Source organism: Ambystoma mexicanum, chromosome 7q (assembly GCF_040938575.1).
Source record: "Ambystoma mexicanum isolate Mex_15411 chromosome 7q, UKY_AmexF1_1, whole genome shotgun sequence".
Classification (NCBI taxonomy): Eukaryota; Metazoa; Chordata; class Amphibia; order Caudata; family Ambystomatidae; genus Ambystoma; species Ambystoma mexicanum.
This window is the reverse complement of record NC_090941.1, coordinates 256,027,951-256,100,039: the sequence shown is the minus strand read 5'-3', so window position 1 is coordinate 256,100,039 and position 72,089 is coordinate 256,027,951.

The window sequence follows — 72,089 nt, the reverse complement described above, 5'->3', positions numbered from 1 at the left end:
CCAGAGCCAGAACAAGGCGAGGGCAGAATTGAGGTAGGACCCACCACAGAGGCGCACTGTGGTGGGCGCCATGGCATATCACCACTACATTTCCGGATCCTGCAGTGGGTGAATCCAGTGATTCACGCACAAGTCCTCGAAAGTGCAGGCCCAGATTCAAGCTGCAGGGAAGTCCATACAGTCAGTATGATGTGGCTAAATAGGATTGCCATGTGAAGAGGATGCATGTTGTAAGGACGATGGTCTAGGAACACAGCAATGTAGTGTAACATAATGTGGCATGCTATTTTCTACTATTGCCATTGGCATGGATTCGAAATACTGTGTCCATGGTGCATGCAAGGTTCTACACTGTCTTGGTGCAAGAGTGGGAGGGCCTCGGGACGATGGGCAAAGAAGGTCCTTGTATTCCGCTATGGCCTTGAGGAGTTACATGTGGTGTTAATGGTGTTTGGTCATCAGTTACAAATCAAGGGATATTTTCGCTTCTGGATCAATACCCAATTGTCTTTTTGGATCAATACCCAGTTGTCTTTTGACTGATGGACATATGTGGTCCAATTCAGAGGTGAGGGTCCAGGCTGACAACTGTGTTCAATGATGGGGGTTTTCTTTTGGGAGTTTAGACGTCTGGGGTGATATGATATGACATAATATGATATGGTGTTTATAATGTGCCTATACACAAGTGTTTCAAGGCACGACAAGGCAAGGGGGGAAACAAAGGGCACACAAAGACAACTACCTTACTATGCCTAGTGGCATTCAGATTGCACAAGTGCAGGGGAATGGGAGGGGAGAAGTAACAGGGGGGGAGGGGTTGGAGAAGTGCTGGACAAAGGAAACAACAGGAAACAACAAGTAGTGCAGCCAACAGGTAGCAAGTGCAGGTGCTCAGAAGTGCAGACAAGTGTCTAATACATGCAGGGAAGGGGAGGCGACTGTAGGGTTACGGATACAGACCCCAGGTACAGTGGGTGTCAAGAAGCAGTGTGGGTTTGCAGATGGACAGGCGGGACCTGGGCCCAGATTCAGAGGATGGCGAGGTGACCAGTGCGTGGATCAGACACTCAGCAGGGGAGAGGAAGAAAGTGGGCAGAAGCAAAGAGGAAGGTCTAGAGGTGCTTCTGGAACCAGAGATGGTTTTGCTCAAGTTTCAGAGAGGCAGGGAGGCTGTTCCAGCGGGAGGCCCCAGTCGAAGAAAAAGATCTTCCCCCAACTCGTTGCTTGGAGAAGTCACTGACACTCAAGGAGTTGATGGTGGAGGAACAAAGAGCTCAAGTAGGAAGATATTTCCGAAAAGATAGTTGGGGGTATTGCTGTCCCAGGGCCCAGAAGGCCTTGTGGGCAATGCAGAGGGTGTTGAACTTGATCCTTGCCACCACTGGGAGCCAATGAAGAGACTTCAGAGCTGGTGAGCTACAATCCCTGGGCTTGAGGCAAAAGTCAAGTCTCGCAGTGCTGTTCAGGAAGAGTTGTAGAGGATGGAGAGTAGAGGCAGGTAGATTTCGAAAGAGGCTGCTGCAGTAGCCCAACCTAGCGAGAACCAGATCTTTGGAGACAGTGAGCTTCTGGGGGAAGGTGAGGAAAGGAAGAACACCTCTGAGGAGGTGCAGCTGGTAGTTTGACTTCTCAGGGACGTCAGAGATGTGGGGTGAGAAGGAAAGTGTGGAGTCCAAGATGACCTTGAGGTTCTTAGCCTCACAATAGGAGTAGGAAGAGGCCCCTGGATGGGTAGCCAGAGAATGAGAGGAAAGGAGGGAGCTAATGATCCGATAAGGAGGATCTCTGTCTTACTGGCATTAAGGCAGAGATCACTGGGGGCACACCACTGTGGATTATGGACAGACAATCCAGGATGAGAGAGGGAAGAGGCAGCTGAGGGGAACCTGAAAGAGAGCTGAGTATTGTTGGGTATTTTGTGGATATTTGGGGCTTTGCGGTATTTTCTTACCGCCAAAATACCTTTAGCAATAATCACTCTCTGTATTCATATTGGGTCACACATGACAATAATACATTGCATTATTTCAGAATTCAGACCTATTCAGATGGTATGCGCGGTAGTTTGCGTGGTTGGTTGGTATAGTGGTTGGTTTATTTGTGGCCCCAATATCCAACATCCCTTGTTTTTTATCTAGATTGTTCTTGATCACTAGAGAGACCTCAGGTCTACATTTTATGGATACCACATTTTCAGTGTTAGTGTTGTGTGCCACCATGGGCAATTGTGGTATTTTTGTGGTAATATCCACTACCTCATATACGGTAGGGAACTATGTCCAGAGAGTCTCTCTTCCCGTTGACTCATGTACCTCCAACAGGCTATGCTACAAACAGTCACTCACAACTGCCCATACTGAATAGAATCATGCACACATCTGCTTTAAAATGACAATTGCACTGTTAAAAAATCTACCCACGTTTAAACCTTTCCCCATGCAAAATGAAAGAGAAAAATAATACACGCTAGCTATCTGTTTTCAAATATTTTTGTATTATAGAGATTTCATTTAAACACGGTTTAACTTTTTTTACAGAAATAAATAAAATTATACAACATTATTTGTGATAAAATGAACAGAGAGCTGCGAGAATATATTCATTTGGTAACATTAAATATGCTGATAAGAGACTGACACTCCCTCTAATACACTGACTGAACAGCTTCGCACACTTTCGCACAGCTCCCACTCGCTTCTGTAATTACCTTATCTGTTCAGCATGAGTTTTCTCCGGCTATTCTCTTTCTGAATTTGGCTCCCTTGAAGATCAACCCCAGTGAGAACAAGCGTCTGCCGTTCTCAAACCGGGGTTATTGCCTGGCGCTCTCAGCTTTTGCAGCAGGAATGCCCCAGCCAGGAAAGAGATCCTTCTCCCAGCTCTGCAAGATGTCGATTGTCCCCCCCTCTTCTCAAGCTTCCCCAGCAAAGTTCTAATCACAGCCTCTAGCATGATACTTGCTATGACGCTGCTCCAATCAGAATCAATCATGTCATCTCCTCCCTCACTACACAATGGCTCACTTCTACAGTGGCAATTGTAACAAACTGATTTCCTGCTCCTTCTAGCTCTTTGCTTCCTGTAGTTATGTGGACAGAGCAGCAGAGAAAAAATGAATGTGCGTTTAAAAGTTCACTTTCAGAGTAGGCCTAATTCTGCAGTGGAGACACATTTTTATTAGTGGGTTATGTTAAATGAAGTTTTATTAGTCAGGTTAGTTGTTAATAAGGTTAGTTATTAATTTTCAAATGTGTCTCTTGCAACATAGGCATTTCAGGTGAAAAATAGTATGCATTTTGAATGTGCAGATGTGTGCTTTTAACTGTAAAAATGGATTTGGATGTTATATGTAAAAATCGTTTTTGACTGAATAGCCTGTCTTTACTTATATGTCCATGTTACTCTGGCAACACATATAGCAATGCACCACACCCATGTAGTGGTGCTGCATAAAAAAATGCTACCTGTGCAGTAGTGCTGTACTCTGTGCTGTTACACACCAAATATCCGTACATATCCTCCTTTTGTTTTTAGAACTTGGCTACGATCCAAGCCAATTCCTAAAAACAACTTGTTCTTTTTTTTTTTTTTTTTTTTAATTTGGCTACGATCCAAGCCAATTCCAAAATGAAAAACTGCTCCTTTTCAGAGGATTTGGCCCTTGTCCAAGCCACAATCGAAATAAATCTAACTTGCCCCCTTACTTCTTTTCACAATTCAGCAATCCAACAAAATGAATATTCATGTGCATCAATGAAAAAGTTGCAATCAACACAGTATTCATCTGAGTTCATCAGTTTACAAAATGTTCTACATTTGCCTTCCCAATGGAAGTGGCATTATTCCAAAGTTTAAATTTTATAAGTCAATTAAAAACAATAAAATAAAACAACTAACTAAAACAAATAATTAACATTACAGATTAAAATAAATAATTAAAATAATAAATACGTGGAACTCCATATGTCAGGACTCTTGTCTGCCTCTGATATGTCCCGACCAGTGATGTCACATCATTTGGTTCTTTCGAGTACTCTTTCATCCTGGCAATCTTGGATCCATAGGAGTCATCTTTTTTGGCATTCTGGTTATCTTGTCTTCACCTCCCTCTGGAGGCAGGCATCTTTTGGTCTTCATCCAGGGGACTCCAGGACTCCATTGTCTCCCGTGACCTCCGGTATAAATAGTTAATGTTCTAAATCAAATAGAAAAGAAACAAATTAAGTACGTAGCACAATACTAACTTCACCCTTTTGCCAAAAATAAAACATGCTTGGTAAAAACATGTTTTTTTTTTCCTTCTGAAATTAAACACAAGTTAAAAAAGAAAACAAGCATATATAAAACAGCATTCAATATTTAATACATTTTCTCTCTGCACACCAAGCATGAGCTTCCATTATATATTTTTATTTATTTATTTATTTACTTATTTTATATTATATGTGCCATTATAATAATCAACTTTTTAACTTCTCTGTCACTGCCTCCTGACTGTACCCAATTATTTTATCTTTTTGTGTTCAATGGACTTTCTGTTTTATTGTGTGCATCAGTGGGTAGTAGCCCCAGGGCTTTCTGTTTCTACATGCTCAAGCCGCCTGATCTCGTGTCTGGGATGGCATGGCTTGATCTGATTTACATGGACAAACTGCTCTATCGCCGTTTCACCTTCATTTTTCAAAATTTTATAAACCACAGGAGAGACCTTATCTATAATTCGAAATGGCCCCTGCCAGGCTGCTAGAAATTTAGAATTGTTCTGTTTACTTTTTCCAAAATGAAATGTATACACCTGATCCCCTACACTGTATTCCTTTACTGATGTCTTTTTATCATAGTAAGACTTTGCACTGTCAGCAGCTCTTTCCAGATTTCTCTGCACAAAAGCAAATGCATGTTGCAAATGCCTCCTCAGTTCATCAATATATTCATGAACTGTGGATGCACTCACAAGTGTTTGCTCATATGTTCTGTATAGCAGGTGTTGTAGTAACACCATTTCCCTACCTGTCAAGACCTCATGGGGGCTAACACCTGTTGCTTTGGCAGGAGTTGATCTGATTGCCATTAAAACCAAAGGTAATCGTAAATCCCAGCTGGAACCTGCTTCTGCCACAAATGTCTTTAAAATGTCCACAACAGACCTATTGCACCGTTCAACTCCACCTGAAGAAGCCGCCCGATATGCAATATGTAGTTTTCTTTTCACACCCAGTATTTGCCATACCTTACTCATTAGTGTACTTGTGAAATGACTTCCTCTGTCTGACTCAATTCTTTGTAGCAACCCAAACCTTGAGAACACATGGTTCACCAGCAATGTGGCTGCTGTTTGCGCACTACAATCTGGTGCAGGAATGCATTCAATCCACTTTGACATCAAACATACCACACTTAAAATATAACGGTTTCTTCTGCTCGAACTTTTTAAAGGCCCTACATAGTCTATTTGCAAATCTGACCATGGAAGAGTTAAGCCTCTTTTCATTAATGGGGCTCTATGTATTGGTGAAACAGGTTTAAATTGGGCGCATACTAGACATCCTCTAGTATATAATTCCACATCTTGGGACATATGTGGCCAGTAAGCATAATCTTTTTGTATTTCCAATGTTTTTTGTGAACCTCTATGGCCTGCAGTTATGGCATCATGTGCATGGTGTAGCATTAGCCCTCTGAATGAAAGGGGTACCACCCACTGTATTTGTCCTGTTATGGACTCGCTAATCATGAGTCCATGCTGTAATCTATTTCGTGTTTTGTTCTTTAATAGCACCCTCAACTCTTCTTTTCCCATACAATCATTTTCTGTTAAAGAATTTTGTTCAGGATCTATCAAATGATTATAATAGATTCCCAAAATTCGATCATTCTGTTTTGCCTCAATCAAATCTTGGTCTGGCGTGTCATGACTCCACTGTATCACTGGTTGATCAACCTCCTTTGGTGCTTTAGAATGTGTTACTGCATCAATTTGTATTTCACCCATTAAATAATCAATAGGTAGCAATTCTCCCATCACAGCCCCAATCTTAGCCAGGTGGTCTGCCTTATCATTTCCCTCCTTATCCTCTCCTGGTGTTTTTAAATGCCCACAAATTTTTCTCCAGCATATTTTTAAATCATTCTCTGACACCAATTTGTCTATGGCTTGTATCATTTTTCCATGTTTAAGTGGCTTTTTGTTGTATGTAACCATGCCTCTTGCTTTCCAACCAGGCAAATACTCCACAAAGCTATTCCGTGCATAGTCAGAATCAGTCACCAGGACAATTTCACTGAACTTTTTATCAACTGCAGTAGCAATTGCTTTATAAATGGCTGCCAATTCCACCACCTGACTGCTCCTAGCTCCAATCCTCATCCCTATACTGGGGACGCCTTCACATTTCAACCAGACATTTCCTATTCCTGCCACTAATTGTTTATTGCTGTCATTTTCAATGTGAAAAGCACAACCATCCACATATACAGTTGGCAAATCCTTGCCTGTTTTTTCATCAAAAGCTTTGTGTGGTGATTGTTCCAATTCCTGCAAACTAGTTTCCACTTCCATTTCATTTGGTATTTGTTCAGCTGCGCAGTCATGTAAGTCAGCTAAACCTTGAGCAATTGGGTTCTTTTTATTTTGTCCATATCTCACTTCTACAGGAAAACCTTGTAATGCCAGCGTCCTTGAAGTGATTCTGGACTGCGCTAGATTACCTGATCTAATTCTTTTATTCTCTAAAAATTGCAAAGGTTGATGATTTGTTTCAATAATCACCTTTTCTGCCTGAACAATGGGGCGGAAATGTTGGAGCGCCCACACAGTGGTTAATAGGGCCTTTTCACATTCATTAAATTTCATTTCAACTTGGGAAAATGCCTTATTTGCATAGGCAATGGTTTTGTGATTCAAATCGTGTTTTTGTGATAACACTGCTGACATACAATGTTCAGAAAAACCTATTTCTATAAAGAAATCCCTGTCCTTTATGGGATATGCTAAACATGGTGCCTTTACAAGACATTTCTTTAATTTAGCCACAGCATCAAACTGCTCTTTTTCCCATTTCCAGGGAGTATTCAGTTTAAGCAGTTTAGTCAATGGTTGAGTGATTTCTGCATCATTTTCAATGAACTTTCTGTTATAGCCTGTCATCCCTAATAAACTTATTACTCTTTTCACATTTTTAGGATCTTTTAATCTTTGCATGGCCTCTATTTTCTTCTTTTGTGGATTTAGCCCATGTTCAGTCACTTCATGCCCTAGAAAGTTCACTTTTTTCTTGCACCATTGTGCTTTTTGTAAAGATACTTTGGCGCCTGCTTTCTGCAATTGGACTAGCACATGTCTTATTTCATCAAAATGGCTTTTCAGGCCTTCATTTTTTATCAGGACATCGTCCACGTAAACTATTGTTCCTCTTTCCGCTGCATCCGGCATGGCCTTTCTCAAAAATATGCCAACTTCCCTCCCACTATTGATGTACCCGAACGGAGCTCTAAGCCAGGCGTATTGAGTACTGTCAAATGTAAAGAAAAATAAATTCTGTATCTCCTCTGCCCATGGCACGCACCAATATCCTGAGGTGAGATCTAATGTGGTAAATACTTTTGAACCATGTACCTGTGCTAGGCCCTGATTAATGAATGGCAGTGTCCATCTAGATACTGGTACTCTTTTATTTAACTCTCTCAAGTCTGCACATAGCCACCATTGACCATTTGACTTTAACACACCTAAAATAGGTGTATTAGATGTGCTATGAATGGGCCTGATGATTCCCCGCGATTCCAAATTTTTAATAATATCTGCCAATGATTCTAAACATGCTAGCTGTAGTCTATACTGGCGTACAAACACTGGACTTCTGCTACACCCTTCTGGTAGTGTGGCCACATGTAAATCAGTTAAACCGCAATCATAAGCATCTTTGGCAAATACATCCTTAAACTCCATCAATATCTCCCTCAGATTGTTCCTATCCTCATTGCTGTCACATGCATCTGCTAAGGAGATCTGCTCTTCTAACATTTTGGAAAATTCTGGAAAATCTTCTCGAAAGGAATCTCGGCGCTTTCCTCTAACTGTGTGGTTGTGTCTTTTTATAAAGCTGCCACTTTTAAATATTTTGGCATATCAGCTTCCACTTCAATGGGCTGATTTTCTGTTTCATTTTCATTTAAATTAAATATTATGCAATCCTCAGCACACTGTCTCATTTGAATCATAAGGATACACAGAATGAATTTTAAATATTCCTTTGGGCTGAGAGTCCAGGTGTTCTGGCAACTCACCCTTGACATCTACATACTTTTCAGGGATATTTCCAATCACATGTTATTTAAATCTGCCGTATAGTGTGATTTTTGTATGGCCATTCCTAATGGGAAGTTTTCCTCTAAATTAATATCCTGACAACCTTTATTATTTACCATAATTTGTACAGATCCTTCACCAATATCTACCAATGGAATGTATTCATAATCCAGGCCTTGCTGTTTTATGGATTCATTCAGGCATACAAATGCATCAGAGCCTTTCATCTGCTGTCCATTTTTGCATTTCAGTGTTATTGCAAACTGTTTTGTAAATGCAGGAATAATAGTATCTTTCCTCATTTGTAATTCGATTGCATAAGGAACCAGTTGTGCACAATGATAAGCCCTTCTTTTGTCTTCAAATTCAGGTGCGGGACCACCTAGGCATGACCATATTTTTTGATTAAGGAAATCTAACACCATACACATTCTGTGCATGATGTCATTGCCCATGTAAAATTCATTTTGTGCTCCACTCACTATCCATACATTATGGTAAATTGTTTTCTGCCCATTGCTAATTTTAAGCATGCATCTGCCTGCAATTCGGTTTTCAAAGTCTGGACTGTCCAACCCAGAAACATATTGGTTTTTAATCCTAAATTTCGGGATTTCTTCCCTCTCCATTATTTTTTGCAACAATTTCTCATTAATGAAACTACTTTCATGTCCAAGCGCTAAAGTGGCTTTTATTGTTTTAAAATAGTCATTTATACCAACATGAACCCATGGTTGCTCATCTTCCATGTGTATTTCTGCCAGAGTGGTAATGTGTTTTTCTGAATCTGTTTTAGGAGCAATATTCTGTTTGCATGTTTTCTCTTTTAAATAAAAACGTAATGTGTGCTCATCTATGGCAGTCTGACAATTTTTCCTTGGGTCCAAGTATATTTGTACAGGTAGTTTTTCATTGTCGCCCTGCATTTTGTCTTGACACATTAATATAACAGTGACACTAGATATGCAACTATTCTGGAGATATACCTCCACAGCATCATTTGTTTTGGCAACGGTGTGACATTCATTTATGTTGCTGTTTTGTGATTTTAGTTTCTTAGGCCTCAATGGTTTCACTCCATTCACCCCATCTATGAGAGGAGACAATCTTTTCAGGCAATCTGTCCCCATCAGAAATGGAATTTCACAAATAGATGTGATCAATACCTCTTGTTTCATTCTGTGCTTTCCTATTTTTATGTCAACCTCAGTTACACCTATGATGGGCACCTCCTCCCCATTAAAGTTATGCACTGGACTTTGATTTTCCTTCACTGTGATCTGACTCTGTGGGGGTCTCCCTTTATTGATACTCTTTACCAGCTCCTTGGACATAATTGTGGCTTGTGCGCTAGTGTCAATCATAGCAAAGGTGTGGCATTTTTCTTCTACAGTGATGGGTGCATAATATCTGTCCTCAACTTCCTCTAATACACATAATAAGTGTGAATTCTTACTGATTTCAGGGCTCACCTTTCTCAGGCCTTTTTCACTTTTGGCTAAGCACATTGGTAAATGGAAAGACATTATTCCCTCCTTTTTACCCATTTCTGCGCGAGAGACTTTATTAATTTCTCCATGTTCAGAGGTTTTTTGGAGTGTGGCCACTGTTCGCCCATCCATCTGGGTAACATCAGAGACCACATTACAACCTTCCAACTGAACATGTGTAACAACATCATTCAGCAATTTGTCATGTTTTAACTCTGTGCATTTGTGATCATTTAGTGTGATACCAGCCCTTTCAGCCTCTTCAAAAATATGTGGCTCAAAGAATTCTTCAGGTGATTGACTTGTACCCTCCTTTTGAGTATTTCCTTTTTCTGCCTGTGTTTGGTCATTGTTTTGCTTGCCCAGGGAAGGAGCTATAGCATCCCCACTTACTCCCTGTTCACTGGTATTCCCCATGCATGAGTCATTTTTCTTAAATCTGTCCCTTTGTTCTTTTGGAATTCCTAATGTTTCTTTTTCATTTGTGCAAATCTTTACTGTTTTATTTAGCTCTAGGTTAAACCGTACCTCTTTTTTAGAAGTATTTGCACTTTCTGTCACATGTTCATTTACTGGCACTTTCATTTTTAATTCATTAGGCATCTCAGAGTCATTATGCAAAATTATATCAGAGCAATCTGTCATTTTGGCACTGCAGTTATCATGAGTACTTAGTCACTTTTTTCGGAAGCCCCCCGGTCATTGCTATGGCAATCAGCCCCCTCTTTTGGAAGGTTGTTTTTGCGCTGTATAGAGCTTTCCTATTTGCTCAGCTAACATTTTCACTTGGGCCTCAAGGCACTGGAACCTTACCATCTCTCTAGAATCCTCTTTCTGTGGCCTAGGCCGATATTGGTTGATTTCCCCCTGATTGGATCTATTCTGATACCTCTCAGGTGATTGATGTTGGTTGGGATGGTTTCTGAACTCTTGATTCATTTGTGGAGGGGAGCGGGGTGCACCCATCCTTTGATTATAGTCCCCTGGTGGGGAATCATTGTACTGACGTGGATTGTAGTTCATGTTTTGCCTCATGTCCTGTCTCTCAGATTGTGGGTACTGGCCCCTATGTTGATTTCCATTATCAGTAAATCGATCCACATATCGGGGTCTATCCTGATTACCATATATCATGGTGTTGGGATCAAATCTGCTCTGTGTCCCCAATGACTGGTAGGGACCATCATTTCTTTGATCTTGATTTTGTCTCTGGTTATTGTTCATACCTGCCATATCAGGCTGATATCCTACCCGGGGTCTGTCCCCTAAATACCTAGGGCTGATGTAGCTCTCCCTATTACTAGGATCATGTGATTGGAACATTGGTACAGGAAATGGCGATCTTTGTTGATTACCCCTTTGTTCAGGTGTCACATTATTTTTACCTTGGCTTTGAGCAGACTCAAGGGACATTTTGGCTGACATGATTTCCATTACTGTGGCTGAGGGTTCTTTAGATTTAGGTCTGGTATCTTTCATTTTATCACTTTCTCTACCCTGACAATAGAGTACCTCATATAGTTTTGTGCTTTGATGTACAAACCATTCAAGGGACTTGTCACGGTCAAATTCACGGACCAATTGGGATATGATGTCTTTCTGTAGCCCATAGAATAATGCAGTTTTAAACTCATTGGAATTTGGGTCAAAAAATACATCAAAGCGAGAAAATGCTCTTTTTAAGTCTTGTAAAAATTGTCAAGGGGATGTATTAGGTCCAGCAGTGATTGTGTAAGCGACTTTCTTTGCCTCCTGCAATGACTGAAAAGGAGAAAAATGACGCCTAATTTCTTTTTCAAACTCCACCCAGGTCATATTCTGCTGTTCATTTAATCCCCTTATGATGCTGGCCGTCGGGGCATCTAAAGTTAAATGAAAATATTGTCTGTACTGTTCCTTAGGTATCTGCAGTGCTTTAAAAATGTCATGCACCGCTTCTAAGTGATCCTCAATGCAGCATTAACCTCCCTTTTTAAACGGTTTGATCAGGGCTTTAATGGATTTCATTATTTTTATGGGGATACTTGTTGCAATGCATGGAATTGCACTACTTTGTGATTCAATCCTGTTTTCAGGTGTATGAGATTGGTGGCTGCCCCCAATGGGAGTATCAAATCCCCCAAGGGCGCTGCAACCAAGTTCAGTCACCGGCCAGTCACTGGAGCACTAGCTCTTTGGGCAGAACTAGAATTCACCTCCACTCCATTGAATGTGGTACCCTGCCGCCTCTCCTGGGACCTGGGAATGCACATTTGCTGTTCTAAGTCCTTACACTTTTTAAGGAGTCTGTTTGCTTCATTTTGCAAATAGTTGTTTTCATCACTCATCTTATTAATCACCTCCTGCATGTCGCACATTTGCATTTGGCATTCACTGAACTCTTTAGTTCTCTTATCTCTTTCTTGAGTCATTTTAATCAGTTCTTGTTCTGCACTCTGGAGATCACATTTTTTTTCACAATGATCTTTTTGTAAAACCTGCATTTCTGAAACAACCTATTTATCCTGTCTAATGTGGTCCACTAAGGCTTTTAAGTGTACCAATTCTTGCTCACTATCCTCAAATTGTTTCTTGCTTTTGCACAATTGAGAATCAAAATCCCTGCATTTTAACTGCATGTCTTTTTGGCATACATCCAATTCTGCTCTTAACATTTCCTGATTTTTACTTGCCCCATCTAATTCAGTCTTTAATCTGTTAATTAGCTGGGTATCATTTTCCTGCATTTGCAGGGACTTATTCAAAATAAACCATATTTTGCCGCATAGCCGTATTAAACAGTCTTTCTCTGCACTTTTATCGGCTGCATTCAAAATCTTGTAAGGCAGACCTGAATTATGCTGCCTTCTGCAAAAATATTGTCTAGTTTTTCTTTCTGCACCTCACCCTGAATGCGGTCACGCCATTCTAAGGTGCTGTTCGACGACCACGTCCCATGTGCAAACAACTTTGCCTCTAAATATTGCACTAGGTCTGAAAATGTTTTCCCTTTGTGACATTCTGAAATTCGTTTTTAGTGGCACACTGCTATTATAAAATGGGTTCCCTTTAATGTGCAAATGGCAGTGTGAGACACGCTTGCCACGCCCAGTAGGTACTCTATGATCACTTTCCCGGCCTGCAACGCACCATAAATATGTTGGGTATTTTGTGGATATTTGGAGCTTTGCAGTATTTTCTTACCGCCAAAATACCTTTAGCAATAATCACTCTCTGTATTCATATTGGGTCACACATGACAATAATACATTGCATTTTTTCAGAATTCAGACCTATTTAGATGGTATGTGCGGTAGTTTGCGTGGTTGGTTGGTATAGTGGTTGGTTTATTTGTGGCGCCAATATCCAACATCCCTTGTTTTTTATCTAGATTGTTCTTGATCACTAGAGAGACCTCAGGCCTAGATTTTAGGGATACCACATTTTCAGTGTTAATGTTGTGTGCCACCATGGGCAATAATGGTATTTTTGTGGTAATTTCCACTACCTCATATATGGTAGGGAACTATGTCCAGAGAGTCTCTCTTCCCGTTGACTCATGTACCTCCAACAGGCTATGCTACAAACAGTCACTCACAACTGTCCATACTGAATAGAATCATGCACACATCTGCTTTAAAATGAAAATTGCACTGTTTAAAAATCTACCCACGTTTAAACCTTTCCCCATGCAAAATGAAAGAGAAAAATAATACACACTAGCTATCTGTTTTCAAATATGTTTGTATTATAGAGATTTCATTTAAACACAGTTTAACTTTTTTTACAGAAATAAATAAAATGATACAACATTATTTGTGATAAAATGAACAGAGAGCTGCGAGAATATATTCAATTGGTAACATTAAATATGCTGATAAGAGACTGAGACTCCCTCTAATACACTGACTGAACAGCTTCGCACACTTTCACACAGCTCCCACTCGCTTATGTAATTACCTTATCTGTTCAGCATGAGTTTTCTCTGGCTATTCTCTTTCTGAATTTGGCTCCCTTGAAGATCAACCCCAGTGAGAACAAGCGTCTGCCGTTCTGAAACCGGGATTATTGCCTGGCGGTCTCAGGTTTTGCAGCAGGAATGCCCCAGCCAGGAAAGATATCCTTCTCCCAGCTCTGCAAGATGTCGATTGTCCTCCCCCTCTACTCAAGCTTCCCCAGCAAAGTTCTAATCACAGCCTCTAGCATGATACTTGCTATGACGCTGCTCCAATCAGAATCAATCATGTCATCTCCTCCCTCACTACACAATGGCTCACTTCTACAGTGGCAATTGTAACAAACTGATTTCCTGCTCCTTCGTGCTCTTTGCTTCCTGTAGTTATGTGGACAGAGCAGCAGAGAAAAAATGAATGTGCGTTTAAAAGTTCACTTTCAGAGTAGACCTAATTCTGCAGTGGAGACACATTTTTATTAGTGGGTTATGTTAAATGAAGTTTTATTAGTCAGGTTAGTTGTTAATAAGGTTAGTTATTCATTTTCAAATGTGTCTCTTGCAACATAGGCATTTCAGGTGAAAAATAGTGTGCATTTTGAATGTGCAGATGTGTGCTTTTAACTGTAAAAATGGATTTGCATCTTATATGTAAAAATAATTTTTGACTGAATAGCCTGTCTTTACTTATATGTCCATGTTACTCTGGCAACACATATAGCAATGTACCACACCCATATAGCGGTGCTGCATAAAAAAATGCTACCTGTGCAGTAGTGCTGTACTCTGTGCTGTAACATGCCAAATATCCTTACAGTATCATCCACATAGCACTGAAGGTTGGAGCAGAGAGCAGCTTGAAACACTTGTGTGTAGGCACGTTATAAATGCCATATCATATCATATCATGCAGTGGGCGAGAGGTGCCAGGTGATGGTTGAACAACCAAGGAGAAAGATTAGATCCCTGGGGAACACCACAGGTAGAGAGAGAGGTAGAATAGAGGAAGGACGCAAGCAGGACCTGGGAGGGTCGGTCAGAGAGAAAGGAGGTCAGCCAGTGCAGGGCCTGATCAGTGATACCCAGGTTATCACGGAGCCGGTTGAGCAGGATGGCATTGTTGACAGTATCACATGCAGAAGAGAGATCAAGGAGGATAAGGACAGAGGATGGTTATTGTCGAGGCTTGAGAGCAGGTCTTCACAGATGTTCAGGAGAGCAGTTTCTGTGCTTCTGGCCGCTGTGATGTCAGACTGATGGTCATGGAATCAAGCAACAGATTCAGTGTGAAGGTTAAGCTGGGAGATGGGCAGCTTTTCCAAGAGTTTACCCAGAAAAGGAGTAATGGAGATTGTGCTATAGATAGCCGACAGGAGGGATTACCTGAGGGTTTCTTAAGAAGAGGATGCACATGGGCGTGCTTCAGGGGGGAGGGGAAGGTTCCAGTGGAAAATGAGTTGTTGCAGAAGTCAGCCAAGGCTGCAGCGGGGGGTGTCAATGTGGTTCTTGATGGTTTTGGATGAACAGAGAAGAACCTGTTTTGACAAGACTTTCATAGATCAGACTTGTCTAGAAATATCATCAGGGGTGAACAAAGGAAAGGAACAGAAGGGAGGAGGAGAGGCAGTCACAGAAAGGCCAGAAGTAGATAGAGGAGGAAGGAGGAGAGGAAGAGAGGGTGGACAGGATGTCCTGAGATTTAGAGTTTAAATGTGAAACTAAGACTGTACAGAGGGCCTGGGAGGGAACAGGAGTGGTAGAGACTGCAGCAGGATTAGCCAGCTCCTTGCAGATTTTACAGAGTTTGGCAGAGTTGTTAAATGCCACAGAGACACATCTGGTGTAGGGGCGTTGTCTGTTGGTGGCAGATGTAATAAGTGTATAGGGGTTGAGAGCTATGGATAGGTATTGATTGAGATGGGTGATGGATAGCTGACTTGCCTGGAGGATGTGGGAGTCTATTGAGGAAAGCAAGGAGTCTGGCAGGTCCAGTGTTCCTCTTACCATGTTCCATGGTGTGAAGTGGGAGGAGGGTCCTTGGTTGGTGAAGGGTGAAGGATAGTGCTGTTGATAGTCTAATGATGATGGCTGTGTGTCTTGCCAATATTAGTGGCTGAGGGGGGGGTTTGAATATCAGTTTAGGGGAAATGTAGATTGTGTATAGGGTGTGGCTTGTGGCGTGTGTGTGCCTCATACTAGTTGCTCCAGGTGGTGCGTGTTCACGTTCATCATAATTCAGGCTTTCTGGCCAGCAGCCAATTGGGGTCACAGGACTTGCGACCTGAATCTACCTTCATCCACTCTGCGACCCCTCCAGCTAATCCACAATAGGGCAGCAAGACTTATCCTTGGCCTCAAGCCCAGAGACCTCATCTCTCCTGCACTACAAAGTCTGCACTGGCTCCCAATTGCTGCACGGATCAAATTCAAATCCCTCTGTATCATCCACAAGGCTGTCTGCGGCCAGGGACCACACTATCTGCAACTCTTCCTTACTAAATATTCCCCCTGTAGACCTATGTGCTCCTCTCACACCCTTGTGTGTAAAGCAGTTCGCTTAACAGAGGGAAGGTGGTGGATCGCTTTCCTCAGCTGGCTCCCTTACTCTGAACAGCATTCCCCTCCCTCTTCGTCTTCAGCAGAACCTGCTTAAATTCTAGAAGAGCCTCAAGACCTTCCTCTTTACCTCTTCCTTCCCTCCTTCTCTCTCCTGCTAATTGCAAAGTAGCTTTACCGGTGTGCAGGGCCCGTATGCACCCTCAGGGCACTGACCTCCCACATTGTATCATCCCAGCTGCTGTCTATCCTCAGCACTTGCCTTGGCTCACACTCCACCCTTGGAGGCTTGTACTTACCTTTCATTGTACTTCGCCTGATGCTCACCCACGTGCACCACAGCGCCTATCTCATTCCATCTCCCTTCAGCACGTGCACGTTCTGAGCTCTCACAAGTCATAGTAGGTTTGTCTTCCCCTCCACATTGTTTTTTCTTTTATTTATTAGTTGTATGTATTGTAATTGTAATTGTCTATCATCCCCTATCCCCTCCCTGTTGCCCTGTGGGCACTTCGAAACAGTATTTGCTTCCTGTATAAACGCCTAACAAGCGAGCAATAAATAAATAAATAAATGCATACATTTTTCTGTAGCCTCCTGTGGTCTCTCAGACATCACACTTAAACTTTTCTCCTCACACGTGTGACACACACTGGTATACTCAGACAAAGTCACTGGAATGTCCCGCACCCTCACAGAATAGGCCTCTTACCTTGTCCAATGGATGTGCATCATTGATATCCTGTGATGGCTGTGGCCAATGTTTGCTAAATGTGTAGGTAATTGGAGGGACAAATTGTAGAAGTTTGTCTTTCTCAGGTGCAGATGCTGAGTGTAGGTTGTGAATAGAGGGTGTGCTGGTGGCAGGGAGAGGAATAGTATGTGACTGTCAGTTATTACTGTTTTCTACTATTCAGTGGGTGGATGACGCAAATGATCCTCTGTTGACATGCACACATGTGTGGGATTGTTTGTAACTGGGGGACATAGTTGCAGGCTCATGCATGCATTTTCTGACAAAAACGCCATTGGTTGCACTAGAACTGTGCCCATGCCATTTCATTACAGAAGGTTCTGTACACCCCTATGCACTTCATGGTCATACACTGCGACTGCACTATGATGCTGTGTTTCTTCACATGTTTACAGGATATCCAACATGCAACAGTACTCATGTATGTCCCATCCATATACCCAGTCGACCGCTGTAACTATTTTGGCCATGAAGTTGTGGCTGCTCATTCTATGCAAATCCATGCATGCAATTCAGCATATGTGTACACGCATATACGATGAACTTCCTCTCCTCTCTCCTTTTTCATCCAGTGGTGCATGCAGAAGAAGAGAGTAGCACTGAGGAGGAGCTACATTGCCGTCCAAGACCTTCCAGAAGGCAACGAAAACCCCAACCACGACTGCCATATTACACCTCATCTGAGGGACATGTGGCCTTTGGAGGAACAGCATCAGATGGTGCTGTTGAGGGGCAGGATGTTGCCAAGGTCATGGAGGGTGAGTCCTCAGGCACGGAGGGACAGGGGAATTCTGCCATGCCCACAGACAAGCAAATCAGCACGGAGATTCCATCTGGGGAGTCAGGGTCCGGTGTGGTGGAGGGGGAGGATGCCATTGTGGGCCTGTCCATGGTGTCTGGTGGGGCAACAATGTTGGATGTGCAGGCTGCAGACAAGTACCTGGGAAAGGAGGTTGTGCAGGACATGGTGGTGGTGTTGGCTCTTCTCACTGTCCCAGACCCATCAGTTGCAGAGCTACACACCTTCAGTAATGTCTCCACGCAGACAAGCCCCACAGTCAGGACCATTGAGGTCATCCACGATACAGTGTTGCCCCTGCTCTTGTCGGGCTGTGGGTGGCAGGAGGCCGCCCTTGAGATCCTTTATATAATCTGTGGGCAGCTTGTACGTCATGACTGGCAAGTGTGCCACATATTTTCCCAAATGGCAAGTGCACTGCTGAGTGTGATCCTATTGATACACTATTGATACAGGTAACACCAATGCCACCCCATACTCCTCTGCATCTGTGTCCCAGGCACACACAAGTGTGGCCTCCGTGCTGACCACCACCTCAGGCTCCTCTGCCCCTGTCACACCGTCAGCATGTCTGGTGGTTCCTTCATGCTCGCTGAAGGTGCAAGTAGCCATGGAGGCCGTGCAGGTGGTCCAACAGTCTTGCATGGCGTTTACCAGCAGCATAGGTCAACATGGCACTGGAGGCGAGTGGTGGTGCAGTACTCCCCTCCAGGAGATGGTCATATTACCCGAGGGAGTACCAGTGCCAGAGTTGGGCTATCAGGCACAAGGAGCTGTTGTGGAAGCGGAGGGAGGCACAGAGAAGACCTATGGCACAGAGTAGGCAGCAGGAATACTATGTCAGGCAGGAGAGGTAGGTGGCAAGGCACAGGATCCATGTAGCAACCACATGCCAGCTACAACACACGAGGCAGCTGGAGGAAAAGAGACTGCAGGCCATGGGGCGGGGGGGCATCTGCCAGTTCCAGGGCTGCAGCACTTGTAAGAATGGACGAGATGCATGCTACCATACTGGGGGAGAGTCAAAGGGCTGCACAGCAAATAGAATTTACCACTAGGGATACCACCGAAGCCGCCTGCAGCAGGTTTAGGTGGAGACACAAGCAGCCTTGGGCCAAGCATTATAAGACATGGACTGCAGTAATGACTATACACCGATCTATTCTGGAATGTAGGTCATTTAATTTTGAAAGGAGAATTCCTGTATTTTGTTTTATGCTAATGTTTTCATGATTCATGTTCTGCATGTGTTATAATACAGTTATGTATTTGGATGCATAAATTTGATGTGGTACTTTTGTTTTTGCTGTGTACATCACTTTCTTCGTTGCTCATGTCTGTATGCATTCATGTTTTGGGGTGCTTGTCACAATGGGCTGTTTTGATGGGTGCATGGTTGCATGAAGCGTACTCATTTGGTACGATTGTCGAAATTTATGAGACCTCACTCAGCATGTCTTTGAGTTTTAGTTGACAAGATTCTTTGTAGCATATTTCCTTCCAAATGGTCACCATGCAGGTGTGATTCTGTGTTACATGTGCACATTGCCAGCTAGCACTGTGTGTGCTGAATACAGGTGTCAGGCTCACAGCCAGGCATTTTTAGATCAGCACATGTGGATGTAATCAATGTGACCATCAGTCCATACATGTAGTTGATGCATGTGCATAGGATTGGTACATGTATTTCTGTTGTATGCAGACTGTCATGTGCATCTCTCGCTAGATGCGTATAACGGTGGTGGTGTATAATTGTAGTTCATTATTGAGTAGTCAAGGTTGTCCTACTTTGCATTCCTTGCACAGATGGTCATGTAGTCATCTATGTTGGCTGTACAGATCGATGTTTACCTATGTAGGACAATGATGACTGTACTTTGCAGTACGCATGGATGTTGCACTGTGCACCCATGTGAACATGAGATGTGGTTTCTGTATATGACCCCACTACTCTTATGGGGTTGTAATTGTATTGTGGATGTTGGTGTGCTTTTATGGGTGACATTTCAATCAGAAAGGCTTTATCATTGTCTTGTGTGAGTCAAAGATGTGTTGGATGTTGGTATGTTGCCAGTGATGGTCTTTTCTGCTCTGTGATTTAGAAAATCCAAGTGATGGTCACTTTCATGCTCAGTATATGTAATGAGCATGTCTGAGAGGTCTGATTGGGCCTTTTGTGCAGAGTTGCATTCATCTCACACAGAGTTACTAGAAATGCATGTGTTACACCCCAAACATCACTCCAACATATGTAGAACAGATGAGTGTGTGTGTCTAAGGGTGTTTGTAGCTGAACATGTGCTTCAGGTGAATGTGTGACAACAACACCACGAGTGCCTCCAATGAATGTAGTCATTGATTTCTCCACAGTGTACATCATTGGAGACACATCTGTGTAGAATTGGAATCTGAACGACTGGTGTACACGGGTGAGTGGGGATGTGATGGTTCACTCAACCCTCACACTTCGAGGGACGGTGATGCGACACATTCATGTGGGTAAACAAGTACACTCAGGTGATATTCCTGCACCTTGTTCGGTGTAGCAGCCAAGTGAAGTGAATTTCCTCAAGAGGGTTGTAAATGTGAGCCAGTAGTTACACAGAACATAGAGTGTCACTGCCCAAAATGAGGAAAATGCCCAATCCGGGTTTCATCAACAAATTTGGTCACTCATTTTGAAGACGCCACCCACAGGTTGTAGTTTGAATGAGGTGTGAACTATGTCCCTCCACAAGACACAGTAGGATGTTGTAGCTACACACTGGAGATAGTGACACTTTATAATTATTATTGTTCTTTTATAACGCGCCTAATACCAGCAAGTGTTTTCTAAGCCCGGGATCAGGATTTCAACATGTGTTGCGATGCGTTGTCTTGCTTCCAAGACAAACGCGTTGCCCCTGAGCTATCCTTCCTCAGAGGAATTTAACAGGATATTGGGGTAAGTACTGGCATGCAGAGGTTTGGGAACTGAACACATGTGGAGTTCTGTCCTAAGCATTATCTTGTGCAGAAATAGACCGGGTGGTCAGTTCAGTGTCACTGTACCTGCATTTGGCTTTTGGTGGGCTGTCGCAGCTCTGCCAGGTTGGTAAATTCAGCAGATAAGTGCAGATTTCGATCATGGGCAAATGCATGCAGTCTGTGCAATCATGAGTTGGCAGCTCATTTGAGGAAGGTTGTGTCCGTACAAAGTGGGCTTCAATCTTGGGCAGTCCACGTTGGCCTTTCCACACCCGAAGCAGACTTGAAGTGGTGCTGAAGGGTGCATGTATGTACAGACAATGACCCTGCAGTGCTGTACCAGGCATGCATAGCTGTGGTGGTGGTCTATTGTATGAGTCAGCAATTGACCATCCAGATACATGTTTCAGGGGCACTGTTGGACTGACTCTTCTGGACTGGCCAGTGATGTGCTTTACCAGGCATATTACAGTTTCAGGTTGGATGGGGTCCATTTGGTTGATTCAGCTGCTTGGAGTGAAGAAGATGCCAGCACCTGTACCTTCCATTCAAGTTGCATGGTGAATGGTGCATCCAATCTGGTGCATGTGGACTGGGTGTTTTGGCTGTTCTTCTCTTCCAGGTTGTGTGCAGTGGCCTCCTGAACAGGATGCTTCACATCAGGGTCTGTTCTTCCAACACAGGAGTAGTGTTTGTGGTTACTTAGTTACTCCTGATTTTCCTTGGGTCTGGTTGTGGAAGTAGGGTAGGGTGCCAGGGTCTCCCCCACATTATTAAAAGAAAAGAAAGTGCAAAAAGGCTAAATACATTTTTGTTTTTTGACCAAAAGACATTCAGTCATCTCTCATTCCTTACTTTATTTTCGGTTATTTCATGGACACACTTTAAAGTCATTGCAGCTCCCGGCATGGAAGGGCTGTGTAGGTGAACCTGACTTTCGATTATACTATGGTCAGCTACTGTTTAGCACATGGTGGACTGGTTTATGTACCCTCAGGCGGACACAGTCACTAATATGATTTCCTTTGAATGTAGGCCACTCCAGCTATTTGATGCAATTGGTGCCTTGGAGGGGGAACTCAGACTACTTCCTTCTAAGGTAACCATGCTGGTAGAAGTATGGAATTGGCAGCCAGAGGGGAGAGGCAGAAATAGGTTTTTTTTAAAGCAGAGATGAGTCACTCTTCTAGTCGTTTAGGGTATGTATTGGGTAAGAGGAAGGTTGAGAGTATTGTCTGAATAGGATGGGCAGGATAGATTGAGGACTTGCATATGGGTGATAGGGACACCATGTATTTAGCGTTCAGAGAAGCAAATCCCGGAGTACAGCTTAACTCTTTGTAGGTTTCCAGGTTGATGGCTGAGGTCAGAGGATTGTGGGAGGAGTTTCAAATGCGTACACAGACGCATGTGATCAATGTCAGACTGAGGTGGTTGACAGAGGGTGGCAGGCATGTAATGGAGATCTACACTGTTGCCATTTTGGCCAGATTGGATGGTGCAGCAGGGCATGGAATAGATGGGTAGAATACCTGGGTGAACTGCTCACTGATGGTGAATGGGTTAAGATTCTTCACCGCTTGAAGCAGGTATCCATGAATGCACAGTTTCAGTGGATCCAGCATAAATGGGATATGCGTTCATACATTACACCTATGGTGCTTAACAGAATGGCCAAAGGATTACACTCTAATTGCTGAAGATGTTTGAGTGAGGCTGTAACATAGCTTCACATGTGGTGGGGCTGTGCCTTTGTTCATTTACTCTGGGAGCGGTTGATTGGTAAATTGGTGGAACTTAATGGATTGTCAATACTTTTACTGTCTGACAGTCTATGCTGTGTTTATTCTCCTGTAAAAGGGGAAGGGGCATAACATGCTCATACAAGTACTGTGTCTGGGGTTTATCATTGCTAACAGCACCATTGCAATGGCCTGGAAAGCAACGGGGGACTGCTGTTTTGCAACTGGCTCAGGGATTTCAAGGAGTGAACCAAAGCAGAGTTGGATATCGCTGACAGATGTAGAGGAGTTGAGGGGATCGCTGGTTCCGACTGTGTGTGGTAGGAAGTTTGTGACCTACTGCACACCTCATCTGATCTCAAACCTCACTGAAAATGGATATATGGTGTCACTGCAGACTGGGTTGTGTGGAATGTACATTAGTAATGGGAATCGGACCTCCTACATGGTCAGCAATGGCATATTCACTGTGGTGAAGAATGCATCTAATAATGGTTGAACTGTTATACAAAATGCAATTTGGTTTTGCTTTTCCCTTTACAATTTGTTCATGTTACTGCACTGCCTTCATAAGGGAAGAAGACTAATGGGGGGGATTGTATGAAGTGTGGGGCTGGACCAGCGATGAGGATTTGGATGTGCCTGGACTATATGCTCCATATTGATCTCGGCATTCAACTGCTGTGTATGAGATTTAAAGATGTGATGTCAAAGGATTCTGGAACGGTTATGTTGTTGTGTCTGCTCCTGTCATCATTTTACTGTGTTTTCTTGTTTGTTCATGTAAGTTGTAGTAAAAACAATAAACAGATTTAAACAATAAAAAAAGAAATAGTACTTAAATTGGAGTATGGGCACGTTCTAACCTCAAATATTTAAATGAACATTTTACAAATAACTATGTGAATTATAGTGGGTCAATTCTGCTTTTTAGAGATAAATGAAGAGAAGACCTGTAACAAGATGGTGCTGTCAAGCTGCATAATGGTAAGCAAACCTAGAGACATATTGGGCTGAATTCCAAGTTTAGAATATATAGTATGACATATTTTTGTATTTTCAAATTAAGTCCAATGGTGAACATGTCAACGCGTCTAGTTTGGTTACTGCATTTGGACAATTAGCAACAGTGCTTAAAAGTTAATGCTAATTCACTCGATTTCACCTACTGTGGGAAACTGTTAAGCTCACAGTCGTTATGTCAATATGTCAATGATCTTATTAGTTGTGTAAAAGTCAAAACGCAAAAAGCCATACTAGAAACAGTGAAAGAAATAATTCAAAGTGTAGGCGTGGACCTTTTTAGCTCCACCCATTTGTTTACCCAAATTATTCCCACCTCTAGAATTAGTAAGTGTGCCTTTTGTCCAAGTGTGTTTATTGTACAGACAGCCGAGGGGGCTTGAATGACATCTAACAGTCACACTAAACTTGGACTCCCTGAACAACACAAAGAACACATATTGTATACACTTTGAAACAATTAATACACTCCCCCAGATACTGTTACAAAGCCATCCCTGCAAACATGATTGGTTGCCCTGTACAGAGAAATCTAAAACCCACACAGTTCATTGAAGACAAACATTACAACCCTAAAAACTTATAATTACAAGGTATACATTTCCAACACACACCTTCCCAAGAACCTCTCCATATTTGGTGGCAGCCTTGCCTCTTAGTTACCCAACAACAGAATCCCTAATAATGATGCATACAGACCTGCCCTAAAAATACCTAAGCACATGAAGATAAAAGAAAAACACGTAGATTCACTTTTGACTTATTAGTATTTGCTAACGGCATTGCCCAAACCTGTCCTGTGTTCGATTCTTATGACAACCGACCGATCCTATTCACGTAAGTTCCGGCCACTCTCTGACAACACAATCACTCTCCTGACATGTATTACTACTGATCTCCGTAGGTGCCCTGGGCGAAGCTGTTAAAGTATAATTCATATAATACTGCTTGATAACGAACATTGGCCTAAGCGCATTTGCATTGCAGTGAAAATCACATTTGAATGAAACTGAATGAGGCTGACTATGCTGCCATTTTAGAATCATCCACCATTTTGTTTAACTCCTGTTTCTGTCTTTGTGTTTTCGGCACCAGCAGAGAAAAGTATAGCCTAGGAACTATTGTATTTAATTAAATTTGGCACAGACAGCCCAGGCATGTTTCAGAACTTCAGTGGCCAGTTTATGGCAGTTTTGAAATTGCCCACCTAGAGTAACTAGAATCCGTATTATTGAGGAAAAGGTAGGCCTGCAGCACTTGATGCAGTTAAAGATTGCAGAAAGGAAGCTATGCAGCAAAGTAGAAGTAAATAAAAGCATGCACGTATACACTTGACGAATGCTGAGAAAGCACTATTGCATGATCAGCATAAACAGTCAGAAACTATTAGAGTTATGGATAGGGCTTTCCAACTTGATGTGCAAAAGATATATCCGTCCCAGGATTTTCATCCATCAGATGAATGAATGAATGAATTAATTGTTGAATGAACATATAACTGTTTCCACTGCATGGCCTCCTTATGTGCCTCCTCCTGTTGTAGTTCCTCCTCTTCCTGTTGTTTTTCCTCTTCCTATTGTTGTTCCTCCTCCTGCACCTCCACCCTTACCGACAGTTGCCGTCCGCATAATTCTCTCTGCACGACTAGCGGTATTGCCTCCGCTACCTATTGACTCTTTACCAGGTGGTTCTGCTTCTCCTGTAGTGGTTGAAGAGGTGGGAGCTGATATTAGAATAGTGACTCGTGGTACAGTATCTAAGGACAGAAAAAGAGAATTATATGCATGTGCTAGAAAGGTTATTGAAAAGGGTTTTGAATCATCTGTTCTAGTTGTGATTTCTGATCAAGAGGTTATTCCTGAACAGAATATTTTGATAGAACGGATGGAAACATATTTAGTCGATTTATATGGAGTGATTTGATGGACATAAATGTCCCACAGGGGTTGAGGGATTTGAATGTCCTTGCCCGCTCAAGGGACACTTCAGAGAAAGTATATGAACATGCACAGAAGGTAGTTGAGTTTAAAAGGAAGCTAGATTGGTTACAGAAAGATGAAATGGATGGTAATGGACGGGAAGCTTCATATGTGCAGAAACAATTTCTCCCTCTATTGAAACCAATGAGGGAGTAAATGTGCATTTGCACAAGAGACACTCTTAGATGGATTTCGGATGTTTCAATTCCTCCCATTGAAGTGTATCACACGTTTAGAAGTATGCTCCAGCAATGTAAAGGAAAGTGTTACAGATGATGGTAGAGTATCTACAAGATGAGTTTATGAAGAGTTGATGCTCATTTATAAGAGAGCATTTTCACCTGATACCTCTTTGACTACTTTGTCACTTGATTTAACCTTGCTGATTAATAGACATTCAGATTTGCCTACTTTACAATTGCCGATGGGGCAGGTTCCTCTGACATTTGTTCCGAAAGTAGAAATTCCAGCTAATGCTCCGGCAGGAACATCTGCTACTACTATTGAAACACATTATGTCTCACATTTTGTTCATGTTCAATTTTCTAGACAGGAAGTGAATACTGTTAGACAAACAATCCCAGATATTAGGAAGAATCCAACAGGATTTTATAAAGAACTTGAGTCTGTTTTGCATTCATCAGTTTTCACGCTGGGCGATATAGATTTGTTGTTCCCGTGATCCTTACTGCTGATTTGTGGAAGCAGATTAGAACTGTAAATGATCAGGCAGGGATGGGTGATACATGGGATGCTTTAGTACAAATAGATTGAGAAAGGAATGCTGGTGAGAAACCGCCACAAGTGATACTAGTGCTGACAGACAGAATAGTAGCGAAATTAAAAACTCTGGTTCCTGAGAAAATAATTATACGGGTTAAACATATGGCTTGCATACGATTGAAGTCAGAGGGTGCAACTGAGTATTTTAATATGTTCGAACAAGTGTTCTCAGATTTTAGTGGTCGAGACTTAAGTACAGAGTCAGGAAAATGGCTATTTGTAGACACATTTGTGTGTGGATTGTTGCCTGAAATCCAATCACAAATTTTGACTTTTGAGAGTATTTGGAAAATGAAATCACAGTCTGAAGTATTGCATATGGCTCAGTACTATGGGAATAGGGTTAATACAGAGAAGGAGACAGTGGAAAAGAAGGGAGACGTGAAGACTAGAGTATTATTGCAGCAAATAGCTAGAGGAGCTAGAGGTGGGAATACATAGTTTAGAGGGCAATTTACACCACAGAGTAATGCCCAACTGGGTCCTGTACAAATTAACCAATGTGCATATTGCAGACAGGAGGGTGACTGGTGAGCACAATCCCGATCCTTCAGCAGAGATCAACTAGCACGTATGGTGCCATGGGTAGACACTCCAGAGGCCGTACTGGGATAGTGGGTCCTAGTAAAAGTCATTTTGAACAGAATCAACAGGCACCATCACAAGTCAGCAACAGAGTGTTACTAATGGGAACATTTTTGATAACCTTTTGACTGTCTATTTCTCTAAGGATCTTGTATTTGATGATATATTGTTCTGTTAGGATAGCCCGAAGCAGCATCTGTAACCGGTAACTCTTCCTATTGATCAGAAAGGGCCCTATGTTGAAATGAAGGTAGGGAATAAGGAGCATCTATTCTTGATAGATACAGGAGCACAGAGGTGTTCTATTGATCATTCACAGGTTACAGATATTCCACTCTCAGGGCAGAACAACATTTTAACAACATTTCTGTAGGGTTCTCTGGTACACCAGTGGTTAGTCTGGTCTCTCGGCCGGTACCGATTTCACTGGGACCATTCACTGATTCTTGTCCATTTCTGTTGATGACAAATTGTGGCAACAATGTGTTGGGTTTAAATGTATTGAAGAAATTGAATGCCGTGATTTACTGTTCTCCGGATGGAGTGCATTTAACAATTTCGCCTCAACAATCTCCCGCTCCACAATTTTTGTTTAGGCCTTTACCAACTAAATTGAATAAGGTTCTGACATGTGTATGGGCAATTAATGATAATGACGATGGCATTTTACAAATTGAACCAGTTAAAATTTTGTTGACACCAGGAGCTAAATTGCTGCATATTCTGCAGTATGAGATTTTGGTTGAAGGTGAACAGGCTTTGAAGAGTATTATTTCTGATTTTGTACACTTAGATGTGATTGAGGAAATTGCAGGGAGCGTGTGTAACAGTCCAATTCTACCAGTTTATAAGAAAGGGGATAATGTGATTCCTTTTCATTTCATTATTGATTTGCACACCATTAATAAGGTTGTTGCTATACAGTTTCCAATTGTACCTGATGTTATTACAATATTGACTACGATTCCAGCTACGGCTACACATTTTAGTGTTGTGGATTTGAAAAACACTTTTTTTCAGTATTCCTGTGCCTGTTGAAAGCAGATATTAGTTTGCGTTCACCCTAGGGGGACGCTTGTTTACATTCACTCGTGTGCCACAAGGGTACACTGAGAGACCAAGCATTTAGAGAAGAGCGTTGAAGGAACAGCTTGATATGCTTGATTTGCCTTCCACCGTGTTGCTGCTTATTTATTTAGCAGAACATGGGCATAAGGCTTCATTGAAAAGGTTTCAGTATTGTCAACAGGAGGTTGCCTATTAAGGCTATCTCCTGTCGAAGGAGGGAAGAAGAATGACACCTGAACGGATGCAGAGCATCTCTGGTATGTCTGTCCCATACACACAGAAAGAGCTCAGGGCTTTAATAGGCATGGCATCATATTGTAGACAGTGGATCCTGAATTTTTCCTTGATAATAAAACCTATGTTGGCAATGACAAAGAAGCATATTTCTTTGCCTTTGCCATGGAACATGGATTTCCAGAATGCTTTTGGTTTGCTCAAGGCTGCATTGTGTTCAGCACCAGTTTTGGGCACACCAAATTATGAAAAGTACTTTGTGTATTATGTGCATGAATGCGATGGATGTGCTTTGGCTGTTTTGACAAAGGAACATGATAGCAAGAAAAGGCTGTGCAGTTATTTTTCCTGCACATTAGACCCTGTTGCATGCACTTTGCCAAAATGTTTGAGAGCTGTAGCTGCTGCTGCTGCATCCGTGAAACAAAGTGAGGGTATGGTTTTATGTCATTCTTTAACCGTGATGGTACCTCACTCCGTAGACATTCTATTAAACAGTACGCAAACACAACATCTCACATCGGCTCGGCTAACAAGGTACAAGCTGATTCTATTTGCTCCGCATATCCAAATTAAGAGATGTTGCTCATTAAATCTGGCTGAACTATTGCCTCTTCCACAAGAAACAGATTGTAGTGCCTCTATACCACAGAACAAGAAACTAAGGGCAGAATTGATTTAAGTGATACACCCTTAAAGAATCCACAAGGGGAGATGTTTTGAGATGGCTCCTGTTTTAAACTTTCGGATGGTACATCCACTGCTGCTTACGCAATAACCACATTAAACACTATTTTGGAAACCAAACAAATTCCTCATAATTCTGCGTAAACTGCAGAAATTATTGTGTTAACCAGAGCCTGTGAACTTTCTGAAGGGCTTAGTGTGAATATATACATACATAGCCAGTATGTGTTCTGGGTGGTTGACACCCTAGGTCGATTATGGACTGAGAGAGGTTTCTTGACCTTGCATGGAACAAAAATTCAGCATGGTACCTTAATAGTTTGGTTACTTTCAGCACTTGTGCTTCCTACACTGTTAGCAATAATGAAGTGTGCCGCTCACCAGAAAGTGATGGATGAAGTAGGAAAAGGAAACACCTTTGCTGACAGAATAGCTAAACAGACTGCCACTGATTTGCATTCAAAGATGTATGTGTTAGATCCAACAAACGAGGTCACTGACACGTGTATGATAGATGAAGAGGTTAGCTGTATAAAATAAATTCAGGCTGATGCTTCTCCAGTAGAAATCAAACCGTGGGCTGAGGGTCCAGTGGGTCTAGATGATAAGGGTTGTTGGGTGGAGAATGAAACACATAGATGGATACTACCCAATGCATATGTTACTGCTATGGTTACAATGGCTCATGGTCCAACACATATATGTGCTAAAAAGATTTGAAAAAAGTTAGATCCTGTCTTGTATAATACCAATATTCAGAAAAATTCTGAACGTTTTGTCCAAAGTTGCATGATATGCTTGCAACATAAAATTGGGAAGGGAACACAGACACCAAAGGGCAGTTGTGGTCCCCCCTCCATGCCTTTTGAGGTAATTCATTTTGATTTTATTGAGATGGAACGTTGTCAAAACTACAAATATATTTTAGTCGTAATTTGTGCTTTCAATAAATGGGTTGAGGCTTTTCCTCTAAAAGATGCCACAGCAATGTCAATGGCAAAGACCATGCTGAAGGAATATTTTCCTAGGTTTGGCTTGCCAAGGGTAATTTGGTCTGATAATGGTCCACATTTTATCGCTTCTGTCATCCTGCAAGTCTGTGCGGGATTACAGATTGACAAACAGTTCCACTCGGCCAGACACGCTCAGAGTGCCGGTCTTGTGGAACGCCATACCGGAACTCTAAAGAACAACATCGCAAAGGTGTGTGCACATTGCAATTTGAAATGGCTTGACTCTTTGTCAATAGCCTTATTATCAATGCGGAAGACCGCACAATCTAAAACAGGGCTCTCCCCCTATGAAATTATAATGGGAAGACCAGCAAATATATGTAATTCAAAACCCAAGCAGTTAAAAGAAATCCAGTATCCGCTTCTGTCTGATTATTGTGACCAGTTGATTAAAAACTTGTATTTGATTCATCAACAGGTGCAAACGGCCCTTCCTGTAAAATATAAGGGTCCAGGTCATCGGCTCCAACCTGGCCAGTGGGTCCTTCTGAAGAACGTTGATAGGGCTTCCAGTTTTGGTCCTCGTTGGAAAGGACCACATCAAATTCTTTTGGCCACATAGATCGCCGTACAAGTGGCTGGGAAGAAGCACTGGATCCACGCAACACACGTGAAGAGGATTCCTTTTTCTCTGCCCTACGCCAAAAGGGGAGAAGGGAATTGGTGATCTTGATGCTCACAACGAGCCTTCTCTGATTGACACCGAGGGTGTCATGAAAGTTCTTCCTGAGCCGTGGGGCTGGGGAGATTGTTGCTTCTTCTTCACATCCTTCTTCACCATCGATTGGTCTTGCTTCTGCTTCATCAATTTATTCAGAAAACAACAACACTTTATTCACCGACTATTCCGTGCCTGGAGTCTCAAGGTACGATCTGCGACCATGGAATTAGATTTAGATTTAGAGTTGCTGGCATTACATTAATGTAAATAGGATAGGAAAGTGCAGCTAGGTTGTGCCCACAGAATCAAAGTGACAGAATTGACAATGATAACGTGTCCACCCCGCAGTCAGTAGTATGGCGTGCAAAGTTCAAATTTCTCTGATTTCCCAACAAAAGGTATCACTCCAAATGGTCTCCTATTTAAATCACAATGTTCTAGACCATTTAAGAGTTCCATTTGATGTTGCAAAGTATTCAAGAAATAATATGTTAGGATAGAACAGCAGTTGGCATCCTTTCCCCATGATTTCAGCATGGGGTAAGGCGGCACGTTCAAGCTTTGCACACACTCCGGCTTCTCAACCATGAGGATACAGTTGAAAGCATAGGTATCACGGCCCTCTGCAAAAGCTTCTTTTCAAATAACAGTCTCTTGCTGCATAGGGCCTGTCTTAACACACAATCACCAAAGTGCCTTTGTTATCATGAGTTCACATTCACCAGCTCTCGCTTTCACGGTGTATCATGGGTCTCCCTCCTAGGTGCTCAGACCCCCGTTTTACCACAATTTTCACAATTGGTCTCAATCGATCGGGCTCGGACCATAGATCCCTCTCATTTGGGCTTGGACCACCTTAAACAATGTTCACAATTGGTCTCCATTGTTCAGGTTCGGACCATATAATCTCACTTTCTACGTCTTCCTCTTGATATAAAAAATCAAAGACTTTCAAATGTGCGACGGGTCTTGCTTAAACCATCACAGGACAGCTTTGATTCAATTCACACAATGTTCTTACTTTCGTTTCTGAAATTTCTTGGCTGATACCGTACAGATACCTTCGATTCAGCACCCACATGGTGCCGGACCGCTCTGTCACTGGTATTGTATGTTTCTCCTTAAATGTTAAAAACATCCATTAGAAATCAAGCTTTCCTCGCATCTTTTATCACATGGGTTTCAATCTTCGTTCTTTCGCTCTTTATACAATGTTGCTACTTGCAACCTTGACTTCAACACAGACCGGTCTTGCACCGGTTTCCCCCAACTCACCGGCTGTGTTGATCTTGCAGGTGCCGCTTTGATCTTGGAGCCAAGGACTGTATCACAGCCGCTGCTGATCCTCACCCACACTGACAGACAATACGGATTCTTCAGTTTGATTTCATGGCCTTATGCTTTGTACTTTGGTTCTGATAATCAATGGTTTCTCTGGAGTGGTCAAGGGTATCTCCATCCTTACGTACCCTTCTTGGTCTGCCATCTTTCTTCCCTCGTGCAGCTGCCATCGAAAAAGTACTGTTCCTTTGTGTGCTTTGCCTTGTTCAGAGTGTGCTCTCGTGCTCCACCATTTATCTGTGTGGGTAAGGTTAATGGAAGTCCGGTGTAAGTGATTATCTGTAATTGCCTGACTTTGCCTGAACATAGCAGTGGGACATGTCAGGTACAATGCTTGGGTGTGAGTGTGTGGTCCCCCAGAGTGGGCTGTCTGTGTCAAAGTGTGTGTGAAGGGAATGGGTGGGGGGTAGAGTTTCTAAATATCCCATCAGGTAGGTTTGGGGAAAGGTGTTATAGGGAGGGGGATACCGCATATCGCCATTAGGTGTACACTCCCACTCCCCAACGACCCCTCACCCAGGTGATCCTCCCACAGGGTTTGAATTCAAAGATGATGGCCTTGCCCTGGCCACCTGAGCAAAGTATCCCTGGGGTTTGGGCAGTGAAACACCTTTTGGTTTTTCACATCCCCTTGTTGTGCTAGCATGAAGATATGTTTTTCAGGTAGGTGCTTTTGAAACTGAGCGCCTAATTCATTGCCCTTGCTATCCCCATTGCAACCCCATCACCCTGGGGTGTTCCTACCACTCTTGGGGTTTCCAGTGTGGTGCCCTCCTCACATGGCACTTGTTTTCCATTTTTGCATACCCCTGTTTCCACCATTTAGGACCAGTGCTGCACCTGTCCTTGGTGCCACCCTCCGCTAACTCAGAGTGTGCTTCCCCCTTCCCTGGCCTTGCTGCATTGTTCTTGTTCACATGTGACTGTGCTCTACGGCACATGGCCCTGGCAGACATTTTGGAACTCCCTTTGAGGCACATGACTTCTGGTTATCTTGAACTCCATCCTTGGGCCGTGCCCACCCTCCTGGCTGAACCCCAGTTGTGAGCACTGATGATCTTAGTGTGTTAACACTTCTCTTTTTTCATTGTCTGCTCCCTTCTTGTTTGCTTTTCTACTTTTGCCCTCTGCACAATTGTAGTGGGCTTCCATTATTTGCTCCATTGTTTCAGCACCTTGCATACACTGTCTGCTCTATCTGCTGTCCCTCTCCCCCTATTCCCTATTTGCCCCCTCCACTATTGCTTGTTTTACACTCTCTGGCCTTTGCTTCTCTCGTCTAACTTACCTGCATTTTCTTGGTCTCTCTCCTCCCTGCATAGTTGATGTAGACTCCCTCAACTTGAGGTCGGCATTCCAATCATTGCACATTGCACATTGTACCTGCTATGTGACTTACCCTTCCACCTCATGTTGTGGTTCCCATTTTCAGTGCACCCTTTCCAAGCTTGTTCCTAGTCTTTTTTGTTTGCCTGCATAACAAGTCTACTGTCCCTTCTTGCCTGATGCTGCCCCTCATTCCATGAGTCAAGGATTTTCCAAGTCTTCAGTCACTTCTACCGGATTGTCATTCTGCTCACTCCATGGGGCAAAGCTTTTCCAGCCTGCAGTCACTCTTGCCTGATTGCCGCAACTGCATATCTGGTTTTCCATTTGCAGTTCACCCCACTTGTCCCTGCACTTTTTATTTGTATCTGCATGTATTGTTCCTCTCAACCTCTCCCCCTTTGTTAGGCACAATTGTGTGCAGTACCCTCTCGGACCACCACATACAATTAGGATTACAGGTGTAAGCAAAACCAAACTTTGGTATAAGTATGTACTACATAGTGCTGTGGTAGTGAGCAGAGCAGCCAGGTTTATCGCAGGAGGGAATGTGAGCAGTATCACAATTGGTCTTATTTCAATAGAAAAGGGTAGCAAGAGGTTACACAGAGGTCTTACAATCACATTGGTTCAAGCAGAAACTTACACTGAAGGTTTCTTGGTAAAGCACTTATTAATGTATTACACAAACATTTAGAAAACATTCACTAGAAGGAGGCAACTTAATATTATACACAAACACACTTCAATAACAAACCAATGAGTTTCAGAACAAATTAGGCTCCCCTGAAATAGGAGCAAGATGGCATTTCAGTTACTTTCAATGGGAGTAAAAAGGCACAGGTTAGCAGAATAGATCACAAATAGTTTCTTAGGCAGTACAAATAGTTTTAGTTCACTAGAGGACTCGATTCAGTTCAATAGGCCTAGGCCAAAGTCAATGGACTAGTGTCTTGGATAGGAAAGAGCAGTTCTTGAAGTAAACGTTAAAGTCTTTGCAAAAGTACTCAGAAGTAGTTTGTACAAAAAAGAATCATATGTTGGATCACAAGCTGATTAGGCTTGCAAGTTGGGAAAGTTTCACATACTTTAGCCGCTAGAGAATCGTTCTCTCAATCGGGTTGGCACAGTACCTTAGTATTAAGCAAAAAGAAGCAGCTGAAGACGTTGGTTCCTGGCAGTTCCTGCAGATCTCACTGTTCCTGAGTCTCAGTCATGGGGACAAGAGGGAGGACGTCGGGGGACTCCTGCACTGCACGGGATCGTCAGATAACACAGACAAAATGGAGTCACTTCATTTCGAGTAGCTGTACTTCAAGCACACAATCTGGTGTCCTTCCCCCTCGTTTATCTTAACTAGCTTCTAGAATGGTATCCAGGTGGCTTACGAGTTGATTGGTTCCACCAACTCAAAGGAAGAAGTCGTCCTTGAAGGGGCTTCTCTGTCGAGGTAAACTTGGCAATTCGGTGCTGCAGCCTTCACCGGGCAAACCAACAGTCCAGGAGTTGCAGCAGCTGTCCTCTTCCAGCTCGTCTTCGTTTATTTTGTTCCTGTGGTCGACTGTGCTTTCCAGTCAAAGAGACTCGCCTTTTAAACCGTTTTCTCCCATTCATTCCAACCCAGCTGCCACTCACCCAGCAGGGTGGCAGTCCTTGCCGAACAGTCAGCCAGCCAATTATGCCAGAGTGCATTTGGGTCTCCTAGGAGACTAAGACATAGAGTTTCGGGCACCTCCCTCACTTTCTTCCCACCCCAGACACTCAGACGCCAGAGGCGGTCTTCAGTCCTGAAGCCCGCCAAAGGCATAGAAACAAAGGGACCAAACCTGGGTTGGCGCACAGAGGCAAACACTAGAAGGACCTTTCCAAAATGAAATGGTGAAAAAGAAAGACCGGGACCTGATTAAACAAAGGGGCTTGAGGCATCATCTTAAAAAACATGGCTCCCGCGATTTTTTGCTACAGGTTATCGCGATCGGGAAAAATCATGGTAGATTGTTGTAAAACCACTGGCACCAGCCAATTCAGTAGAAAAGGGTAGCATTTGACTGCTACATGAGTTTCTAGACACAAGGGATACTAGGTAACCCCTCCAGAACTCTATAGGAAGGTAGTGTGTGCTGGGTCTAGGAATTTAAAAAGACTAGTAAAGTCAATTTAACCTTACATTCTCTGGGAAATAGTAGTTTATCCCAGAGAAGGTATTAAATCTTTCGGAAGTCTAAAAAAGATATCCCTGTGTCACTGCACTGAGGGTGCTGTGTATCACACATGAAAATATGCCTTATGGACTTATCTTAAGTAAAACATACATCAAAATACATGAAAGAGTGGGAAAAAAAGTCTCCCATTCTTTCCAAGTAAAAAAATCAAGTCCCCAAAATGCAGCAACCTTGCCGAGGGTCTCTAAGGTGAAGGGAATTAGCACATTTTTTAGATTTCTCCCTAACACCCTTCACCCTCTTGATCCCCCACTCTCCCCTTGTTTATGTTCAGCACTTGCACATTTTGAATCACTCTCACAACCTAGTCAGAGCATTGTGTTTGTTTTTCCACCCTTCCTCCTTCTTCGTGCACTTCCCCTCCTCCATCTATCCCCTGCTCTCATTCTATGGCACTTGCATGTACCACATGTTTCTAGATATTTTAAGAAAGCATTTGTTTTATACCTTCTTCCACCTCCCTTTCTCCCCCTTATCTTGATGCATCTTGAAACACAATTTCTTGCTGTACAGTGCGTGCACATTGTGTGTACAAATAACCAATAAAACAAATACATGAATAAATAAATGAATAAATAAATGCTGGTAGATGCACTTATGAGCGAGCGGAGGACAGCAGAGGTAATGGGATTGCTGGTCCAAATCTAAAGTACAGATGAGTAATGACTAACGTGAAGGTTGAAATTAATAAATGGAGCAGTTTGTGAATACCAAACTGTAATGAAATTGGGAAGGCAATGGAAAGGGCAGAAAACTGTGAATGAAAAGCCTGTGAACAAAGTGTAAATTCCCAGCAGGAGAGTGAACTGGAGAGTGAGCTGGGAATTTGTGGTTATGTGTTTTAATTTCATGCCACTTGAATATCAGGCAGAGAAAAGCATTCACGTATACAAAGGAACTGAAGAAAGCGGGCATTTGTAAGGAAGCCAAGAAACGGTGAATTGTAGAATCTGAGAGACAGCACACATTGGCAAGAGTCATAAGGAAAAGAAGAACTGTACAGGTTGAAAGTTCAAACTGTAGCACAGATCAAAGAAGGATTTGATGATGCAACAAGTGAATGGTGGCAAATAAAGTATTGAAAAGTACTGCAAGAATATAAGTCCAATACCACCCTTGAGCTGAAGCAGTCGTAGCATAACTACAGAGGAGAAGCCAAAAAAGTGAATCAGTTGCGTGACCTGTGGTGGGTGGACTGTGCAGTCCAACAACTGTGCCTAGACCATATACACCCAAGCAACAGAAAGCCACGCATCTATACATTTATTTTTGACTGTCAGGAAAAGTTTGTACATTATGAATTGCAAGTGATGAAAGCTGGGAGGAATCCTGAAGAATTGTTCTGTTGTGAAGACCGTGAGAGTCTTGAAAGCTTGGGGAAGGGACATTTATTTGGGATTGAAAGTGAACTATTTGAAATTGTGGTGATGGGAGAACCCCTTTTGATTGAAAGTGAACTGTTTGGAATCCTGGGAAAAGGAAAAACGCCTTTCCGACCAAGAGCTGGAAGAAGCTTGGAACATTTGTTTGAACACTTTTCTTTTGTCACTGACATATTTAAACATTTTGAACAAATGGATGTGAGTGCAATCAAAGGTTTTGGAGACAAACAGACATTCACTTTGGACTTCCTGACACAGACTACCCTTAGTTTCAGTTAGAGAAGGGAATCCCACCATAGGATAGGGTGTTAGGCCTTACATCATCCTTATTGTGAGTTTTAATAAATGTTTGTAACCCAGACTTTCCTCAGCTGCCTGTTTCTACTTCTTGATGCCTTCTCAGACCATACTCATCAGTGGTGTCAATACGTACTCATGTGAGTCTATGAACTCACACAATTCGTGAACACATAACATATTGACTGGCACATGAGCATATGCCTCCTTTTGGTTTTTCAGAGAATTCATAATAGCTAAGGTTATTGGAAACTATTGGACTGAGTTACCTAGAAATTGTTACACCTATTGACAAAAGGGTGACAAAACATATGGCAAGTAAACACCATAATGTTTTGCATGGAAATTAGATTTTGAACGGTGGACGTGTTGGTTTTATTTATATGAGGTTGGAGGAATACAGTTGAAACAAGCTTAATCAAGCGATATCAATCACTAGCTGGGGCACCCGGTGTTGCCCATGTCCTGATCCTGTGGTGTCTCATGTACCCTGGAGGATTTTGCTCTTGTCCTCTTGTCGGGAAGTCTTGCTTCAGTTTGCTCTGGTGTCTCTTGTGCCCTGGAGCATGTTGCTCTTATCCTCATGTCAGCAAGCCTTGCTTCAGTTTGCTCTGGCATCTCATTTTCCCTGGAGAAAGTTGCTCCTGTCCACTGGTTGGCATCGTGCTGCTGCTTTTTGTATTGTTTCAGAAGCTCTTGGTATTGATTTTTGTTTTGCATCAGATGGAGCTTTTCCAAGTGATGTTCATTTTTTGTGCGGCATGTTTCAGTCACTCAATTGCTTCAGCACTTTTGAGAAAGTGTCCAAGAAACATTGATTTATTGTCCTCTCTTCTTGTGAATGAGCTTAAGTAAACTCTAACGTTGCCATTTCCCATATTTGGAGTGGTGTGATATAAAAAAAAAAAACTTTTTTTTATTCCCTTTAAAAATGCTTTAGTAGACACTTTTGAACTGTATTCAGTAGTAATACATTTCAAAGGAATAACCAACACATCAAACATTTTGCTTCAGACACTTTTACAAATGCTGCCTCCTTCTAGTACCTACTGTAGTGAATCAGGGAGAGGATCAGTAAATGAAGGTGTCTACAGAGGGAATTCTTTGCATCCAAACATATACTACGATCTTGCCTCAGACAAAAAAGGAATCCATGCAAAATTTGGCAGAGTCGGTTCAAAGGTGTGGAATTGCATAGCCAGACAAACATACACACACACATACATACAGTCCGCTACTTGTATTTAAAGATTAGATGGCACACAAAAGTGCATGAAGGTTGGTACAGATGCCTACATTGTTTTTTAAAGAAAGCACATTCACTATTGTAACATTTATTTGAGTGCCTTTAGGCTCGATGTTAATTTGCTGACCAAAACATGCTGCATCTACCTGTTTCAAATACCCACTGCCTGTAGTCATAATGGGCTTCACATGTTCTTTTATTAGGAAGACACATTTTGATAGTGCTCAATTTTGATCTCTTTCAAACGGGCTGCTAAAATTGGGGGAACATAAAGGAGTTGCCTCACACTGCCACTCCAATTTTTCTATCGATGACCATGAACCCGGTTTCTACGGGCCATTTCTGCACAGCACACTTCCGAGGAATGAAAATCTTATATGAGTCATATTTACCTCCTATACTGAAGGGATACATGGAATTTGAATATGGTCTACAGATCGAACACAGATATCAAGAGTAAGAACTTATTTTGCTTTCATATAGATTGTAATAATTGAGTCAAATCATTGATATATCATGATGTCATTACAGTCCACCAGCGGCCTCTGGTTTTCTGGCTAGAGATTATGTTATATCCATATTATATTTGCACTGATACCAAATTCATGTAAGAACTGGAGGCATAAAGGGTGCTCTGGCAAAACAATGCCAATGTGGTGTGTTAGGGTAAAATCAAAATATGCTATAACCCCTCCACTCCACATCATAAGCATGGCCTGATAAAATGTGTGCCCATTGAAGTCAACCAGTGCACAAATTAAGTTGAGAATATGAGAACGAAAAATAAGTGCACCAGCTTGTACTTGCAGTGGTTCATCAGTTACTTATAAGGACACATACGTTTTTGTGGACATATATGCCTCGCAATGCGCAATACTGGTTGTCAAATTGTGAGAATAAAGCAATGTCCACATAATTCTTTCAGAAAATGAGAAAGCAGCTGGACCCCTTCCTTTACTTTATCTATATAGTGCACAGTGAGGAAAGCAGAGCTATGAGGGAGTGGGAAGCTAACACGACGGAGGTGGATGGCAGGCTAATTGGCAACAAGACATCATCAAGCAACTAGGGGTGAAAACAGTTGGAAGCAGATAACCCAGTCTCAGGTTAGTTCGGGAGTGTGTGTGTGTGGGCCAACGTGTTAGGGATAAGTCACTCATTGATGCGGATGGTCTTGAGCTCCTTCCAAAAATGTAGAAACAGAGTGACGCATCTCGTGTGGATGGGTAGGAGGTTCCAGTTTCTGGGCGCATAGATAGAGAAGGCCTGTCTTCTGATTATTTCCTTCCTGTATTGTTGAGTTCAAGTCTGCATATGTCCTTACTTCTGGTGGATCTTAGACCTCATAGACATCAGGAGATGCTGAGCTTGTGGTGCGTCCTCAAGTGGTAGCAAGTAAAGACTGATGTGAGTTAGGGTGAGTGGTTGCATTTGCAGGGGCCTTTGATGACACATGTCGCAGCATGTAGGGCACATTGCAGGGGTGCCAGGGTGGTTACTGCAATGCCTTCCTGAAGTGCACTTCCAATATCCAGGTTGTAGAGGACCAAGGCTTGGACAGCAGCACTAAAGTTATTATTTGCTGGGATGAACGGATTGATTTTCAGCAGGATGGAACGTTGCTACCAGAGTTTGAGTCTTGTTTGCTATGTGCTCCTTAAATTAGAGCTTCATGTTGATGTAGAACCCAGAGGACTTTTCACAGATCGTCAACTGCAGCTGAAGTGTGATGCCCTAAAATTTCATAGTGGAAAGCCGTGTCTGGACATCAGGGCGTTAAATGTTGTGGCCCACCAGCATGAATTCTGTCTTGGAGGGGTTGAGTATTTTGAGTATTTTCATTTATCCCACCATGTATGAGCTTGTTTCCTTCTCAGGTTTCACTGAAGTAGTCATTTGGTGGCATGAAACATTCAACAACTATTTGTTAAATGTAAAATGGAAATACGGACAAATTACTCGACCACTACCTTAAGGCCAGAATACTACAAAATGTAGGAATTTGCAAAATGGGAACAAATTAAGGATTATACAACACTCACAATTTAATTATGATCTTAGTTACATTTAGTTTATTTGATGTTTAACTGGGAATTAGAGTTCCACATAATTACTTATAATTATGTCGCTACGGCTTGATTATTGCAAGATTAAATTACTTTACCCTGTAGATTATAAACATATTACTAAATACCAGAGTAACATTCTATCCACTTGAGATCGTGGTCATAATACCCTACATTTCAGAAGAATGAGTCTGCAGCTTGGGTGAAGCCATTCCCTTAAACCTTTTGAAGAACCTTTTCTGCATCATATTTACTCTATATTGATTAAGGCATCATATTTAGAGCTGAACATAATTATCAAAGTCGTAAACCCATTCCAGTCATATAACATTACCTGATGAAATTATAAATACATTAGCAATTTTTTATATCAAACCTTAATGAATAGATATATATTTGAAAACAGGAATTGGGGCATTCTTTCCCTCTTTTTTCATAGTACAAATACATTTTTGCACATATGGACCCAGGTGTACATGAGCAGCATTGGGGGTGTTCTACATGGAATTCACTTGCAGTAGTCTGCCAGGAGATCTGCAAGTTGAGCACATGAGGAGGGGCTTTGAGAGGGAAATGCACACACAAGGGGTTTGGGTGGCCAGTTGGAGTGGTTGTGCTGGTGTGGTGGATCAGGAGCATCAGGCTTCACATAGGAGGCTTGTGCAGAGTGTTCTTCTTTGAATGGGCTGGCAACTCACATCTCGAACCTCCCACTACTCCATCTGTCTTTCATGTCCATCCAATAAACAAAGACAAGGATAAAGCAACACCCCCACTAACACCCTTCCACCTTGCCTCTCTTCCTCTGGGAATCAACTTCTCTACCCTTCATTACCACATCAATGAACATTGCACTCTGGAATGCGCAGTCTGTATGCAACAGAATTTCCATTATCACTAACCACTTTCACACCAGATTACCTCCCCTAGACGTGCTTGCGATCACTGAATCTGAATTTCTCTATCTGACATTGCCATTCTGGCTGTCCTACACAACTACAAACTATTCTCCATTCACTCTCCTCGACTGACTGGTGTGACAGCATCTGATAACAGTTCTAATCCTGCTTCAATGCCTTACAAATCTCTAATGCCACATTCTCTCCTACCTCTTTCGAATTCACTATCTCTTAACACTCCCTCTTCCTCACTCGGTTTAAATCATCTCAAACTATCACCCATGTGGTCCCAATGGACCATTCTTTGATGAACTCATGCAACTCCTTGATTCTCTTTCCTCTAAACATCACCTCATTCTCTAAGGTGACTTTAACCTTCCCATTCCCACCACTTCTCAGAAATATGACTTTCAGTCTTTTCCTAGTGACCACATTCTCCATGCTATCCATAACCTACCTACCCCCACCGGGGGTAACTCTCTGGATCTCTTACTCATCTCCACCCCTCTCTCAGCCACTAATACTAAGGTCAAACCATGACTATATGATCACACCATTCTTTCCGCCATCTCATTTTTGCCCCCTGACCTCTCCTTATGACTTGCTTCACCTATTACTAAAAGGACATGTAAACTTGATGCCATTCCTTACTTTCTCTCTGACCTACAGTTCTCACTCTGATTCTTCAAACCTGATGCTTCTTCCACTAACACTGCCTTCTCCAGCTTTTAATCTCTACTATATGACCCATTCTCCATTCACTTTCAATTGCTAACCTTCACCACTAAGTCTCAGCATCCTCAACCATTTGTCACCCCATTGATATGCTCTCTCTTCGCACACATGTTGGCTGTTGCTCAAATGGAGGCAACTGTACTGCTCTACCCTGAAATCTCTCAAGTCCTCTCTTGATAGAGCAAAAAATAAATTTGACCTCACCCTCATTGACTCTCACTCCAACCAGCCTTGCTGGATACAGGCCACCCTAAACATACTCCTCACTTCTCCTAAACCCATAATAATTGATTAATAACTCCACTCTCATAGCTAATGACCTAGCTTAATGATTTGCAGCAATATCCTCCAAAATTGGAGACTCTCTCCTGACCTTCTTCACACGCCCTTCTTCTATATTCTACACGTTCCCTTCTCTACCATCATCCTCTGTCTCTATCTCCCACTTTAGTCACACTAATACTAAAAAAATAATTTCTCCTCTGATGAAGGCTAACCCTTCTAATGCCCCAGAAGACCTGCTTGCTTCTCAGCTAGTCAAGCCTATAGCCCCTTTAGTTGTCTCTATCTCTCAGAATGAGTCAACCTGTCCTTCGACTCTGCTTGCTTTCCCTCTGTTCTCAAAATTGTCAAGGTTGTCCGTCTCCTAAAAAAGCAAAGGGCTGGCCCAAACCAACCAGCAAACTTGTGCCCTGTGTCTCTCCTTCTGCACTATGGCTAAAAAAGGGCGAAACATTTGTCTTGGAAGCAAGGCAATGTGGTGCAACGCCAAAGCAAGTTACCATGTTTAGTGGTAGTTGCCGGAAAGTGAGAAAAAATTATTGACACAAAATGTCACTGGAAATTATTATTTATTACTGTATTAGCACATTACAATGGGGATTATGGATCAAAGGGAAAATAAATTAGGTATTAGGGAGAAAAATAAACATTCAGTATGGGTTCCGCAGTTCAACACAGGTTCGGATCACATGCTTAGAAACCACACGCTGGTATTAAGTGTGTTATAAATGAACAATAAAATACAAAATGAAAATACTCTCAAGTGCTGGAAAGGGTTGTGTTCAACCATTTTACAGATTTATTGGACATCCACAATCTTCGAGATCCCCTACAAGCTGGTTTCCGCTCCTGTCAATCCACGTAAACTGCTCTCATTAAATGTCTCCAACTTCATTGCCTCTGCTAAGCACTCCAACTTATTCTCTAACCTAATTCCCATTGACCTGTTCAATGCCTCTGATACTGTTGATCACACGAATTTGCTTTATACTCTCTTTCTTCTTGAGATTCACGATTGAACCCTCTCCTGGATTGAATCCTACTTGCACCTTGCCAATGTTCTTTTTATAAATGACAATTTAAAATATTTTATTTTACTTTCTACAATATCAAAAACAAGTGTTCGTATCAGAGAATATTGCACCAAAAAATGCATTTTCTAGGGAGTTCTTATTAGCAATGTGTTCTCATGTGCAATATGCTGTGCTAGGTTTCAGCATGTGCATATACACACAAATACAAGCTCTAGTGGGTTTTGCCACAATCTAGAGTCTTGTGTTGCTATACATTTATAATGTACAGGTTTACCTACACAATGAACCCACCCGAGTTTATGATTTTCCTAAATAACAACCCCCCCCCCCAATTCTTTTGGATGATTTGGGTGTATCTAATTTGGGTTCCTCTATGTTCAATACAACACCATTGGTGACAGTTTACAGTTCATTAAAAATGTCAAGAGTCTTTATGGAGGAAAGTGGTTCAGCTAAGCTCTCTTTCATCCCACTTTCTTTTTAAATGAATTGAAGTAGAAGTCATTTAAAAAGAAGGCAGATTCAATAGTAATCCATTGTAAAAATTGCCTGGCATGCGGACATGGCAGGCAGTGTTTACGCAATTTGCACAGCACGTATGCTGACTTTTTTTCCTCCACTTTTGTACTCCACCATGCAAATAGAGGAAACTTTGCTGGCAGTGACATGTCACACTTAAGTGTAAACCTAACAGGTCCCCACTGCCAAAGTATGGGGGAATATAGAGTAGTCATTCAAAGCACTCACTCCACCATTCAATGCTCACCGACCTAGCATTATGTGAAGAAGAGAACATTCAGGTACATGCATGCACATTACACTATGTTCATACACACTAAATTCCCTTTCTGATATATTTATCAAATGTTCATATTATTTGATTATTCCTTTTAGCTATAAGTATGTTTATTAAGACTGCTGTGTCTCTGAAATAAACAATATGATATCTGAATAGAAAACATGTGAGTAGAAGAATGCCTTATTCACATGCTATTCACTTAAAATGAAGTAACATTACGTGTTTCCTCAAGTCAATGGTTTTATTGTATGGCACTTTTTTTTAGATGAAAGTTACAGCTTTTCCACTTCCCCGGGTTAGGCTTGTTGAGAAGGCAAAGTAATGGACCACGTGTGATGGTAGTTGCCATAAACTGAGAAAAGACATTGAGAAGGTCATGTCGGGTTTTGTAGAGTCTAAATTATTGACACACAATGTCATTGGAAATTATTATTTATTACTATAATAGCACATTGTAATAGGGATTAAGGATCAACGGGAAAATAAATGAATTATTAGGTAGAAAAATAAACATTCACTATGGGTTTCGTTAGTCGGGTGCTAGAAGCCAAAAAAAGACAGTTCAGCATAATCACCTATCCACATACTTTACTAGGCAACATCTAATTTATAATAAACTAATTCGATGGAACGATCACATTGAAATGAAGACAATCACAATGTAGAGTGTTACTGATGCATACATTGTGGGATGTATTGACCCACTCCGCTATGCTATGCAGCATCACCCTGACAGTTATGGGGATAGAAATAGCAACCATGGCAGCAAAACCCTTTGCGCACCAAAAACCTACAACAACCCACAAAAACCATGTGCATCCTGCAGAAATGTGCCAGTGGGTCCCATGACCAGCAAACAGAGTGCATAGAGAAAAGCAGCAATTTGCGAATGAAACCCAAAAATTTGCCTACAAATGACATTTGTTTTGTTCGCAAAATCTCCAAAATGCCTATAACGCAACACTTTTCAACATTCACAATCTTGCCTGGTCCTAAAAGTCATGTATCTAATGAAGCATTGTAAACATACAAAGTCCTGATATGAAGAGCAAAACATTCATCGAAAAACTGGATTGTCTGAAAACTGACTGCCATACCAAAATCTGGGTGCAGTACCCTGGGCCGCCTTAATGACAGCTGTCAGAGGAGAACTGAGGAAGCTTCAATTTGACCTAAAACTAATAGTCTGCTGAATTAGCAACACAAACAGGATTGTTGCCAAAAAGGAATACAGATTTTAGTTGTGTTTTGATTCCACAGATTTTAAGGACAAGAAAGAAATGTATTTGTATGTAATGCAACAGGTGTGGGTTTTGCTAGGTTTAAAAATTAATTAGCTTGGCTGAAGTTGCCAGGACTTGAAAAGCAGGTTTTTCTCCCAAAAGGAAACCCTTCCCTCAGCAGAAACTCAAAGGGAGGTGTTAATTGCGGGGTTTGATCGGAATCTGGTCTACAAAGGGCAAAGGAACAATGACCATCCTGCAAACCAGGACACTGAAGGTGTGAAAGGCCGTAAAACTGCTGCAGCATAGGAAACTCCTGGCTGACAGAAGCAAATTCCAAAGAAGGGGGCCACCACATGTTTCAAGGAGTGACAAATACTGACCATTTGGTGTTAACAGGAGATGGAATGGACATGTTTAGAAGGTGTATAACCTATTATCAAAAGGGGTGTAAAATCTGAAAATGGCAGATTAATTAACCTAATTTTTAGAACTACCTTTGAAAATTAGTACAACCGTGTAGCTTATACTGAACAGGAATGGCAATAAATGTGGGTTTATGGGGTCTGTATTTCTGCTCGAATTGTGAAACCTTATACACTCATTCCCATGTTAAACACACATATATGTGGAAACTTGCATAAAAATTGAAAAGTGTGTTCAAAGCGAAAAGGGCAAAAGACTGTAGAAAGGGGAGACATGATCCCACAGCTATGGGGTTTTGAAGAATAGCTGCTATGTAAAATATGCAATCTTTGTATGTGATTTTATAGAGGTTGCACATGTGTAAATATTTTTTTTGCCAAAATGAGACTTTGTGTTCCAGTGGCTAGGGGCGGACTCTCAGCATCATACAAGTATAGCATGAAGATGACACTCTGTTTCTCTCCTCCTATCAAGGCATAGACTAGACTCTGACCCAATCAACTTTGAAAGGGGCAAGCTTAGCTAAGCTGGTCCATACACCCCTTTGTGCTGTCATTTTGAAGGCATAAATAGAGACAGCAGAGAGCAGATAGGGACTCACTGATCCAGCCACCTTCCTGATTCCGGCGAAGCACTCTGATCCAGCTTCCTACATCCCACTTTAAATATTCTTCCAAATCCAGATGCCAAATCTCTTGCCAACATTAGAGACTATTGATTTCCAGCAAGGCCTCAATCCTCAAATTATTCTCCCCACTCAGTAAGCGCTGTGTGGTGTGAGAAGGCCATTTTGAACCAGCATCCAGAAATTCTCTGGCTTGCCACCACTAGGCTTGCCTGAGGAACTCGTCATCCAGCTGATCCAAATATCCACAGACTAGGAGAGCAGATCCAGTGCCAATCCGGCAACCGGCCTAGAGGATCCAGTCCTGTGCCTGAAGTGCTGTTTTTGATAGAGCAGATCCAATCTATGACCAGAACTGATGGTCCCATTTAGAACTTATCCAGTGAGTATAAATAGGAAGAACTGTGTCCCATGGTATATTTGCTTAGCCTTGTCCCTATTTCCAACCCATCCTATCTTTCAGTCAGAACCAGTATTGTTAGGAGTATCTTTGCCTTGTCTTATCCCAAACCCATCCTATCTTTCCTTCAGAACCTGTATTGTTAGAACTATCTTTGCGCTGCCCATTTTCTCATCTGAAGAAGTCGGGTTTCTTTATCAGGTGGTCACCCTGATCCAGCGACTGTAATCCCTGTGTGGTATTCGCTTCTTCATAGTCATCCCCTAGTGTAAGCAAACTCATTTGTCATTTTTAAAAGTGCATTTCTGTTTTTCATTCTCACGCCTATTTTAAAAAACGACCTCGACTAAAACCTCCATAACTCCCTCAGTTATTGTGATAGAAACGAAATTTCAACTCCTACTTGGAGCCAAAATCCATATCTATCCGCATTTCAAATCAGTGCAATTCTGCCATTATCGCGAATATTGTGCAGTGAAAAGTTTACACGTGTAAAATAGCTTTTAACTGCTTCCGACATGGGCCTTAAGAATTCAATTGTTTTCTGTTGAGCAAATCATTGCTTGTGCTTGTGTGCAGCTATCCAAAGTGGCTCCCATAAGAATTTATAACCATTTCAACAATTTTGACCATATTTGGTGTTTTTGCCCAGTCCATTCTAAAGTCAATCCTGAAAGCCAGTCTGACAGCTGAAAAGTCAATTCTGTTTTTCTCTTGTGTTTGCTGGGGGAAAGTGGGACTGATATTCTGTTTGATTTGTGCTATTCCTGATTACCTGCTCTCTCCTCCTTTCTCTTTGCAGTGCCTATTGCGGGTTGAGTGGTGTTGCAGGGGGAACTGATAACTACTTTGCTATCTGATATGAACCAACACAAAAGTATTATTTTCTGTGCTGCATTTGTTTAGCTTAGTTCCTATTCCTAGTGTACTAAAGATATTATTCAGTGTTCTGTCGCCCCATTGGTGATTGTTATATATCTATTAAAACATATTGTGATTACATTTTAAATACATAAGTAAATATTTACCTTTGCAAACCAGCCTGATTCCTGGTTCAGTGTGACTGGGGGGGGTTCCATGAGAAGGGCGTGATATGAGTGGTATATTGTTCAGAATATTGAACTTTTAGACAAAAATAAATAAGGATTTCAGTTGTGCACTACATGCTGGGCTTTGACTTGGGTGTGGGCCGGATTGAAATCACTTACAACATGCAATCAAGGAATTAATTGAGAGGATGGCACGGTGCATCAGTGAGCCAGCTCCTAGGGCAGAATCCATATTTTCATGCAGACTGCTGGAGTAATTTGAGCCTTACATTTCTGGAAGCTCATCTTCTGGGAATCAGTGACTCCACTTGTTTGTGTATAGCTGATATGTTCGATTGTGTGGCAGACAAATCTGAATAGCACATAGGCTGTTTGTGCATGAACTACCTCCTTCCTATAGGCATCCCTCTTTCCTTTCTTATTCTTGGGATACATGATAGATTTTGTGCCTCTGGATATGGAAAGGGTCCCTGCTTTAATCATATCCATTGCATTATTTCAAATAATAGATAGACATGTATGCTTATGGTGCTAGATTGTCTCATTCGTCTTTTCACATTATTTTGGAAAATACCATATTTTCCTGTACAATTCGGGGTCCATCTGATATGAATAAAATAGTAGCAAGATGCCTAGGAAGGATGTTTAAAAGCGAGAGCAAAATAGCTGGCTTGCTCACAGAAAGGAGCATTGGTCTGGTGCACTGCGGAGGTAAGGGGCATGTTGGTGTAAAGAGGCTTGGTGGAAACAATGAGTTGAGGGAGCCAGTTCCCCCTCCCACCTAACCTCCCCTCATACCACCTATCAAGTAAATTGAGGCTCGAGCTTCACAACAGTGCAGTTGGTCTGTGGTCACCATCCGAAGGCCGAGCCAGAGGCAGGAGAGTCCACGCTGTCTAAGGCAGACACAGGGATTGAGGCATTAAAGAACTGTCAGCCACTATCATGCTACCCCCGAGGTGCGCTCAGACGAAGACTGTAGGCCATCGACCCACAAAGAACAGATCTGCAGGTGTGAAATGCCGGAATGAATGCAGCATTGATCCCAACCCTGATTGAGTCTCCAAGTGGTTTCCAGGCAATGCTGGGCTGAAGTTGGTCTGCAGCCCCTAGGCCGGCTGTGCCTCTGCAAACTCTCAGGCGCTGGAACTGATGCCCCATTCCTGAGAAGGAATATGCTTGGGATTCTGGAAAACTAAGTTTTGCCCGGGACGATTTTGTCACCACTGTGGGCTGCTCACAAAGTCTCTTTCACCCCATACACTTCTTTAAACACCCTTGGTCTGCATGGCGGTTTATGCGCTTGGGCTAGTTGATAACAGTGTGTCTGCTCGTGGAGCTGTGTGACATTCCAACCCTTTTCTAGTGGTTGTTGGGGCCTGAGAAAAGCTGAGCATGGCACGGCCCTCTCAAATCAGAGCTTTGTTGGAGACTTCCTGAATCTCTACTGCCCAGGGCGTCCTCTCTCAAAGTTCCACCACTTCTATGCCTCATATCATGCTTTTGCAACTGTTCAGCATTGAACATTTGACATAGTTCATGCACCACCAAGATAACACTTCGAAGCCGATTACTGATAAACCCCTGGAGGTGCAGAAAACAATGATCAATGGGAAAGGTCAAAGGAGACAAGCACATACTAGCTGAACAAGTAAGATTTGACCATCTGGTGGGCAAGAGGTTCTGTTATAAATACTGCTAACCTTGTCCCAGAATCACTGCAACACTAGCATGGGGAAATGTCTTCTTTTTTTCCTGGTTTGTTAAAAATACATATATATACGTTAAATGCCCATAAAATACTGACCATTATTTTCTTATGCAGAGCACTGTGTACCATTATTATCACTATCTTCGGACATTTCCCCATGTGGAAAATTCTCCTCCAGCCACTCCAAAGTACTGCACATTTCTGTGTCAAAACAACAAGAAATGATTTTTTCTGCCCCTCATACCAGAAAAAAAGTACACACACATATAAGAAAAATGAAGTTGACTTACTATTTTGTTGTAATTTGTCTCTGCTGTTGTGCGTGCGTCTACTGTCGGTCCTGGCTGCAGAGTTTCTGTGAGGTAAGTACTGTAATGGTATATGCACAAATAAAAGAGAAAAACAAAACACACTATCCGTCTGCTTTCAGATATTTTTGTGTATTATAAAAATTGCATTTCAACACGATCTTACTCTTTTTACAGAAATAAATGGAAATTGCACAGTAACAACCTTATCTGTAACAAAATGAAAAGAGAGCCTCAAGAACATTTTCAATTCGCAACATTAAACCTGTTGATAAAACACTGGAGTTCCCTCTTCCACGCTGACTGAATAGTTTCGCACACATACACACTGCCCCCACATTCTGTAATATAATTACCCAGCCTGTCCAGCATGTGAAGTTCGTCGGCTGGTCGCCTTCTGGAAGTGGTTCAATGAATTCTTCTTAAATCACCCCAGCAAGGACGAGCATCTGCCGTCACTCAAACCGGGGCTTATTGACTGGAATTCCCAGTCTCTGAAGCAGTGCACTGGGATCTGCTTTTTCAATCAGGAAAATACCCAGGCACCAGCCAGGTCTTTCTCCCAGCTGTGTAAAAAGTCTTCTCCCTCCATCTTCCCGAGATTCATTAGCAAAGCTCTGTTACAGCCTGCCAAACGAGTTCAAACAATGAAATTCTATCATGTCCTACCCTTGTTCTCATTAACAATGGCTTGGCAATGGCAGTTGCAACTGTAACCAAACTGATTTCCTGCTTATTCGAGTCTTTGCTTCCTGCAAATACTGTGGACAGAGCGCAGATAGAAGCAAAGAAGATAAAATCTGGATGCGCGTTTAAAATGACTTTCAGAGCCTGTCATTTTCCATTTGATTTTGCACTGGAGAACACATTATATTATTAATGAGTTAGAATCATTAGTATTGTTAATAACGTTAGTTCATTAATCCTCAAATGTGTCTCCTGCAACAGAGGAATTTTAGGTGGAGAAAAAAAATATATGCTTTTAACTGTGAAAAAAAATGATTTGCATTTTAAATGTAGAAATCGTTTTTGACTGAATAGCCTGTTTTTCATTTACATGTCCATGTCACACTGGCAACACATGCCTTGCTGTACCGCATTATAGCAATGCACCAAACCCATGCAGTGGTGCTGCATAAAAAATAATGCTAAATACTCTTACATATTCCCTCCTTTTTTCTGGGAATTTGGCAGTCCAAGCCATAATTAGAAGAAAATCAACTTGATCCCTTCCTTCTTTTAAAATGTAGCAATCCAACAAAATGAATATTCACATGCAAAAACGAAAAAGTTGAAAAACCACTGTCCAATCAACATAATATCAAAATTCATTGGGTCCATATGTTCTTTCCCAATGGAAGTGTCCATAGTCCAGTGCTTCAATTTTATACTTGAAGTCAATCAAAAACAATAAGATAAAACATATAACTAAAACAAAGAATTAACATAACAGATTAAAATAATTAATTAAAATAATAAATACGTGGAACTCCATACGCCAGGACACTTGTCTGCCTCTGATATGTCCCGACCAGCGATGTCACATCATTTGGCTCATTCGGGTGTTCTTCCATCTTGGTACTCTTAGATCCTTTTCTATAGATGTCATCTTTTCTTTGGCATTCCGGTTATTTTGTCTTCACCTCCACCCGGAGGCAGGAACCATTCGATCTTCATCCAGGGGACTCCAGGACTCCATCGTCTCCCGTGACCTCCAGTACAAATATGTTAATATTCTAAATCAAATAGAAAAGAAACAGATTAAGTATATTGCACAATACTAACTTCACCCTTTTGCCAAAAATAAAACATGCTTTGTAAAACATTTCGCCCTTTTTCGTTCACCTCCTGAAATTAAGCACAGGTCATAGAGAACAAGCATACATAAAACAACATTCAATATTTAATGCATTTTCATTCTGCACACCGACTCCATAAACCTCAGCTTCTTTTTCATATTATATATATATTTACATATATTACAGTGTTTATGTGCCATTATAATCAACCATCTTTATTTAACTTCTCTGTCACTGCCTCCTGACTGTACTCATTTATTTTACGTTCAAGGGACTGTATCTGTTTCTACACGCCCCAGATTTTTTATCTCATGTCTTGGATGACATGGCTTGATTTGGTTTACATGTACAAACTGTTCTATTGCTGTTTCACCTTCAGGCTTTAAAATTTTGTAAACTACAGGATAGACTTTATCTATAATTCGAAATGGCCCCTGCCAGGCAGCTAGGAATTTGGAATGGTTCTGTTTACTTTTTCCAAAATGGAATTTATACACCTGATCCCCTACACAATATTCCTTTACTGTTGACTTTTTATCATAATATGTTTTAGCACCGTCAGCAGCCCTTTCCAGATTTCTCTGTAAGAAAGCAAATGCATGTTGTTAATGCTTCCTCAGCTCATCAATGTATTCATGAACTGTAGATGCGCTTACAAGTGTTTGCTAATGTGTTCTGTATAGTAGGTGTTGCGGCAACACCATTTTCCTGCCTGTCAAGACCTCATGTGGGCTAACACCTGTCGCTTTGGCAGGAGTTGATCTGATTGCCATCAAAACCAACGGTAAACGTAAATCCCAGCTGGAACCTGCTTCAGCTGCACATGTCTTTAAAATGTCCACAACAGACCTATTACCCCGTTCAACTCCACCTGAAGAAGCCACCCGATATGCGATATGTAGTTTCCTTTTCACACCCAGTATTTGCCATACCTTGCTCATTAGAGCACTTGTGAAATGACTTCCTCTGTCTGACTCAATTCTTTGTGGCAACCCAAACCTTGAGAACACGTGATTCACTAGCAATGTGGCTGCTGTTTGCGCACTACAATCTGGTGCAGGAATACATTCAATCCACTTCGACATCAAACATACCACACTCAAAATATAACGGTTTCCTCTGCCCGACCTTTTTAAAGGCCCTACATAGTCTATTTGCAAATCTGACCATGGAAGGGTTAGGCCTCTTTTCATTAGTGGAGCTCTGTGCATTGGTGAAGCAGGTTTAAATTGGGCACATAGTAGACATCCTCTAGTATACAATTCCACAACTTGGGACATATGTGGCCAATAAGCATAATCTTTTAGTATTTCCAATGTTTTTTGTGAACCTCTGTGGCCTGCAGTTATGACATCATGTGCATGGTGTAGCATTAGCCCTCTAAATAAAAGGGGTACCACCCATTGTATCTGTCCTATTATGGACTCTCTAACCATGAGTCCATCCTGTAGTCTAATTGTTTTTTTATTCTTTAATAGCACCCTCAATTCCTCTTTTCCCACAAAATCATCTTCTGTTAAAGGGTTTTGTCCAGGATCTATCAAATGGTTATAATAGATTCCCAAAATGTGATCATTCTTTTGTGCCTCAATCAAATCTTGGTCTGGAGTGTTGTAACTCCATTGTACCACTGATTGTTCTGTCTCCTTTGGTGCTTTAGAACGTGTTACTGCATCAATCTGTATTTCACCCAGTAAATGTTCAATAGCTAGCAATTCTCCCATCACAGCCCCAATTTTAGCCAGGTGGTCTGCCTTATCATTCCTTCTTTATCCTCTCCTGGAGTTTTTAAATGCCCACAAATTTTTCTCCAGTATATTGTCAAATTATTTTCTGACACTAATTTGTCTATGGCTTGTATCATTTTTCCATGTTTAAGTGGTTTTTTGTTGTATGTAATCATGCCTCTTGCTTTCCAGCCAGGTAGATATTCCACAAAGCTGTGTCGTGCATTGTCAGAATCAGTCACCAGGACAATTTCACTGAATTTATTATCAATTGCAGTAGCAATTGCTTTAAAAATGGCTGCCAATTCCGCTACTTGACTGCTCCTAGCTCCAATTCTCATCCCTATGCTGGGGATACCTTCACATTTCAACCAGACATTTCCTATTCCTGACACTAATTGTTTATTACTGTCATTTTCAATGTGAAAAGCACAACCATCGACATATACAGTTGGCAAGTCCTTGCATGTTTTTTCATCAAAAGCTTTGTGTGGTGATTGTTCAAACTCCTGTAAATTAGGTTCTATTTCCATTTCGTTTGATGCTTGTTCAGCTGCACAGTCATGTAAATCTGCTAAACTTTGAGCAATTGGGCTCTTTTTATTTTGGCCATATCTCACTTCTACAGGAAAACCTTGTAATACTAGCGTCCATGAAATGATTCTGGACTGGGCTAGATTACCTGACCTAATTCTTTTACTCTCTAAGAATTGCAAAGGTTGATGATTTGTTTCTATAATCACCTTTTCTCCCTGAACAATAGGGCGGAAATGTTGTAGCACCCACACAGTGGTTAATAGGGCCTTTTCACATTCATTGAATTTCATTTCAACTTGGGAAAATGCTTTACTTGCATAGGCAATGGTTTTGTGATTCACATCATGTTTTTGTGATAACACTGCTCACATACAATGTTCAGAGAAACCTATTTCTATAATGAAATCCCTATCCTTTATGGGGTATACTAAACATGGTGCCTTTACAAGACATTCCTTCAATTTGGCTACTGCCTCAGACTGCTCTTTCTCCCATTTCCAGGGCGTATTTAGTTTTAGAAGTTTAGTCAATGGTTGAGTGATCTCAGCATAACTTTCAATGAACTTTCTGTTATAGCCTTTCATTCCTAATAAACTTTTCACCCCTTTCACATTTTTAGGGTCTTTTAGTTTTTGTATGGCCTCTATTTTCTTCTTTTCTGGATTTAGTCCATGTTCAGTTACTTCATGGCCTAGAAAATTCACTTTTTTCTTGCACCATTGTGCTTTTTGTCAAGACACTTTGGCGCCTGCTTTCTGCAATTGGCCAAGCACATGCATTATTTCATCAAAATGGTTTGTTAAGCTTTCATTTTTTATCAGGACATCATCCACATAAACTATGGTTCCTCTTTCCGCTGCATCAGGCATGGCCTTCCTCAAAAATATTCCAAATTCACTCCCACTATTAACGTACCCGAACGGAGTTCTAACCCATGCGTATTGAGTCCTGTCAAATGTAAAGGAAAATAAATTCTGTATCTCCTCTGCCAATGGCACGCACCAATATCCAGAGGTGAGATCGAATGTGGTAAACACTTTTGAACCATGTACCTGAGTTAGGCCCTGATCAATGAATGGCAGTGGCCATCTGGACACTGGTACTCTTTTATTTAACTCCCTCAAATCTGCACAAAGCCGTCATTGACCATTTGGCTTTAACACACCTAAAATGGGCGTGTTGGATGTGCTATGGATAGGACTGATGATTCCTCGCGATTCTAAATTTTTAATAATTTCTGGCAATGATTCTAAACATGCCAGCGGTAGTCTATACTGGCGTATAAATACTGGACTTCTGCTACACCCTTCCAGAAGTGTGGCCACATGTAACTTAGTTAACCCGCAATCATAGGCATCTTTTGCAAATACATCTTTAAATTCCATAAATATCTTACTCAATTCGTTTCTATCCTCATCGTTGTCACACGCATCCACTAAGGAGATCTGCTCTTCTACCATTTTGGAAAATTCTGGAAAATGTTCTGGTAGTGGAATCTCAGCGCTTTCCTCTAGCTGGGTGGCTGTGTCTCTTTGTAAAGCTGCCACTTTTAAATGTTTTGTCATGTCAGCTTCCATTTCAATGGACTGATTTTCCATTTCATTTTCACTTAAATCAAATGTTATACAACTCTCTTGATAACAGCACACTGTCTCACTTGAATCATAAGGGTACACAGAATGAATTCTAAATATTCCTTTGGGCTGAGAGTCCAGGTATTCTGGCAACTCACCCTTGGCATCTACATACTTTTCAGGGATATTTCCAATCACCATGCTATTTAGATCTGCAGTATAATGTGATTTTTGTATGGCCATTCCTAATCGGGAGTTTTCCTCTAAGTGAATATCTTGACAACCCTTATTATTTACCATAATTCTTACAGGCCCTTTACCAATATCTACCAATGGAATGTATTCATAATCCAGGCCTTGCTGTTTTATGGATTCATTCAGGCACAGAAATGCATCAGAGTCTTTCATCTGCTGTCCATTTTTGCATTTCAGTGTTATTGAAAACTGTTTTGTAAATGCAGGAATAATAGTATCTTTCCTCATTTGTAATTGGATTGCATAAGGAACCAGTTGTGTACAATGATAAGCCCTTCCTTTGTCTTCAAATTCAGGTGCCGGCCCACCTAGGAGTGACCACATTTTTTGATTAAGGAAATCTAACACCATACACATTCTGTGCATGATGTCATTGCCCATGTAAAATTCATTTTGTGCTCCACTCACTATCCATACATTATGGTAAATTGTTTTCTGCCCAATGCTAATTTTAAGCATGCATCTGCCTGCAATTCGGTTTTCAAAGTCTGGACTGTCCAACCCAGAAACATATTGGTTTTTAATCCTAAATTTCAGGATTTCCTCCCTCTACATTATTTTTTGCAACAATTTCTCCTTAATGAAGCTCCTCTCCTGTTCAAGCGCTAAAGTGGCTTTTATTGTTTTAAAACAGTCATTTATATCAACATGAACCCATGGTTGCTCATCTTCCATGTGTATTTCAGCAAGAGTGGTAATGTGTTTTTCTGAATCTGCTTTAGGAGTAATATTTTGTTTGCATATCTGTTCTTTTAAATAAAAACGTAATGTGTGCTCATCTATGGTGGTCTGCCAATTTTTCCTTGGGTCCAAGTATATTTGTACAGGTAGTTTTTCATTGTCGCTCTGCATTTTGTCTTGACACATTAATATAACAGTGACACTAGGTATGCAACTATTCTGGAGATATATCTCCACAGCATCATTTGTTTTGGCAACGGTGTGACATTCATTTATGTTGCTGTTTTGTGATTTTAGTTTCTTAGGTCTCAATGGTTTTTTGGTTAAGGACCACAGCACTCCATTCACCCCATCTATGAGAGGAAACAATCTTTTCAGGCAATCTGTCCCCATCAGAAATGGAATTTCACAAATAGATGTGATCAATAGCTCTTGTTTCATTCTGTGCTTTCCTATTTTTATGTCAACCTCAGTTACACCTATGATGGGCACCTCCTCCCCATTAAAGTTATGCACTGGACCTTGATTTTCCTTCTCTGTGATCTGATTCTGTGGGGATCTCCCTTCATTGATACTCTTTACCAGCTCCTTGGACATAATTGTGGCCTGTGCGCCAGTGTCAATCATTGCAAATATTTGGCATTTTTCTTCTACAGTGATGCGAGCATAATACCTGTCCTCAACTTCCTCTAATATACATAAGAAGTGTGAATTCTTACTGATTTCAGGACTCACCTTTCTCAGGCCTTTTTCAATTTTGGCTAAGCACATTGGTAAATGGAAAGAGATTTTTCCATCCTTTTTACCCATTTCTGCGCAAAAGACTTTATTCATTTCTCCATGTTCAGAGGTTTTTTGGAGTGTGGCCACTGTTCACCTATCCATTCAGGTATCATCAGAGGCCACATTACAATCCTCCAACTGAACATGTGTAACAAAATCATTCAACAATCTGTCATTGTCTAATTCTGTGCATTTGTGATCATTTAGTGTGGTACCAGCCCTTTCAGACTCTTCAAAAATATGTGGCTCAAAGAATTCTTCAGGTGATTGGAATGTACCCTCCTTTGGAGTATTTCCTTTTTCTGCCTGTGTTTGGTCATTGTTTTGACTGCCCAGGGAAGAAATTATAGCATCCCCACTTACTCCCTGTTTACTGGTATTCCCCATGCATGAGTCATTTTTCTTAAATCTGTCTCTTTGTTCTCTTGGAGTTTCAGGTTTTCTTATTTCATTTGTACAAATCTCCAATGTTTGATTTAGCTCTAGGTTAAACCGTGCCTCTCTTTTCGAATTATTTGCACTTTCTGTTACATGTTCATTTACTGGCATTTTCAGTTTTAAATCATTAGACATCTCAGAGTCATTATGCAAAATTACATCAGAGCAATCTGTCTTTTCGGCGCTGTAGGTATCATGAGTACTTAGTCACTTTTCAGAAGAAGCCCCCCGGTCATTGCTATGGCCATCAGCCCCCTCCTTTGATGACTGTTTTTGTGCTGTACAACACTTCCCTATTTGTTCAGCTAACATTCACTTGGGTCTCAAGGCACTGGAACCTTTCCATCTCTCTGGAATCCTCCCTCTGTGGCCTAGATCGATATTGGTTGCTTTCTCCCTGATTGGATCTATTCTGATACCTCTCAGGTGAGTGATTTCTATTGGGATAGTTTCTGAACTCTTGATTCATTTGTGGTGGGGAGCGGGGTGCACCCATCCTTTGGTTGTAGTCCCCTGGTGGGGAATCATTGTACTGACGTGGACTGTAATTCATGTTCTGTCTCATGTCCTGTCTCTCATGTTGTGGGTACTGACCCCATGTTGATTTCCATTATCAGCAAATCGATCCACATATCGGGGTCTATCCTGATCACCATATATCATGGTGTTGGGATCAAATTTGCTCTGTGTCCCCAATGTCTGGTAGGGACCATCATTTCTTTGATCTTGATTTTGTCTCTGATTATAGTTCATACCTGACATATCAGGCCGATAGCCTGCCCGGGGCCTATCTCCTAAATACCTAGGACTGATGTAGCTCTCCCTATTACTAGGATCATGTGATTGAAACATTGGTGCAGAGTGTGATGACCTTTGTTGATTAACCCTTTGTTCAGGTGGCAAATTATTTTTACCTGGACTTTGAGCAGACTCAAGGGACATTTTGGCTGACCTGATTTCCATCACTGTTGCTGAGGGTTCTTTAGATTTAGGTCTAGTATCTTTCATTGTATCACTTTCTCTACCCTGACAATAGAGTACCTCATATAGTTTTGTGCTTTGATGCACAATCCACTCAAGGGACTTGTCACGATCAAATTCACGGACCAATTGGGATATGATGTCTTTCTGTAGCCCATAGAAGTAGGCGGTTTTAAATTCATTAGAATTGGGGTCAAAAGATACATCAAAGCGAGAAAATGCTCTTTTTAAGTCTTGTAAAAACTGGCGAGGGGATGTATTAGGCCCAGCAGTAAGTGTGTAAGCAACTTTCTTTGCCTCCTGTAATGACTGGAAAGGAGAAAAATGACGCCTAATTTCTTTTTCAAACTCCACCCATGTCATATTCTGCTGTTCATTTAATCCCCTTATGATGCTGGCCATCGGAGCATTTAAAGTTAAATGAAAATATTGTCTGTACTGTTCCTTAGCTATCTGGAGTGCTTTAAAAATGTCATGAACAGCTTCTAAGTGATCCTCAATGCAGCATTCCCCTCTTTTTTTAAATGGTTTGATCAGAGCTTTAATAGATTTCATTATTTTTATGGGGCTACTTGTTGCAATACATGGAATTGCACTACTTGGTGACTCAATCCTGGTTCCAGGTGTATGGGATTGGTGGCTGCCCCCAATGGGAGTATCAAATCCCCCAAGGGCGCTGCAACCAAGTTCAGTCACCGGCCCAGTCACTGGAGCACTAGCTATTTGGGCAGAACTAGAATTCACCTCCACTCCATTGACTGTAGTACCCTGCCGCCTCTCCTGGGACCTGGGAATGCACATTTGTTGTTCTAAGTCTTTGCACTTTTTAAGGAGCCTGCATGCTTCATTTTGCAGATAGTTGTTTTCATCACTCATTTTATTTATTACCTCCTGCATGTCGCACATTTGCATTTGGCATTAATTGAATTCGTTGTTTCTCTTGTCTCTTTCTTGAATCATTTGAACCATTTCTTGCTCTGCACCTTGGAGATCACTTTCTTTTTCAAAATGTTCTTTTTGTAAAATCTGCATTTCTGAAACAATCTCATCTTTATCCTGTCTAATGTGATCCACTAAGGCTTTTAAGTGTACCAATTCTTGCTCACTGTCTTCAAACTGTTTCTTGCTTTTGGACAACTGAATATCAACATCTCTGCATTTTAATTGCATGTCTTTCTGACATCCTTCTAATTCTGTTCTTAACATCTCCTATTTTTTACTTGCCCCATCTAAGTCAGTCTTTAACCTTTTAATTAGCTGGGTATCATTTTCTTGCATCCGCAGGGACCTATTCAAAATAAACCATATTTTGGCGCATAGCCGTATTAAACAGTCTTTCTCTGCACTTTTATCGGCTGCATTCAATAACCTTGTAAGGCAGACCTGAATGATGCTGCCTTCTGCAAAAATATTGTCTAGTTTTTCTTTCTGCACCTCGCCCTGAATGCGATCATGCCATTCTGAGGTACTGTTCGATGACCACGTCCCATGTGCAAACAACTTTGCCTCTAAATATTGCACTAAATCTGAGAATGTGGTTTCCCTTTGTGACGTTCTGAAATTCGTTTTTGGTGACACACTGTTATTATGAAATGGATTCCCTTTAATGTACAGATGGCAGTGTGAGACACACTTGCCACCCCCAGTAGGTGCTCTATGATCACTTTCCCGGCCTGCAACGAACCATAAATGCACTGGAGAACACATTATATTATTAATGAGTTAGAGTCATTAGTATTGTTAATAAGGTTAGTTCATTAATCCTCAAATGTGTCTCCTGCAACAGAGGAATTTCAGGTGGAGAAAAAAAAATATATGCTTTTAACTGTGAAAAAAAAATATTTGCATTATAAATGTAGAAATCGTTTTTGACTGAATAGCCTGTTTTTCATTTACATGTCCATGTCACACTGGCAACACATGCCTTGCTGTACGGCATTATAGCAATGCACCAAACCCATGCAGTGGTGCTGCATAAAAAAAATGCTAAATACTCTTACAACACACTAAATGACAATTTTAACAGTTTAAGGCAATTTGTGGAGGAATTTGTGAGAGGAAAAATACATTATCACTGTCCCACCTGTGCCTGCCCCCCTTCTCCATTTCCTAGTGAACCATCCCCAAACCTTCAAGAAGAAAATAGACGTTTTGATGAAACATCCATCCCTTTTTCCCCTCACAAATCATCTCCTCACAATCAGCCTGTGTTGAACCCTAATTCCCCTATATTCGTGCCAGTATCTGCTTCCACCTGTATTTCTGTTGATTGAAGTGTGTGTGTGTTTTTAGAAAGTTTTTGTATATTTGTTGTAGTCGAAGGGTTTGAGGATTTATTTTTTTTAAAAGACTTAAAATGTTAGAGAACAGCACGCCTGTTCGAGCTGGCCGTAAGCAGTACAATATGGAAGTTCGAACGGCAATACACCTACCCGTACCAATGCCAACCAAGATGGAGCTGATCTTAGAACGCAGCATCTGTGCAAGTTGTGTGTAAATGAGCAGAATGGGGCATCCTAAGGACATTATACCTCTCTGTACCGCTCACAAACGTGATAAAACATGTTCCTTATACACAACAGGTGTCTGGGATGTCTGTAAATGAGCAAAATGGGAGTGTCCTAAGGAAGCTATACCTTTCCGTATCGTCTGCTGCCAAGATGGAACCATCCGTAGAACAGGCGCGGTGGCCGGCATGTTCATAGTCAAACAAAATGGAGGTGTCCTAAGGACACTGGACCTGTCCGTACAGTCATCAGATCATGTACGCACATGCGCAGTACACCCATAAGGACTGCGAACATCGCGCATGTCCCTAACTGTCCATCTCACTTTTGTCACACTTTTAATTAGTTTCAGGACCAGAAGACTGTCTGTAGAACACTTGCGCACATGCACACATTTGTTAGTCTGCATTTGCTGTCCAGCGGATGTGTTCAGAATGTCATCATGTGACCACACCCACGCTGAGCGTGTGGACTAATTTGCAGTTTATCTGCTTCCGCAACATTGCAAAAGAATTTATACATACATGGGAAATTATTTTACAGTATAAAATTAGCATTTCACATGTCCCATACAATAGCTCTACCTGTGAACGTGTCGTTTAGAATTCTTGCAGCACTTTTGAGTGATCAAGATTGTCAAGAGGCTCACCCTTCCACCCCTACAAATGGCCACAACCTGAGCTCATCTTCATTGTGCTTCTGGCTATAGCAGTTTGAGTTGTGCTGCCTTTACTGCTGTAGCGACCATTAGGCAACTAATCCTTATGGCATCCATGGCTACTGTTGCTTCATTAGCCTCAGCACCACCCCCAAACCCTCCACTGCCACCACCTCCCCAAGGGCCTGCAGAGGGATATACGGGGGAGGATGTAGAGATCGAGGAAGAAGAGAATGAGGTGGAGGAACTCCGTACTACAAACTCTCGCCGGGAGTTGTGGGTGTGGCGGTTGTTTTCCGTTTTTGGGAATGTAGGGAAAGCATGTGCAAACCTGGTCAGGTGTAACCAGTGCCAGTTGGTGCTGAGTCGTGGGAGACCTGGTGCGTACAGCTTTGGTACGACAACCATGAAGTGACACCTAACTTTGTTCCAGAGTGCGGACATTCGCAAGGTGGTGCCATGCGAAGAACGTAGTAGATTGAGTTCCTCCACCGCATCCTACGTGCACGATCCTCTCACCACAAGAGACACTCCTGTGGGGGAGTGCATCCCTCCAGCTGCCTCACAAGCCATTTGTGATGCTGTTGACCCTTACCTTTCGAGGGTCACAATATTGTGTGTGTACTGTGATGCAGTACTCTGCAGGGGGGAGAGTCTTCGAAGTGCTTTTGAGGCTACGGTCACGGAGCACCAGAAGAACTGCCCCCTACCTAAGTAAAGCCCACCCTATATCTTTCTCTCTCCACCTGCCCCTTCTTATCCCCGTGGTTGGTGCCCCTTGCTTACCCTCCTTTGCCCTCCTCTCCTAGTGTGTTGTGTCCTCAAAAGCAGTAAACTGGAAAATAACAAAAATTACAAAAAAAGGCTCTTTTCAGAACCACCTTTCTCAGTTTAACAATAGAAGTATCAAGTGACCATTGTAGGCCCCCACGCATTTTTGGAAAAGTCCACGGACAGTCGTAGGACACACAAAAATGGAGAGTGCAAGCGTAGCAAAACCAATGGACTTTTTGCTGGGAGTAAGTGATGGCTCTGAAAAGAGCCTTTCGGTGGTGTTGTGTGTGCTTCAAAACCTGTAGATTGGAAAAATCGCATTGCCAAATAGGTGACTATGATTCCAAAAAAAGTCACAATGCATTTTGTACATTGCAGAGAAAAATCTGATTGCCAGCATATGTGAGATGGACTCCATCTCTGCAAAAAATGAAAGAGCTGCAAAACAAAATATTTTCATTGTATAATGATGACATGCCAACATCTCTTACAAAGGCACAAACAGACTTATTCATATTGCACCTCGCTTTCTCCATTTGTGGACCAAATGCAGAAGAACGCAGCCATAATTGTCTTTGTGTAATACGGTAGAGAACTATTTGGCAATTTGGAAACATGTCCATGACCTTCGCAAGTCCTTCCTTCATTGCAAATTGCAAGGAAATTCCAGAGACATGGCCTCTGCAATGAATTATAAGTATATCAGGATGACGCTCTGTCTGTAAAGTTGCACAGAGCGGTACCAAGTCCAGCCACCTCATTCCACACACGCCATGCCAGTGCACTTCCACATGAGTAAATCCAAGATCTGCACATAGACCACAACTTTTTGCATGCACCTTCAACCAATGTATCCATGAGTCTCCCAAAATCCAGATAATCTGTTTTCAGCACACAGAGCCATGGTTGTCTGGTATCCTGTCAGGGAAAAGACGTTATCACTAAATTTCTCCATACAGAACACACCCACTGAACTTTACTGACCAATCCCTACGTTCGCACATTCTCATTTGCATGCAGCTCCACCCCAGAATCCCCGTTGGTAATATGCGCCGCCTGCAAACTATCGCCATGTTCGTTGACATATACAGGATCAGAGCGTGACGACTGTACATTTAAACATTATTTTGTTTTTCTTTTATATTTTTTGTTCTTACTTTACTCCTACAACCATTACAGAACCTTCTCCAAAGCAAGCCTTACATTCCAAAAGAACATGGCATTTCCCAAAGAAGTTAACGCAACAACATCTGCTTCAAAATAAGCTGCATTACTTGGAACAATGTTCTTGTAGCTGCAGAAAAACATACCAGCTCGTAACATAAAAGCATGCATGTCATGATTGATGTTACACCTCCCAATAATTTGATCAGGACAGAAAACAGAAGGGAGTAACACAGAAAAAATGTATTTCGCAGTTGGAAATATGTTTGTGACTGTTTGAACCAACTGTTCCAAATCTTCCAACATAGTACGTGAACTCACTTAGCCCAAATGGCAAGCACCATAGTGCAAAAGTACCACATGAGGGTTCCATGTGATAATATCGCAGCAAAAATATCGCCATACAAAAATTTCGCCATATTTTTGCGCCAATAGTACCCCATGCAACCTGCGGGGGACACCCCCGCAACCCCCATATATTTTAAAAAGAAGCGGGGGACACCCCCGCAACCCCCTCATCCATTTACCCCATAAATTATCCCCACCAAAAATATTGCCTATGGCCGTTCCCGATGACCATATGCATGGCGATATTTTTGGTGGGGATAATATTACCTGATACCCACATGAGGAGAGGACATCATACGCATCTCGGTGCAAACTTGGAGAATTTCTGCAACATTGTGATCAGCTTTCAATGCTCTACACCACCTCCACACCACTCACATCGCAATGGTGTGCAACATGCCTACTTTGAGCATAGTGCTGTAAACCATGGACAAAAATATCTCCAAGGGCCAAAAACCTGACCCTCTGCACCTCTGCCATCTTCAGTATACGCACCGTCTTTCGACACAAAAGAGCAATGTGAACATCTGATTGGCTGATGCCTACAGTCCTCTTTCTATGCTGGATTTGCTGTAGAAACCTGTATGTGACACGCCCTACCTGCGGACAAGCGTTGTCTATGTGCAGCACGTAACTCTTAGCCAGTCCTTCTACCCTTTCCACATCACTCGCAAATCCATTCCCTCATTGGACACAGCTAAGCAGTCACACAACCATCCACCAATCACATTCAACATCCCTGCATCTAACTCCGTCATCAAAATTTCACACTTCAAATGTACTATTGATCACTCTGAATGCAAGTTGCATATCATTGCAAAGCACCTACTTCAAAAACTACTGTGCAAGTGTTGCAGATTTCTACGTACAGCTCCATGCATGTGCACATGCATGCATATAAAGTACATGTATGCAATACATACCAACGCTCCCCCTTTAAGTGCAACATGTCTGATTTTTGATTGACAAACCACACTACTTCTTACTGTCTCCCACATAACGTATACATACGTTACAACCCTCCCTATTTAGCGCGAAACTCGATTTTCCATTAGAAAATGGCACAATTTTTTACTGTATACTGCCTACATAAATACTACTTCCAATGCGATCGTATGAGAAAAACAAATGCTCCCGATTGCTGTGGTGACATCTCCCTCTGAGGGTCTCCCTATTTTTCAAAATCGTACTTATAATATGAAAGTACAGACATTTTTCCCATCTACTATAATGACCTATCGCTTACAAACCTCTCTGCTATAGATAACACAGCTTAAACGAAACAAGACATTTTCATAACCTAAAAATGGTACTAATTTCTGAAGTACGTGCAACTAACATACTGCAAGTAACATACAAAGGCAGCACATAGTAAAGTGAAATGCACACATGCACTGTGTTAAAATATCAAAGGAGAATACTTCGACGAAAGATGCAAAATTAACGTGTACAGTAACATCACTGCTTTAAACACACAAAGTTATTAACTTCTTCTTTTTACAATCGCAGTGAAGACTACTCTCCTGAAAATCAACAGCATTAACACTGCAAATGACATATCCGAAGAAACCTGGTAATTCCGCAAAAAAAGTAAGTACAGTACTACCTTTATATTCAAACTATTCCTCAAACAGACTGTGTGGGTTATGTATTTAATTTGCGCACCAAAGCAAACAGTGATTTCTGAACCATTCTACCCACACATCCCCATTTATTAAACAAAGAATAACAGACATAATGTTTCACAAATCCCTGTGTGTTTGGAACTCAAATAACATACGGAAGCCTTAGAATGTTATACTATAAAACAAATAGCTGTTTCAGTTTTATGCCATTACGCTTGCTATTAATGCTTCTCCTCACCACTAGCCTACTTTGTACTCTCATCTGAAGCAAATTGTAGTAGTATACAAACAGAAAAATAGCCTTCCCAAATCATTGTAAGAGGCCAATGTACATTCACACACCACCACAAAGAGGTTCCCCATCAAACTCATGCACGCATGCATACAGCACACATACATTGTACAACAGACCAAACCATGCCTTCTTTTTTCAACAGACCCCAAATAATGCCTACCAAAAAGCAAGTCTGTAGAAAGGAACGCAGAAGTAGAGCAAATAAAAATTAAAGTGTCCAACCTAAGCATCTATCTGTAGCAGAGTTTGTAGAGAACGTTGGAACAAAACAGCTTTTAGCGAAACAAAGGAAGCTTCAACTACCGAAACTTTACCTCCTCCAACAAAATGTGGCACAAAACACAAAACTCTTCACAAAAAATGGGCTACCAGTACTGCTAACAATGCTCCTATTAATCCTGATATAGTAACAAGAACCTATTTCGCAAAAATGTTTCGCGACAGAGTCCTTCAGAATCTAATAAGAAGAGGACCGAAATCATCCTCAACCCTTAAAACTTACCATAGAAAATGAATCCTACAAGCTCTCGTGGACAGTGCAATCCTTCTCAAAAGGAAGTTGTTTATATTAGTGTTAAATAGGATGAAACCACTAACAAAACTAAGTACCAAACTACAAAAGAAACTTATCAATAAACAGAATGTGAACAAAAATAACTTCTTACATATTTGTGGACGTGAATGGAGTCACACAAAACCACAGAAACATATTTTAATGAAGAAGCATACAACAAAATCAAACAAAGACAATTGCCATCCATAGCAGTAGACGAGGGTATGAAAAATTCAATAATAGCATCATGGAACAAGAAACACTGCTTAGAAAAGTATCCCCTGAAAACTCAGAATTACCTTTCGATTTGACTGAACCAGACCGTTCAGTATAGAAATGGCTGTGCATGCCAATGTGTGCCATTCCTAACAAATCTTTCAAATCTTTACGTAAGTTCCTCAATCAGTAAGTGAAAGGTAAAGACAAAAGTAAAACAAAGGTGCTGCAAAATATGGATATCTGTCCAGTGCACAAATACAAAGGACTACAAGGACATTCATTAGCCTGCATTTCTGGACCTATTTGCAAAAGCACCTTCCATGATATCAAAAGGATATCAATACATCATTCAAATGTAAGAAATCTAGTGTATAAAATATACTATGCTAAAAGTCCAGCTTCTGAATTAGCCAATTTAAATAACACTCTTCTGCATGGCACACCCAAATACTTACAAGAAGAAATTGACCGTATCCAGTAAAATATTTTGTAAGTGAAAGCCACTTACAAAATGCAATAGTTTTAGAACAGACTAGCAACGATTCTGCACATAGTAACCTTCTATTACACACATACAAAAAAGAAATACTAAAATTTAAAAGTGCATCGGCTGAAATACCAAACCATGTGTGTGTGTGTGTTGCCGCAGAACGTTTTACAAAGCATACAAAATAGAAGACAATGAAGATTCCAAATGGTTTGAATTAGCTCTCTACCTTTTAACTGAAAACGAATATCAAATAAGTGAACACCTAATATGTTGTAGTTACTGCACTACAAATCTAGACAACAACCAAACTCCTTAACATGCTATCACAAATAATTTGGAATTGCTCCCACTACCAAAAACCCTGCAGCAACTCAATTTGTATGAGAGCATCATAATTCAAACAGTTCACCCATTTCAAGCAATGATATGCCTTCACCCAAAAACAGCAAGATCTCCTCCCTCTGAATTGGTGAAAGGCATTTGTGGCAAAGTAGCTGCCATTAGATCTAAATGAAAATGTACACACTCTAGTAGTGCAACGTTCAATAGAGCATTCTTTAATTGTCTTGGTAAATGGTGTACCAATAAAAGACAAAATAATTTGGCAACAATTGGCGGACTTACATAAAGTTAAACAAGCCTTGCATTATCTAAAAGACAATAGCGAATACTACAAAGAAATAAATATTGAAGAAAGCTTAATGGAAACAACTGAAATAATTGAAGAGTCATCAGAAACTGGACAATTTGAACTTCTGGATCCTGCTGCTATATATACTCTTTTGGACCAGTACACAATCCATCCATTGCATTCCAATGAAAGCATAGATGATGCACTAGAAACTTACCAAATGCAACAAACCAAAGGTTCACCAATGAGCATATGGGAAAAAAGTATATAAGCACATGCTTTTCCACTGCTATTTCCTACTGGCAAAGGTGGAAGATACGATGATAGACCCACTCAGATTACGGCATCAGAATACCGCTCATTACGAATGTATTCGCAAGATCCCAGGTTTAGACAAAAAGTGGAATACATGTTCCACCTACCCTTTGAAAGTGAACTAGCAACCCTATGTTATGGAGTTGCACACATTTTGAAATCAGGAACCCACTTTCAAAATATTTCAGCTACGTAACTAATACAAAAAGTACAAGAAAAAGATGAGGTTTTACAATCAAGTATAACATATTTGTTTGCAAACATGCGTGGTACAAAAGAATACTGGTTCTGACGGCAGAGAGGCGCACGTTGTATGATCAGAAACCTTCGACCACCGACTTGGTTTGTTACACTAAGTTGTGCAGAATATGCATGGGAAGATTTACATGAGTTCCTACGCATATGAAACAACAACAAAACCAACATACATTTATTAACACCTAGAGAACTTTGCTCTCTAGATCCAGTTAATGTGTCAAGATATTTCCATCATCGTTTCATTGCTATGCTACATTTTATTTGCAATAAAACTGTTCCTCCCCTCGGAAAAGTGCAACACTTCTTTTGGAGAAAAGAATACCAAGCGAGAGTAGCACCATTTATTCACATGCTTTTATGGATCAAAGGTGCACCTAAATTTGGTCATGACACTGATGCCACTGTTTTGCAGTTCATCCAAAAATATGTCACTTGTGAAATCCCTTCAAAACGGACACATAGTGACATGCATGGGCAGATTTTACAATTTCAAAGACACAAATGTGGCAAATATTGTCATTGCAAATACAAAAACAAAGGGAAATACTACACCAAATGCCGGTTTGGTTTCCCTAGACCAGTTACAGAAACAGGTGAAGTGAACAACTTCATGTCTTCAGTTCGACATAGTGTTAAAGGTAAATCACCTAAGAACACGTATTACATAAAAAGAACAGAAGAATCAAAATATGTCAATGATTACAATGCAATCATTACCTCTTATGGAATGCAAACATAGATGTGTAGTACATTGCAGACAATTCCACTGCTGTTGCACGATATGTTACAGCCTACTTAACAAAAGCAGAAAAAACAGAGCTTCAAAACCTCTGGGATGACCTATCATCAGACACAACACTATCTCAGAAATTCTACAGCCTAGGCATAAAAATGCTCTCTCATAGAGAATGTGGTGCCTATGAAGCGGCAGATCGTTTAATCGGTACTGCTTTGTACGGAAAATCAGACAACATAGTATGGCTAAGTCTTGGTCCTGCTAAATCTAGAAAAATAGTTCTGAAATCATATGAGGACATAGAAACAATTGCCAGAAATGATCCCAACAGCCGAGACATTTTACACATACTATCTGAACAGGAGTAGCACTTTGGAAAGCATGTGTCTATACCACATAGCTCAAAACTTTGCATACAAAAATAATATAAAACCCGATGAAAGCAAAGGCAGATATAGAGTCACAGATTGTGATGGCAGCTTAGTGAAACATACCAAACGTAGCTTAATTAATCATGTTAAATTGTCATTAAAAACTCCTCATCAGAAAGAATTATATTACATGTCTCTGCAACAACTTTTTAAACCATGGAGAAAAGAGGAAGAAATACTAGATAACTATTACTGCTATGAAGATGCTTTCAAAGCAAATGAAAGCGCTATCACCAATGTGAACTTTACACAATACAAAACAATGTTGCACAATGAACAGCAACATGAAGAAGAACTTCAGGCAGGCCCAACTAGATAAGGGCTCTTCCGACAGTAGTCAACCTTCTGTAACAGGAAGCCAAGAACCACTAGGACAGCCACCAATAGCAAATGAGGCAGAATTAGCTATGACATAAGTGGAAAACACCATGTGTTGTCACTATCAAGAAAATATAGAAGACTTAACTGTACAACAAGCAAAACTTAACAAATATCAGAGCACAATTTTTGAAGACGTAACAAAACAAATTGCACATGGTGTACAACACGAAAATAAAGAATGTACCTGCCAAAATTACAAACCAATACTGCTGTATGTCAGTGGTGAAGCTAGGTCAGGAAAAACATTCTTAATCAAAATCATGAGCAAGTTCTTTCAGCAATTGACAAACAACAAACTGTCAGCTGTTGTAACTGCCCCCACAGGTTTAGCTGCCTACAACATAGGCAGTGTCACTTTACACCGATTACTACTTCTTCCAGTAGAACACCAAAACAAATTAGACTATTACAAACTTTCTGCATAAGCTGCAATGGAACTACGCAGAGGATTAAAGCAAATTAAAATACTACTGATAGATGAAGTGAGCATGGTCTCCAATCTAATGTTGGCTTTGATTCACCTCAGATTGCAAGAGGTACTTAAAACAAACTACGAAGAACTCTTTGCAGGGAAACACATTATCGTTTTCGGAGATCTTCTACAATTGACACCATTGAAAGGTGAACCTATTTTTAAAACCTTAGGACACAAACTCTGCCGTAAAACTGTTGGCAGCATAGGAAATGTCAACCTTTGGCAACATTTCCAATACAGAGAATTAACAGTAAACATGCGGCAATCTGCAGATCTCACTTACGCCATCATTTTAAAAAGTATTAGAGTTGGTGTAGTATCTCAAGAAGCACAAGCAATATTGAAAAATTGGCACAATCATGCACTTTATGGCGATTATGCATGTGCTACTGATGTTATGGAACAATTTGCACACAAAAAATGTCAATTGTATGGCCTTAATGCCAACTCTTGCAAGCTGTTTCTAATTCAATGAAACAATGTTAAGTAAAGAAATGCAACCAATAATGAAAATTTGCACCACAGACAAACTAGATGTACATGGTATGACACTACCCATGTGTGAGCAAGCCACAACAAGACTAAATAGCTTAGAAAATTCAATGTCCAACACAGCTGGGTTAGAAAAAATATTAAAGTTATCCTTAAATTGTAGCGTAATGCTTAAACGTAACCTTGACGTGGAGCAAGGGCTAGTTAATGGGGCACTGGGTACAGTTGTTGGCTTTCAATCATACCCACGTGACAATATCATTCAGTTTGTCAATATTCGCTTTGACAAACTTTCAGAAGTGAAAAGGATAGGGCGCTCAACTGCTCGATTCCTTCCGTTCAAAGACATGTATGTACGTACAGAATAATTTTCTCTAACTCTTGCATATGCAGTCACCATTCATAAATCCCAAGGTCTGACCCTAGACAAAACATTGATAGAAATAGGAAATACAGTCTTTAAACAAGGCATGAGCTACGTAGCACTATCACGCTTACGTACACTTGACGGTCTATTTCTAATCAACTTTGATGCGAGTAAAGTGAAAGCTGATATTTCTTGCATTTTAGAATACAATAGACTGCGTTCACTGTACACCACCCATTTGAAACAATGTCCTGTTCCAGAAAAAGTAAAACGTGGTAAAAGAAAACTAATTCAAACAGAAATGCAACAGAATCTGACAGCAAATCCTTCAAAGAAAACAACAGAAGGTAAAAGTTCATCAATTACCACAAGCAAAGAAGAACCTATTAGGGAAAATAAACCATCTACTTCTTCAAAGAACGAAGAGAAACTCTGGAAAAAGCACTCAGATACAGAACTAGCTGGTCCATTCAAATTTTCAAATGAAACTGGTGTTAAAAAGTTGCTATGCAAATGTAGCAATGAATATTCTATTTTAATTGCCACCAATTGTTAAAAATATTTACTTACACAGTACAGACCAATTGTGTTTGCAAATGTTAGTCCTTCATAGAAACGCAACAAACAATCCTGACAACACG